General features: G+C 42.6%; 1 protein-coding gene across 2 annotated transcripts; it reads left to right on the forward strand.

The window, feature by feature from the left end:
• The first annotated feature begins 13,580 nt into the window (after positions 1–13,580).
• Positions 13,581–57,218, forward strand: LOC115193660 (probable E3 ubiquitin-protein ligase HECTD2). Of its 2 annotated transcripts, XM_029752526.1 has the most exons (22): positions 13,581–14,344; positions 18,971–19,100; positions 20,098–20,236; positions 20,634–20,736; positions 28,140–28,229; positions 28,397–28,461; positions 28,745–28,790; positions 30,874–30,983; positions 31,295–31,443; positions 31,772–31,895; positions 32,575–32,671; positions 32,816–32,923; positions 34,842–34,974; positions 35,667–35,755; positions 40,709–40,867; positions 42,373–42,447; positions 46,552–46,639; positions 49,161–49,267; positions 54,473–54,588; positions 54,954–55,097; positions 55,375–55,532; positions 57,189–57,218. In XM_029752526.1, the coding sequence occupies exons 1-21, from the start codon at positions 14,267–14,269 to the stop codon at positions 55,493–55,495; spliced, it is 2,271 nt and encodes a 756-aa protein (XP_029608386.1). In that variant the 5' UTR covers positions 13,581–14,266; the 3' UTR covers positions 55,496–55,532; positions 57,189–57,218. The 2 variants fall into 2 exon arrangements, with proteins under 2 accessions (XP_029608386.1, XP_029608385.1); XM_029752525.1 differs by lacking the exon at positions 57,189–57,218 and having other exon boundaries at positions 55,375–55,667.
• The last annotated feature ends 14,871 nt before the right edge of the window (positions 57,219–72,089 follow it).

A 72,089-nucleotide genomic window follows, 5' to 3' on the forward strand; every position in this document is an offset into this window, starting at 1 on the left:
TAGTTTCTTTTTATGTTGTTAGTCATTGTTACAAAGTTAGAAGTTAGAACTTAAATTGTTAATTGATTGAGTAATAATCTATTTAAACACATCTCTTTAACTTTATGGAAATATAAAATATCCTCAAAGATAGCCCCATCACCAATGAATATGGATAATAAATTGTATTATATCTGTTGGTCAATAAATGACACACACAAACACACACACACGTGCGTGCGCTCACACATACACACTGCAAGAGTCTAATGCAATAACAAAAAAACACCCCTTTTGCAGAACCCCTTTTGATTTGAACGAAATCTTCCATACGTGTTTGCTCATTGTAGAAGTGCTCAAAAAGTGACTTTTTCCACCTAAATGTTTTTCGACCAAAACATTCAAAGAGACAAAGGTGCTCAAAGTTGACCTATTTTGCATAGCCTACCTTACCATGAGACATCCATGTCTTCATCAGTGTAAAATATAAACTCTTAAGATTACTATAATTTAAAAGCTTATAAACAGGGTTGCCTAACTATTTATAATTTCTTGAAAATAAATTGTAAAAATGATTAGGCCTATATAAAAACGTACGAAATCTGAATTTCTTCATGTTAGCATATGTTGCAGTTTAGACCCTATTTTACATCATCTGAGGTTTCTGTGTTGTGCCTGCAAGTGGTGCACAGGTAAGCTGTTTGTTTAAAGCCAATTTATGCTTGATCTGGAAATGTAGTCGAAGGCTCCGTATGGAGGGTGTGACGCAATTGTGGAGTCTCCGGAGGCATGCAGAAGCCAAATTGAGCTCCATACCTCATCGCCGTGCGCCTACACATTTTTTTACAATGCGGAGGGCTCCGTATAACTCCACATTGACATGATTGGTTAATGATAGGGGGGTGGGAGGTCCTGTATAAACACAAACTCACTTCCTTTACAACTTCCTTCACAACAGCTCTGCTCAACAGCTCTACGCTGCTCCGCGAATCAAGAATTGTGAATGCCCTGACTTCTGCAGAGGCTGTACCACCGTAAATGCTGCATGACCAATGCAGACCTCGAATTGACCATGTGGTGCTTTTTATCTACACCAGCCCGCACTTGCTAGTAACTCATCTGCAACCGCCTAACTATATGTGATAAAGTGAAAATGTGAGGCCTGCACCAGACCCTAAAAAGCACTGCATGGTCAAATCGACATCTGCATTGGCCGTGCAGCATTTACAGTGATAAGGCCTCTGCAGAAGTGAGGGCATTCATAATTATTGTGCTTTGTGGAGCAGCACAGAGCTGTTGAGCAGAGCTGTTGTGAAGGAAGTTGCCAAGGAAGTGAGTTTGTGTTTTACAGGACCTCCCGCCCCCAACTACCATCAACCAATCATGTCAATGCTGAGCTATATGGAGCCCTCCACATTGTTACACAATTTGGGAGGGGCACAGCGATGCGGTACAGAGGTCAATTTGGCCTCTTCATGCCTCTGAAGGCTCCGCAATTGCGTCACACCCTCCATATGGAGACTCTGACCACATTTGCAGATCAAGAATAAATTGGCTTTAACACTAATATAGAAAATACGCTGTAGGCTAGCTACAGTCAGAGACAGCAGAACAATTCTTTGACAGGGAGAGCAGGATTTGTTTTTGTTGCCTGAATTAGACATGTTTCTGCTTATAATTTCCGACATTTCAGTAGCCTATTTATAAGTCAACTTGTCTATAATTAGATACATGCAGCTTCTCTTCTGTCATTATATATTGCCCTAGAATATGAAATAAACGTAACCCCTTGTACAAAATAATGATGTTATAAATCTATAGAATGAATGCTTTTATCTAGTTGACATCGGTCAAGTTTTCTGTCATCTCTGCTTCTTTCGCAGAGCAAAGATGTTTAAGGACCAGGGGATGAAATGCAATAGCAATTTTTTTTAAATAATACCCTAAAATAATGAGAAAAAAACCCTCAATGTAGCCCATAAATATAAATTGCACAAGAATGACACATTTATGCGTTTAAGATATTGTTTTGTCTTTATTCAACCAGCCCTCAAGCCACCGACACTTCTTAAATGACATGGATGTCTCATGGTATGGTGGGGTATGCGAAATGTGTGAACTTTGAGCATATTTATCTCCTGAATGTTTCAGATCCAAAAAGTCACTTCCTGACAACTTCCTCCATTGGCAAACATGTATGGAAAGTTTGGTTTATATCAAAAGGGATGCTGTCAAAAAGTGATTGAATTCCAATGGATTTAGCCTACCCTATGACATCACACACTCTTTATGATTTGATTCAACATTTTGTTAAGTGCCTTTTTGAGACTTGAGTCATCAAAAGCCTACATTATATCGGTAATGCCAGCAATAATTCAGCAGGTGTAGCTGTTTCTTTAAAAAATGATTTACTGAGGACAATGCATAGCAGAATGGGACTGGAATGAGTCGGGTGCAGGATCTATAGTGGTCCAAGTAGATGTGAGGCTTTTTTAGTATTTCCCCCAGAAATGTCACAAATATTGTTGAGGTTCGTTAGAATAGTTCAGTCTGGTTCTATATTTGTGCAATATTAAAAGCAACTGTTCTCAGTTTTCTTTATGATGGTGGATGTAATGCATCACGTTTTCTTATACTATGTAAGCTACAACCATTACATAATATGCCAGCTTAATTACTCAAACAGGCACAACCAGGCTATGAACTGGAGTAACCTTGTGCTTCTGTGTGCACCTCTGCCCTACACAATGAACAAAGTGTGCTGTAAGAAAAAGTCACTGGAGGCTCTGCGAACAGACTAAGCTCCCACGCTTTTTGGGTTGCTATGAATCAAACTAAATATTACTCCTAACAACCAACCCACCCACCCACCCAGGAGTGGAGTGCACCTCCTAACCATCAATAAAAGACTTCAGAGACTAGGGTATAACTCTCACAACAGTATGATGGATTTAACTTCAGCGCTAATACTCTCCTCCACAAAACTAAACCTATTACATTCCTGTGCCTTGCTTTTTATCTGTACCACTGTCATGCTTGGACCATGTCTAATGATGTAAGCTACAAATCAGCTTGATGTCAGTGAAAGTATTCAAGAGAAAAAAATGATATTTGTATATTTTTGTAGTTTGTGCTCAAACAATAGGAGTAGAGGTGAAAGGATAGCATTTATGATCAATTTAAACTAGGTAGAGGACCTCTTCTATCTGCAGTGGGTGGATGTCCATTGATTTCTCCCCAATGTAACCATTGTACGACTCACATTTGGTATAACTATAGTATTTCCACAGAAGTTAATCTATTTTCAAACCACTTATTCAATTAATGTTTATATGTACTTGACTTCCATGTATGAGAGTTGCAAAAAACACATTGTGACATAACCTTTTTTTTGGTGGGGGGGCAATTGGTGATTAACTTAGTTTATGTCAAATAAATCAACCCTAAAATGTACTAGACAAACATACACTGTATTTAAATGATTAATTCTCCCTCCATATAATCTCTCTTATTCAGCAGTATATGAACGGGGAGTAAAAAAAAAGGTATGAGAGAAAATGCTCAAACTGTGACACATTTGGGGATGCCGCTGCTGTTGATTGGTTCTATGCCTGCACTGTTTTCACACCTGGTCCGCAAACAGTGGCCCAGTCAGGAGCCAGTGGTTTTGGGGGGGAAGGGAGGTTTTGGGAGGGAAGGGAGGGATGGAACGAGGGAGGAAGGATGGAGTACGAACCCTGCCACAGAGGTTTTGGGATCTCTTTCCGGCGGCCCTTCCCTTCTCTCCACACCCGCACAGCAGAGTCAACAGGCACGACTCACGACCGGGCACATCTGCAGTTATGCAATACAAGGCATAAAGGGAGACGAGAGATCCATATGGACAGTCCACATGTCAGAGAGAGGCCTGAATCAAAAGCGTGTCCTGAAAAGTGAAATTGAAGAGAGTGAGAGTGAGTGAGTGAGAGAGTGAAAGGGAGATAGATACACTACATGATCAAAAGTATGTGGACACCTACTCATCGAACAACTCATTCCAAAATCATGGGCATTAATATGGAGCTCGTTCCCCCCTTTGCTGCTACAACAGCCTCCACTCCTCTGGGAAGGCTTTCCGCTAGATGTTGGAACATTGCTGTTGGGACTTGCTTCCATTCAACCACAAGAGCATTAGTGAGGTCGGGCACTGATGTTGGGCGATTAGGCCTGGCTCGCAGTCGGCGTTCCAATTCATCCCAAAGCTGTTCAATGGAATTGTGGTCAGTGCTCTGTGCAGGCCAGTCAAGTTCTTCCACACTGATCTCGACAAACCATTTATGTATGGACCTCGCATTGTGCACGGGGGCATTGTCATGCTGAAACAGAAAAGGGCCTTCCCTAAACTTTTGCCAAAAAGTTGGAAGCACAGAATCGTCTAGAATGTCGTTGTATGCTGTAGTGTTAAGATTTCTCTTCATTGGAACTAAGGGGCCTATCCCAAACCATGAAACAGCCCCAGACCATTATTCCTCCACCAAACTTTACAGTTGGCACTATGCATTGGGGCAGGTAGCGTTCTCCTGGCATCCGCCAAACCCAGATTAATCCGTCGAACTACCAGATGGTGAAGCGTGATTCATCTCTCCAGAGAAAGCGTTTCCACTGCTACAGAGTCCAATGGCGGAGAGCTTTAGACCACTCCAGCCAATGCTTGGCATTGCGATCTTAGGATTGTGTGTGGCTGCTCAGCCATGGAAACCCATTTCACGAAGCTCCCAATGATGTTGCTTCCAGAGGCAGTTTGGAACTCTGGCTCATAGTTCGTAATAACAAAAGGAGACCGCGCATGATACAAATGTAAAAGGAATACATTTATTAAACTAAGATTAATTGTCAAACGTACCCAAGCCAACCTATCAAACAGTGCTTGTATACGTTGGACATACTGAGAGCAGGTGTCACTATAAATGACCACGTTATCCAAGTGCACCGTACATCCGTCCTGACCAGAGACAACACAGTTCATGAGGCGCTTAAATGTTGCAGGTGCATTACGCAAACCAAAAGGCATAACTGTATAAGAATACGGTCCAGAATTTGTGATGAAAGCACAACTCTCCCTTGCTCTAGTAGACAAGAGGACCCTTTAAGGAGATTGAACTTGCTCCAAAACTTTGCAGAACCCACTTCAACACAATCAACACAATCCTCCATATGAGGAAGAGGAAAGGAATCCCCAACGCTTCTGAATTTTTCAAACTACCCTCAGAAGCTGAACTCTTCCTCATACAAAGTATGAGGCGAAAAGGAGTCTAGGGCAACTGAGAATGCAGAAAGGGCAGAACTAAGTTAACTATCACCTGACTTAAAAGGAGTTGATGCCGATGAACGATGGTAGTGAGGTTTCAACAAATTCACATGAAAAAGTTGGGTTCCTTCCTGCGCTTAGTAGTTGCAACCAGATAGTTCTGTTCAGACACTTTGCACACCACTCTGAAAGGCCCAGTGAACTTAGCCTGAAATGCAGAACCTACAATTGGTAACAGAGCTAAAACCTAGCACCAGGGCTAAATTGTCTAAGTTCAGTCCGACGGTCATAAATATGCTTTATATTTACTTGTGCACTTTCCAGTTTCTTTTTTTCCATTTCACCAGCTAAGAACACTATTACGAAAACCATTAACATAACCAAGTAAATTTAGTGGTGACTCTACTGTTCCCCAGCTGTCATGCAACACAGCCAGAGTTCCACACACTGCATGTCCAAAAAACAGATAATTTGGCTAAATCCTACACTCTCCTGGACAACAGTAACCATGGCGAACCTTATTCCCAATCACAATCTAGCTCTATACAGTATGCAGGCAGGAGAGACTTTAGGGTTTGATGAAAATGCTCCAACTCATCCTGACACTGTACATGACTGGTTCTGCTAGACACAAAGCTGCTGTAGCACTTGTGCAAACATGAAATGTTTGACTCCTCAGATGCAATGAGAACAGGGGTTTGACTCCTCAGGAGCAGGGAGAACAGGGGGTTGACTCCTCAGGAGCAGGGAGAACAGGGGTTTGACTCCTCAGGAGCAGGGAGAACAGGGGTTTGATTCCTCAGGAGCAGGGAGAACAAGGGTTTGACTCCTCAGGAGCAGCGGTTTGACTCCTCGGGAGCAGGGAGAACAGGGGTTTGACTCCTCGGGAGCAGGGAGAACAGGGGTTTGACTCCTCAGGAGCAGGGGTTTGACTCCTCGGGAGCAGCGAGAACAGGGGTTTGACTCCTCAGGAGCAGGGGTTTGACTCCTCGGGAGCAGGGAGAACAGGGGTTTGACTCCTCAGGAGCAGCGGTTTGACTCCTCGGGAGCAGGGAGAACCGGGGTTTGACTCCTCAGGAGTAGGGGTTTGACTCCTCGGGAGCAGGGAGAACAGGGGTTTGACTCCTCGGGAGCAGGGAGAACAGGGGTTTGACTCCTCGGGAGCAGGGAGAACAGGGGTTTGACTCCTCAGGAGCAGGGGTTTGACTCCTCGGGAGCAGGGAGAACCGGGGTTTGACTCCTCAGTAGTAGGGGTTTGACTCCTCGGGAGCAGGGAGAATAGGGGTTTGACTCCTCGGGAGCAGGGAGAACAGGGGTTTGACTCCTCAGGAGCAGGGAGACTGGGGTTTGACTCCTCAGGAGCAGGGGTTTGACTCCTCGGGAGCAGGGAGAACAGGGGTTTGACTCCTCAGGAGTAGGGGTTTGACTCCTCGGGAGCAGGGAGAACAGGGGTTTGACTCCTCGGGAGCAGGGAGAACAGGGGTTTGCTGTGTAGGTGGTGGCACCCAAGCCCTGTACAATGAGATCAATACCCTCCACTGGTAGATGAGGACGCACCACAAAACACACATTTCACAAGATCTGAGTCAAGTTGCAATGTATGCACAGGAACAGGAAAAACAAACAACCCTATCCCACGAATGAGTGTAGAATCACCTGTATCCAGTGGCGACCCTACATTTTTTTGCATAAAATAAAATGTAAATAAATATGTGTATATATATTTTTTTTCTTTTTTTTTTTGGGTGGGGCTTGCCTGTTATGTATGTTATTTTGGCATTAATACGTGTCATATATCAGTTTGCAAACAATGTAAAAAATATATATATCATTGAGTTAATAAAGCCACAAACAAACTTGGTCTCTTTTTTGTTTTCTTGAGTAAGGCAGCTCTAAAATGCAGGTGTTTCAGCCTAGCTCAGTGCTTTCTGTGGTGGTGGGGCAGGTCAGCAGAAAATAAGAGCATTGCACCGTGATTGGCTCAGTATTGCATCATGATTGGCTCAGTGTTATGTCACTCATGGGGACACATGTCATCCGCCTTTAGTAAGGGTAGACATCAAGAATGTGAGCCCTTTGGGTCCTGCCATAGACTTAGATTAGAAGTGCCCTTCCAAGAAGCCTCAAGGTCATTGGCCACAGATAAAATTATTTCAAATCACATATCTACAGTAGCTTTGATTGGACTGATTGGATTTACTTTCAAAATCTTAGCTAGCAGTCATCATCATAAATCAAGTAGACAATCTACTGGCAAATCCATTTAAACCTTGTTATATGAAGAGAAATAACGAAGACAAATTGTAGATAAAATGTATCGATGCTCATTGGCCATAAAGATTAGGCAACAAGTTGGAAATTGCAAATTCAACAATGAGTCGTTTGGAAGGAATCAGTGGCTAACTGCAAGCGTTGTAAAGAAATCACTAACGTTAGCCTGCTATTCAATGGAGTGGATGTGGTTTTTTTTCCCCAGAGTTCCCACCATGAATCCAGAGAGAGCCAGACTTTGTTGACAAAGTTTGATGACAAAATTTGCCACCTTCACAAGATGAGTCCAAAAATGTATTGTATGCTGCTGCGTAAATGATGTAATATGCCAGGGAGAATGTGTATACTGTAGCTAAGAAAGTAATACTAAGTGTATGTTGTGTAGTAATACTGCTGTTAGTAGCCCATGTACCTCACCCTAATAATTTGGTCTATTTTCACCAACGCGGTATTGTAAACACATTGTTCATGGCCCAGTGTGGGCTTGTTTGGCTACTTTTTTGTACAGTTTTGACAGTGCTACTGCACACACAGTGCTACTGCACACACAACATTCTATAATAGAATTGTGTTATTTGAGGTGTCAAATTAAAAGCTTATTTAACGCGTCAAATAGTGTTATATTACGGTATCTTTTTTGACACGCAAAGACCCAAACGGCGTTCAATGGGCCTCACCCTAATAATTTCACCTACTGTTCTAACTTGGTGGTGCACATTTAGCCTATAACCTGTTTTAGAGAAATGTAATCATCGAATATTGTAAGAGCCTTCATTGTCTGTTTATATGCCCCCTTTATTTATCCTACGGTTCTGACTTCTACAGGGAGTACACTGTAAGAACGGCGCATGTTCTAAATTCTGTTGCTGTTCAAAAGTGCTGAACAAATAGTTATATTGACTACGTCCGTCGTCGCTTGCTCATTAATGTCTTAATCAAAATTACAGTTTGCCTCTTATCTGTTTCTCGTCCCCTTATGTCATAGTTTGTACATCTCAATTGTCAGTAGAAACCACATTTGTTTAAGCAAGTCTGCCATATCAGCTATGTTTTTTGTTTAAAAGGCAGTAAATGAGGCTGAATGAACTGTTTCGCTGCCAGACAAAGCTCTGCTGAAAGCCAGGTGTAACAGTGGTAAGGTTTTGGCCACCAGAATCTTTAGCTTTCAGGACATGAATTTTTCCAGTGTCCCTTACCTTGACAGTAGTTACAAACTCTAATTAGATCATTTCTACCTCGTATGCCACGATCAACCTTAGGAAAATATTGATCTGCTCCCAACGTTGAAAACTTTTGGCGAGGGGAGAAGTATTCTGTACTTTTTTATAAAGTACTTTATAAAAAAGCTTTTATGGATCAAGACATACTCATCTGATTAACTCCTAGTCAGGCAGCAGTTCTATCTTGTGCTCACTAACACGCTCTGGTAGTGAATTCTTAAACTGCCCACCAGATCAGACAATTCCTCAAATGTATCTACCTCTGAGGCAGAGCACCAATGATTAAACTGAGACACTAAATTATGTGCAAATTCTACATAGGTTTGCTTGTCACCTCATTTCCAATTGCAAAAACACTGCCTATAAGCCTCTTGGACCAATTCTTCGGCTTTTAACACTGCCGGTGTCACCGTTTCATAGACTAGCGTTACTAGTTAACACACACTGTAGCAGTAAAGTATGATCTGCATCAGACCAGATTCTACTACTCGTCAAACAAAGAGAAAAATGTTTCTCGGTCCTTCTCATTAAATTTAGAAAGTAAACACATTTCTTACAATGTCCTCAATTGGACAGTTGGTTACTGGCAAAACTGATGACTTGACTAAGCGTACCCTCTCTGACTAGGTCTAGTTTATACTGTTCCATCTGTCATTTTACCAACCCAGTTTGTTTAATCTGCTCTATTTCTAGTTGTAGCATTATCTCGTCACTCAAAACTTAAACCAGCGACACCTAGTGATGCAACTGGTGTAACAAACTGTGGCTCTCGAACAGTTAGGATTCCTTCCTCAACTAGTTTGGCTTTTAGACTGGCTTTCATAATATCTTTCAATCCAATATTGTGGTGTTCAGTAATCTGTGCCATCTGCTCTTTAGTGCACTGCTCCAAAAGTGCTTCAGATGGGCACTAAATAAACTTGTCTACATTACTAACAATGATAAAATCAAATTTCCAATTTCAATTGAGACAAGCCTACACAACTAGGGCTGGTACATAGTGTACACTAATGTGAAGGACAATCAACTCAAAATGGAACCTCCCCGGCCCCATTCTAACTAATACGCCTATCAAACTGACTATCTAATCTCAACCCTAGTCTTCGTGCAGATACTGGCAGGGGGTATTTATGCACTGGTTCCATTGGAAACAGAAAGACAAACGGAAATCCAGTGACTGATCTGAATCCAAGGAAGTGCTCCAGAGGCAATTTATCACAAATTGGCTCTACCCACGGTCTCCACGACACTAGAGAGAAAACAAAAATGGTCACTGAAACCTATAAGGGGATATGTGGTCCTACCAACTGAAGTGGCTATCCTTACCAAATCAATGTAACAGCACCTAAAACCCCAGTGATTAGGAAATAGGTACAAACAAATGGCTTTGTAGGCCAACACCCAGGGGACAAAAGCTGCTTCCCTTCCAGAATCCACCAAAACAAAACCCCTAAAGCCTACACAATTAAGGAAAACCCATGAAAAAATGAATGCTCCCAAACTTTGGCTTTAACGAAGACTGCCAAACAAATTGCACCACATTGCACTTAAAGAACTGTAGCAACACAGCTGAACCCAATCTAGCACCAATTACTACCCCTACACAGTGCTCCAAGCGAACCATGCCCAAAACAGGGAGTCCAAACCAAATGCCAACCCAACAAAACAAAATAGCCAATTTTACAAATAATATACTACCAAAACTGCCATATAAGCAAAATCTCCAATTGGTCGAGCCCCCACTGTGTTATGACGTGACTCATAGTTCATAACAAAGGGAGATCACGCATGCTTTAAATGTAAAAAGGAATATATTTATTAAACGAAACATAAAAATGTAACATAAGTAGTGGACAACTGTAGGACCAGTAGTATGTGGCTGAGTGGAGCAGGTGATAAGAAGTAAAAAAAAAAAAAAAAACTGCTGGAAGCCAGCCTGCCAGTCAGGGAAGAGAGAGAACGTTGGCTGATGTAGTCACCCTTTATAGCCTGCAGACCAAGCCTGCCCAGGTGTGCCACATCAGCTGACGATCCTCCCAGCTCTGCCCACTGGGCTCCTGCAACAAGTGGACTACCAAACAGGAGATCACAGCAGACATACGTGGAGGGACATCACAGTAGTGAGTGTTGCAACTAAGGACAGATGATGTTTACAAGCTTCAGCACTCGGCAGTCCCGTTCTGTGAGCTTGTGTGGCCTACCACTTGGTGCCTGAGCTATTGTTGCTCCTAGATGTTTCTACTTCACAATAACTCACTTATTACTTAGGGCAGCTCTAGCAGGGCAGAAATTTGACGAACTGACTTGTTGGAAAGGTGGCATCCTATGATGGTGCCACGTTGAAAGTCAATGAGCTCTTCAGTAAGGCCATTCTACTGCCAATGTTTGTCTATGGTGTTTGCATGGCAGTGTGCTATGGCTGAAATGAACAAATCTACTAATTTGCTTTTGTATATACTGTATATTGTAGCTAGATAGATGACAGATAGATAGATCTTTCTCTGGAACAGGGGTGTCAAACATATACCATTATAACAAATTTGCAGTGCGCCAATGGGCTAAGACCAAATATGAACCCGGGGAAAAATGAGTTTGACACCCCTGCTGTAGAATATGACAGTAGCCTAATCAATATTGGTGGGTTTAATTACAGGATAAGGATTTTGCTGTTATAATGGTGTGTGGTACTTGTTGCCAAATAATGACATTAACATACACTGAACAAAATGTAAACGCAACAAGTATAGTGTTGATCCCACGTTTCATGAGCTGAAATAAAAGATCCCAGAAATGTTCCATGCGCACAAAAAGCTTATTTATCTCAAAATTGTTTACATCCCTGTTAGTGAGCATTTCTCCTTTGCCAAGATAATCCATCCACCTGACAAATGTGGCATATCAAGAAGCTGATTAAATAGCATGATCATTACACAGGTGCACCTTGTGCTGGGGACAATAAAATGCCACTCTAAAATGTGCAGTTTTGTCACAACACAATGTCACAGATGTCTCAAGTTTTGAGGGAGGGTGCAATTGGCATGCTGACTGCAGGAGTGTCCACCAGAGCTGTTGCCAAATAATTAAATGTTAATTTCTCTTCCATAAGCTGCCTTCAACGTCATTTTAGAGAATTTGGTGGGAACGTCCTCACAACTGCAGACCACGTGCCCAAGACCTCCACATCCGGCTTCTTCACCTGCGGGATCCGGATCGTCTGAGACCAGCCACCCGGACAGCTGATGAAACTCTGGGTTTGCATAACTGAAGAATATATGCACAAGCTTTCAGAAACCGTCTCAGGGCAGCTAACCTGGGTGCTCGTTGTCCTCGCCAGAGTATTGGCCTGACTGCAGTTCGGTGTCGTAACCGACTTCAGTGGGTAAATGTTCACCTTCGATAAACCACTGGCACAAGGGAGAAGTGTGCTCTTCATGCTCTTCAACTGTACCGGGCAGATGGCAGAATGATGTTGTGTGGGTGAGCGGTTTGCTGACGTTGTGAACAGAGTGCCCCATGGTGGTGGTGGGGTTATGGTATGGGCAGGCATAAGCTACGCACAACGAACACAATTGCATTTTATCTATGGCAATTTGAATGCACAGAGATACCGTGACGAGATCCTGAAGCTCAATGTCGTGCCATTCATCTGCCACCATCACCTCATACAAGCATTTCACTACACTCGCAATAACATCATGTGAATGTGACCAATACATTTTTATTTGATTTGATGTTTCAGCATGATAATGCACAGCCCCATGTCGCAAGGATCTGTACACAGTTCTTTGAAGCTGAAAATGTCCCAGTTCTTCCATGGCCTACATACTCACCAGACATGTCACCCATTTATTTTACCATGTCAATATCTATTTGTTGTCAATATTTTGTTGTCAAACTGGTGGCAGTTGAAAAACAAGTAAATAGTTGGACGAGTTGCAGAGGTAACTGAAAATAATACTTGTTAATTAGATGCTTTTTTCATTAATTAGGCTGTTTTCTCTTGAACCATAGGGTCTGTCTACTAGAAACTCATAGACTATATGAACACAGATATAAAAACATGAATACTATAAATTAACACAATTTTTAAGTATAAATTACCAAAGTTACAATAGATTGCCATAGATTTTCTGTTAATTACTGACGATTCCAGTAACTTTGGTAAATTATCGGTTGCTTTGCAACCCTAACCGTGAACAAAGAGGTTGTGAGTTCAAATCCCAGGTGTGGGGGAGAACGTTTCTTTGGGACCATCAGGCGAAGTCCTGACAACTGATACACAGAAATGTTCCTGCAACATTCCCATGAAAGTGTCTAGAACATCAATATCTTATATTATAAGAACATTGCAACCATGTTCTGTGTATGTTGGGTGTGATGTTAATCTCTTGTGGACAGATTCCAGTGTAAACAAGAAGTGACAACTTTCATGAGAATTTTACTTCTGGGTAACAAAGATTAGTGTGATGTTGATGGTATATCCTCCTAACCCACAGAAAACTGGAAACACAAATGTTCTTGCAACTTTACCATAAAACTTGCCTAGAACATTGATATATTAATATTCTGAGAAGATGGCAACCATTTTCTGTGAATGTTTGGTGGGCTGTTGATGGAAAGTTCTCCTAACCCACAGAAAACTGGAAAAATGTATGTTCTTGCCATGTTCCCATGAAACGTGTCTTCAACAATATCTTAATATCTGAGAACTTGGTAACCACGTCTGGGTAAGTTCTATTTTAAGGGAATGGTCTCTTGGAAACAATCCTTGCAAGTCACAGGAACATTCCTATGAAAACGTTAGTTATTAAGGACCTAATGAGACTCTTAAGGGAACACTTTACTAAAGTTGTGGAAACGTTTGTTGTTAGCTGGGTAAGGGAGTTCTGCAAACTGCTGCGAAACTGGCATATTCAGGACTTCCCAGAGCGCCACGAATTAAATATCCCATTAATAGGGTATGACTTTTAGGGCGCAAATATCTAGGTTATTTCTCTAATTATGGATGTTAGTTAAATTGCCCCGATGACGCAGGATGTCTCATCTTGGAGACTGCCTCCGTTTCCAAGCTCGTTTCCATGCACCGCCTTCTAACAACATGGCGCCAGTTTACAGCGGTGCTGCCTTCCAAAGGGATGCTAAAAACCGCGCCGTAAGAGGAAAATATGATTATTGAAAGTAACAGGTAACTACAAAAAGTATAACGGTACCGTAGTTCTTATAAATAATGCTCTCTTATAAATAATGCTCTTTTCATGTAAATTCTGGAATTTGCGTGCAGCAACAGTTTGTTAGTGACAGGTTGCGCATGAGCCCACCTGCCAGAGAAACTGTGACGACGGTGGACCAATATGAATCTCCTGAACCTGACAATATAGTGGACGATATCCTTTGATAGAGACCTGCAATATTATGTCTATTCTTCGACAGCGAGGTAACGCGTAAACGTCTCCGTAGACTCATTGTAGTGCAATAAATAACTGTCTCTTAAAAAAAAGGTCACTCTATAATGAATGAAGAGAATTACGCGCAATCGGAGGTGGAAAGGGAAAAGCTCCCTCCAATATGCCATACGTCACCAACTATGGTAAGTGCAAAATTGTTTACATTCAATCAGAAAATGCTTACAACTTGTTGCTGTAAAATATAGTTAATTATTTGAGCTCTTTTCTGTAATGTTTTTTTCTTACACAATATTTCCTTTATTCAACTTCATCCTAAAGACATTCCTGAACTGGGCCAGTCAATCAATGTGCAGTATTTATTTTGCAGTATGGGCTACTATTATAATTTGTTATTGTAAGCATCCCTACTGTAAATGGCATTATAAACTGGGTGGTTCGAGCCCTGAATGCTGATTGGCTGACAGCGTATTCAGGGGTATGACAAAAAATGTATTTTTACTGGTCTAATTATGTTGGTAACCAGTTTATAATAGTAATAAGGCATCTTGGGGGTTGTGATATATGGCCCATATTCCACGGCTAAGGGCTGTGTCCAGGCACTCCACGTTGCGTCTTGAAAAAGAACAGCCCTTAGCCGTGGTATATGGGCCATATACCACACCTCCTCAGGCCTTATTGCTTAATTCTCCTATGGAACAAGATGCTTAGTGAATTAATTCACCAAGTAAGTGGACTCAAGGACTTAAAGTATCAGAATAGGATCTATACCAATAATCCACACAGTTTGGTGAACCAGGATATTTGTCATTGGAAAAAGCATTGACATTTGTTCCCCAACAGTCCCCCTCAAAAGAGGAACATTGGAAGAGTTTTTTCAAAGGGGCAATCTGCAGTTGCTACATCAGTTTTTGGACTTATAAATGAATTGATTCTTGAAGAATATAACTTGTAAATTCCTCATGAGCTTAGTTGAACTGTCATACCCCATCAGAACCCAAAATATAAGCTTGTTTGAATCCAATGTTTGTAAACATTGTAAATGTAAACAAACAAATGCTTAACTATAATTTTTGTATCTTGGATGGTCAGTCCTTGCATCAAAAGCTTTGTCTATGTATTTAAGAGTGGTTAGATTTCTCCAGGCCAATCCCTCAACTTTTTACCGTACAGAGGCGGGTGGGACCGCTTTGTTATTGTTTTGACTGCGGATTTCCCCTTTAACTATCCAATATGGAACCCATCATTTTTCATACTATTGTAGGCATAATGTCTGGAAATGTCATAATGCTGCTTCTCGCTCTCTTGCTCTCTCTTTCTTTCTCCCCCTCTCTCTCTCACACACCCACACACACACACACATTCCCACCAACACACTCATCACACGGTAGCATCATTGTGGTGATATAGATAGTAAACGTCCTGGAAGAGATTTAGGAGTGAGGCAGACTTTTCCACAGACACAGACTGTTATTCTCTCATAAAGTGCTGCATTTTGGCACAGCCATGAATAACAGAATAGAAGGAGAGGAGTGGTCGAGGAGGGAGGAGAAGAGGAAAGAGGAGAGTGATGTTTTTATCCAGAAGTTAGGGTTGTAATCTAAAGAACAATTCTGTAATTCAGAGGAGAGGAGACACACCAAGAATCGCTTAGCCCGTGATACAGTATGTATTATTGTGTCACATCATCATTTTCAGACGAATCTAGGCCTAATATCTGGAAATGTCGTAATGCTGTTATATCTGTCACACACACACACACACACACACACACACACACTAAGTCCAGCTCAGCCTGGCCCTGTGTGTCATTACACATAATGCTGAACACAGCGACTGCCCCGTGTGTCTCGCCTCACTATAAATAACACATTATTCCTGTTTTTCCTCCGTAAACAAAAACATTATTAGATCCTCTGAGTCCGCTTGGGAAAGGAAATGTTTAACTGTTTTTTTGAAATACCAAATGCACACTTAAAGCAACACTTATAAAGTTTAAACAAACTAAGCAGCTATTTCGAACGCATGGAAAGTATAACCCAGAAGTTATAGGCATTTCTGGTTATTAATGTTGTTAGGAGTAAAATGGGACCTTATTATGAGCAATGGGTAAACTACAACTCTAAAATCAACTGAAAGGTTGGTGTGTGTCTAATGTATGTGTGGTGTGCATGCGCGTACTGTTCTTCTTTTCTTTAAGAGCGTGTCCCGTGTAGCTCAGTTGGTAGAGCGTGACGCTTACAGTGCCAGGGTTGTGGGTTTGATTCACATGGGGGACCAGTACAAAAAAAATAAAGTCTTAACAGTAAGTACTGTAAGTCGCTGTGGATAAGAGTGTCTGCTAAATGACTAGAATATGTAAATGCGTACTTCTTTAAGAGCGTTTTAATATGAGAGATGGAGAGATAATACACACTAGGTGTATCTCTGTGTGGCAGCCTCTTTTTGTATGTTAATGGAGTGTGCTGTTTGGAGATATTGTTCCTGTCTGTGTCTCAGATGAAGAGTTTGTTTGATCTGCCCTTTTGTACACACGAATGTTGAATAGAATCCATTGGATCGAATTAGACAATGGGATAAGGGGGAGGAGATATCTTTTATCCCTCTGAAATTAAGCATCCACCATATTCCACTGAGGTGTAGTTTTTTATAGATGTCAGTTTGATTAGCACAAACTGAAATGTTTTTGAAATTGTGCTAAACAATAATTTTTAAAATATGAGACATTGGAGACAATATTACTGTCTGAATCAGAGTAACTCCATGTGGAGTGCTAATGGCATAATCAGGGTTGATCTTTATCGATGTAATTCTAATCTCAGTGATCTCATTAGGATTGTCTGGACTTGAGAAGTCCCTCTCCCTCTCTCTCTCCCTCTCTCCATGTCATCTGTAAGACATGTGTTTTCTCCCCCTCTTCGTTCGGTGGAGAGTTTTAAGGTGTCAGGACCTGCTGCTGTGCATATGCTGTTAGTTGGCCCTCCTCTCTCTCAATCTGTCCACTGCACTCAGTTCCTACCTCCCACCCTGTCTGCTCTCTGCTGCTAGGAGACCTCACCTTGCTGTCTGGGCTACCAGAACAGTTGGCTGTAGGCATTGGTGAGAGCAGCAGCAAGAAATAGGAAATTTACATCATATATATTTTCTAAACTGGTTGTCGGATTACCCTTCGGTGGAACAATCACGTGTGCCACTTAACTGAATGAAATAAACGCCAATTATATGATATGGTTTTCTGTCCCTATGATTCATGTTGATTCATGAGTCCAATGTGTGGGCCTAATAGGGTTTCCTCTGGCAAAGGATAAAGTGCAATTCTTTTTTTATTCACAAAATAACGGTAGCGGTAATAGCAGTGGTTAGGATAAATAATGTTGCCAAAAATGGACTTACAAAAACAAACAAATTATGACAAAATAAATAAACTTCTAACAAGAAATTGAACTCAATCCAAAATCAGGATTTGGGCTGAGGAGGCGAGGGGTACAACGTAACCACATGGGGACACTCTCCCCAACAGAATTTACAGAACACTGGCAGAGCCAGGTAGAAATACCTTGTGCCACTTCCTGGGCTAAAACAGAGCCATAATGAGCAGTGGTGCACAACTGGTTGAAATCAATCATTTAGCCAACACAGTGGCTATAGAAAACTCTAAAAGCACACTAACTAGTCTATCATGGCATCACAGTCATAGGTGTGTGTACACTTACATGTCCGCGTGTCCAATTGGAGCTCTGAGAAGCAGCAACAAACAAGAACACACACAGTAATCAACCTAAATAAATGCACAAACTGAAGGAAAATAACTTCACTTGATTAACAAACATAGGCTAATGACAAGTGTAATAGCAACAGAGCTCATGATTCAATTATCAAGAAAGTGGGGGCAAATCAGACTTAAAGGCCCATTGCAGTCAAAATCGTTTTTCCTGTGTTTTGTATCATGTTGTACAACAGCTGATGACACTAACACTGTAAAAGTGTGACTTTATTCATCAGTGTTATTTGTTGATATTTGCTGGTTTAAAATACAATTTACACTGGATCTTCTAATCAGCAGGTTTTGCATGGGTGGACATCACCAGGCGGTATAAGTTAATAGACCAATAACAAAGAGTTCTAAACCTCTCTACCAATAACAGCTAGTTTTCACTCCCTTAGGCCCCTCACTCAGACTACTCCCAAACAGTCCTAGAAAAATGATTGCTTGAGAAAGTGTTTTTTGCTAAAAAGCTATTTTAGTTTCTTTTTGACTATTTTAATGGAACAATATTACAGTAAGGTACCTAGTTGCCCAGAAAATATTTCATATTAAAATAAAAATGGCTGTATTGGGCCTTTAATTCAAGTGCACACAATGGAGAGCAGAGCTTGAATTTGAGCACGCCTGTCACCATGACAAAGTCAGGTAGCCTAGTGGTTAGAGCGTTGGACTAGTAACCTAAAAGGTTGCAAGATCGAATCCACGAGCTGACAAGGTAAAATCTGTCATTCTGCCCCTGAACAAGGCAGTTAGCCCACTGTTCCTAGGCTGTCATTGAAAATAAGAATTTGTTGTTAACTGACTTGCCTAGTTAAATGAAGGTAAAAATAATAATTCTGGAGCAAAGTTAACCTCTAATTCCTATATGAAACATTTCCCAACAGCACAAACTGTAGCAGGAGTTCCATGACTCCATAGCTGTTAAAGTGTAAGACTCAAAGGCCCTTTGAACTCTGAGCCCACTACAAGAACACACATGCATACATAAGACACAACTGTACATTGTTTTCAGTTTTCCTCCCATAATGTCATCTTCTTGTGACAGGATTTGGGGCGTGGTGCGAAACAGCCCTTTCCCTCCCTCAGCACGTTCATCTCCTCCCTTAACCAGCGGAGGGAGACGGGAGGCCGGTTCAGCGTGGGCACAAACCAGTGTCTACCAGGTGGACGACATGGTGAGTTAACAACACAGGGCAGATTCACACACTGTGGTGGTCTACAAAGACACTGGAGAAACGTAGCCCTCGCGTATCCTACAAGAATCTCAGGCCTGCAGTGCACACTCTAAATCTATTTAGTCACCGCTGCTACTGATGCCAAAATAATTATGCGAACATCTCTGTCAAATGAAAGCCATATGAAGGCTTATTTTCATGGAGTATACATGTTGGTGGAGAGTAACCATGCAGCAAGAGAGCATTTCCAAGCATCTGTCATGTCAAATGTAGTTGTTTAGATTCCTTGCCTGATGTATTGTTATGCACAAACTATATGATTGCTCTGCCGTTTATGCAATCAATATGTTCCATCACTTGATATTTGTGTAACCTCACAAAAATGTAAACTCTGCTACCAATGTAAATAAATACATGATATTTAAGATTTTCTTCCTCTGATCTTCAAATGAGATTTCTATGCATAAAAAGGTTTTGATAGGAAAACAAAAGCATGGGCAACATGAATAGGATGAGATGAGATGGGTCAGCTATCTGAGGTAATGATGGACGTCATCAATTGTTATGACCTGGCAATAGCCAGCAGAAATAGTTTAACAACTTCATTGTGTCTTCTTGTGAGAATGCTGTCATTAGTCTGAATACACTGTTTTCTTGGCCTGTTAGGTCCTGAAAAAGATTGGTAGAGACAATAATGTGTCCATACTTACCGGAAAGTCAGTGTTGGTTAACTAAGGTCATGCAGTGAATGTACTATGTGATTACAGACTGATTGGGTTGAGTTTAATTAGTGTTGTTAGTGAAGCCAGTCTGAGCAAGTCGCAATCTAAGGATCTCGCAATCAAAGCCTTGTGAATCATGTCCATTGTGGAAGCTATGTATGTCGTCTTTGCAAGCAGTAAAAAATATATTTACATATCTGCCACAGTACACAATAGTCATGTGTTTGATACTCTGTGTAAAGGGAACTAAATATGTGGGTCTTGTCATTTCCCAGGGAGGGAGCTACCTCCTATTTGCAGTGATGTGAGGCAGAAACAGAGGATCTCCATCGACACACTTCCCCCCGAGGTGAAGGCCCCGTTCCCCTCTGAACCTGTCATCCCCCTCCGCACTAAGACCATCAAAGAGTTCCAGTGAGTAACACCACCTCTCCCCATGACCTCCATTTGACCTTGTAACAGTGAGCAGCATTCCTTATGGTCGTCAAGACTTCCCACTGGGCACAGACGTCATTTCAACGTCTTGTTTTGATTTAAATTTGGTAGTTGTCAACTAATGTAAATTCAACATGAAATAACATCATGTCATTGGATTTAGGTTAAAAGTTGGGTGAATTTTCTTTAAACATTTCCCTTATGTTGATGACTGTTTGCAAATCCAATCAGTTTTCCACGTTGATTCAACATCAACACATTACATTTATTTGTTGAATTGATGTGGAAACAACGTTGATTCAACCAGTTTTTGCTCACTGGGCTATGATTCGCTGTGACAGTGATTTATTGATGGATTCTTTCCTCTGTGTTGCAGGGAAGACATGGAGCGAGCCACAACCTCAGGGGACTGGAGAGATGTGAGGGATTTCTACCTAACCACCTTTGACTCCTTTCTAGAGATCAATGCTGCCTTCAAGGTAATGGCTCATGCAGGCATTTTGTTATTATGTTGTGAGTTATGCTTTCCCCAAACATACCTTATCAATTTTAGAATATTCTAACCCCTTTGGTTTAGTTCCTCGTATTAAATTATTGATATTTGCAGCACCTCTTTCTCCATTGTGAATTCTCTTAAGGAAAGCATGCAGAGCATGTGTTCTGGAAAGTGTTATTCATGAGGAAACCAACGGTGCATAAGAGAGAAAAGCTGCATTCAGAAAGTACTGACCTTGACTTCTTCCAAATTTTATTACGTTACAGCCTTATTCTAAACATTTTTTTTTAAACTCATCATCAATCTACACACAATACCCCTTAATGACAAAACAAAAGCTGCTTTTTTGCAAATTTATAAAAAAGAAAATCCAGAAATATCATATTTACATAAGAATTCAGACTGTTTACTCAGTACTTTGTTAAAGCACCTTTGGCAGCGATTACAGCCTCGAGTCGTCTTAGGTATGACGCTAAAAGCTTGGCACACCTGTATTTTGGGAGTTTCTCCCATTCTTCTCTGCAAATCCTCTCAAGCTCTGTCAGGTTGGATGGGGAGTGTCGCTGCACAGCTATTTTCAGGTCTCTCCAGAGATGTTCGAATGGGTTCAAGTCTGGGCTCTGGCTGGACCACTCAAGGACATTCAGAGACTTGTCCTGAAACCACTCCTGCATTGTATTGGCTATATGCTTCGGGTCGTTGTCCTGTTGGAAGGTGAACCTTCACCCCAGTCTGATGTCCTGAGCGCTCTGGAGCAGGTTTTCATCAAGGATCTCTCTGTACTTTGCTCTGTTATTCTTTCCTTCGATCCTGACTAGTCTCACAGTCCCTGCCACTGAAAAACGTCCCCACAGCATGATGCTGCCACCACCATTCTTCACCGTAGGGATGGTGCCAGGTTTCGTCCAGATGTGATGCTTGGCATTCAGGCCAAAGAGTTCAATCTTGGTTTCATCAGACCAGAGAATCTTGTTTCTCATGTCTGAGAGTCCTTTAGGTGTCTTAAGGGCAAACTCCAAGCGGGCTGTCATGTGCCTTTTACTGAGGAGTGGGTTCTGTCTGGCCACTCTACCATAAAGGCCTGATTGGTGGAGTGCTGCAGAGATGGTTGTCCTTCTGGAAGGTTCTCCCATGTCCACAGAGGAACTCTGGAGCTCTGTCAGAGTCACTATCGGGTTCTTGGTCACCTCCCTGACCAAGGTCCTTCTCCCCCGATTGTTCACTTTGGCCGGGTGGCCAGCTCTAGGAAGAGTCTTTCTTGGTGGTTCCAAACTTCTTCTATTTAAGAATGATGGAGGCCACTGTGTTCTTGGGGACCTTCAATGCTGCAGAAATGTTTTGGTGCCCTTCCTTAGATATGTGCCTGGACACAATCTTGTCTCAGAGCTCTACAGACAATTCCTTCGACCTCATGGCTTGGGTTTTGCTCTGACATGCACTGTCAACTGTGGGACCTTTATATAGACAGGTGTGTGCCTTTCCAAATCATCTCCAATCAGTTGGATTTACCACAGATAGACTCAAATCAAGTTGTAGAAACATCTCAAGGATGATCAATGGCACCTGAGCTCAATTTGTTTACGCTGCTGTGCGTTTTTGTTGCCGTTTTTACTTTGCTACCTGACGGTTTTTACTTTTTCATTACCGTATATTTTTACGTTTTTACTTTGCTACCTGACGGTTTTTACTTTTTCATTACCGTATATTTTTACTTTTTCCCTCACTCAACTTTTTTTTTTCATTCAACTTTCCTACCCCGGAGGTTTTATCTGGACATGGTTCGTCAGGACTTCAAACAGCCGAAGCTAAGTAACATTAACATGATGCCTTCTAATTGCAGTCGTTGTACTCATAATATACAGGAGAACGATCGCCTTACGGCAAGGATAGCTGTGCTGCAAGCCCAGCTTCAGACGCAATCGTTAGGCAAGGGTCATTTCAGTGTAGGAAAGGATGAAACAGCGTCTGTGCCACCAGCAAGTACAGATAGTAACGTTAGTATAAACCCCCTCGCACGGTCCCCGCAGCCGGACATCTTTCTCATGGCGTCTGGAGGGAAACGCTGTAGGAATGCTCAACCGGTGTCGCTTATTCAGCCGACAGAAACTTTCAACCGGTTCTCCCCGTTAAGCGAGTCTGAGTCGGAGGCCGAGACTTCTCTGGTCTCTGCTCCTCCCGCTGTGGGGTCTGAGACGCCGACGGCTCCCACCATTAGCTCTGACAAATTGAAAACCCTAGTCATTGGCGACTCCATTACCCGCAGTATTAGACTTAAAACTAATCATCCAGCGATCATACACTGTTTACCAGGGGGCAGGGCTACCGACGTTAAGGCTAATCTAAAGACGGTGCTGGCTAAAGCTAAAACTGGCGAGTGTAGAGAGTATAGAGATATTGTTATCCACGTCGGCACCAACGATGTTAGGATGAAACAGTCAGAGGTCACCAAGCGCAACATAGCTTTAGCATGTAAATCAGCTAGAAAGATGTGTCGGCATCGATTAATTGTCTCTGGCCCCCTCCCAGTTAGGGGGAGTGATGAGCTCTACAGCAGAGTCTCACAACTCAATCGCTGGATGAAAACTGTTTTCTGCCCCTCCCAAAAGATAGAATTTGTAGATAATTGGCCCTCTTTCTGGGACTCACCCACAAACAGGACCAAGCCTGGCCTGTTGAGGAGTGACGGACTCCATCCTAGCTGGAGGGGTGCTCTCATCTTATCTACGAACATAGACAGGGCTCTAACTCCTCTAGCTCCACAATGAAATAGGGTGCAGGCCAGGCAACAGGCTGTTAGCCAGCCTGCCAGCTTAGTGGAGTCTGCCATTAGCACAGTCAGCGTAGTCAGCTCAGCTTTCCCCATTGAGACCGTGTCTGTGCCTCGATCTAGGTTGGGCAAAATTAAAAATGGCGGTGTTCGCTTCAGTAATCTTACTAGTATAAAGACCTCCTCCATTCCTGCCATTATTGAAAGAGATTGTGATACTTCACATCTCAAAATTGGGTTACTTAATGTTAGATCCCTCACTTCCAAGGCAGTTATAGTCAATGAACTAATCACTGATCATAATCTTGATGTGATCGGCCTGACTGAAACATGGCTTAAGCCTGATGAATTTACTGTGTTAAATGAGGCCTCACCCCCTGGTTACACTAGTGACCATACCCCCCGTGCATCCGGCAAAGGCGGAGGTGTTGCTAACATTTACGATAGCAAATTTCAATTTACAAAAAAAAAAACAATGACGTTTTCGTCTTTTGAGCTTCTAGTCATGAAATCTATGCAGCCTACTCAATCACTTTTTATAGCTACTGTTTACAGGCCTCCTGGGCCATATGCAGTGTTCCTTACTGAGTTCCCTGAATTCCTATCGGATCTTGTAGTCATAGCAGATAATATTCTAATTTTTGGTGACTTTAACATTCACATGGAAAAGTCCACAGACCCACTCCAAAAGGCTTTCGGAGCCATCATCGACTCAGTGGGTTTTGTCCAACATGTCTCTGGACCTACTCACTGCCACAGTCATACTCTGGACCTAGTTTTGTCCCATGGAATAAATGTTGTGGATCTTAATGTTTTTCCTCATAATCCTGGATTATCGGACCACCATTTTATTGCGTTTACAATTGCAACAAATAATCTGCTCAGACCCCAACCAAGGAAGATTAAAAGTCGTGCTATAAATTCTCAGACAACCCAAAGATTCCTTGATGCCCTTCCAGACTCCCTCTGCCTACCCAAGGACGTCAGAGGACAAGAATCAGTTAACCACCTAACCGAGGAACTCAATTTAACCTTGCGCAATACCCTAGATGCAGTTGCACCCCTAAAAATTAAAAACATCTGTCATAAGAAACTAGCTCCCTGGTATACAGAAAATACACGAGCTCTGAAGCAAGCTTCCAGAAAATTGGAACGGAAATGGCGCCACACTAAACTGGAAGTCTTCCGACTAGCTTGGAAAGACAGTACCGTGCAGTATCGAAGAGCCCTCACTGCTGCACGATCATCCTATTTTTCCAACTTAATTGAGGAAAATAAGAACAATCCGAAATTTCTTTTTGACACTGTCGCAAAGCTAACTAAAAAGCAGCATTCGCAAATGGAGGATGGCTTTCACTTCAGCAGTAATAAATTCATGAACTTCTTTGAGGAAAAGATCATGATCATTAGAAAGCAAATTACGGACTCCTCTTTAAATCTGGGTATTCCTCCAGGGCTCCATTGTCCTGAGTCTGTACAACTCTGCCAGGACCTAGGATCAAGGGAGATACTAAAGTGTTTTAGTACTATATCTCTTGACATAATGATGAAAATAATCATGGCCTCCAAACCCTCAAGCTGCATAATGGACCCTATTCCAACTAAACTACTGAAAGAGCTGCTTCCTGTGCTTGGCCCTCCTATGTTGAACATAATAAACGGCTCTCTATCCACCGGATGTGTACCAAGCTCACTAAAAGTGGCAGTAATAAAGCCTCTCTTGAAAAAGCCGAATCTTGACCCAGAAATTATAAAAAACTATCGGCCTATATCGAATCTTCCATTCCTCTCAAAAATTTTAGAAAAAGTTGTTGCGCAGCAACTCACTGCCTTCCTGAAGACAAACAATGTATACGAAACGCTTCAGTCTGGTTTTAGACCCCATCATAGCACTGAGACTGCACTTGTGAAGGTGGTAAATGACCTTTTAATGACGTCAGACCGAGGCTCTGCATCTGTCCTCATGCTCCTAGATCTTAGTGCCGCTTTTGATACCATCGATCACCACATTCTTTTGGAGAGATTGGAAACCCAAATTGGTCTACATGGACAAGTTCTGGCCTGGTTTAGATCTTATCTGTCGGAAAGATATCAGTTTGTCTCTGTGAATGGTTCGTCCTCTGACAAATCAATTGTAAATTTCGGTGTTCCTCAAGGTTCCGTTCTAGGACCACTATTGTTTTCACTATATATTTTACCTCTTGGGGATGTCATTCGAAAACATAATGTTAAATTTCACTGCTATGCGGACGACACACAGCTGTACATTTCAATGAAACATGGTGAAGCCCCAAAATTGCCCTCGCTAGAAGCCTGTGTTTCAGACATAAGGAAGTGGATGGCTGCAAATTTTCTACTTTTAAACTCGGACAAAATAGAGATGCTTGTCCTAGGTCCCAAGAAACAAAGAGATCTTCTGTTGAATCTGACAATTAATCTGGATGGTTGTACAGTCGTCTCAAATAAAACTGTGAAGGACCTCGGCGTTACTCTGGACCCTGATCTCTCTTTTGAAGAACATATCAAGACTGCTTCAAGGACAGCTTTTTTCCATCTACGTAACATTGCAAAAATCAGAAACTTTCTGTCCAAAAATGACGCAGAAAAATTAATCCATGCTTTTGTTACTTCTAGGCTCGACTACTGCAATGCTCTACTTTCCGGCTACCCGGATAAAGCACTAAACAAACTTCAGTTAGTGCTAAATACGGCTGCTAGAATCCTGACTAGAACCAAAAAATTTGATCATATTACTCCAGTGCTAGCCTCCCTACACTGGCTTCCTGTTAAGGCAAGGGCTGATTTCAAGGTTTTACTGCTAACCTACAAAGCATTACATGGGCTTGCTTCTACCTATCTTTCCGATTTGGTCCTGCCGTACATACCTACACGTACGCTACGGTCACAAGACGCAGGCCTCCTAATTGTCCCTAGAATTTCTAAGCAAACGGCTGGAGGTAGGGCTTTCTCCTATAGAGCTCCATTTTTATGGAATGGTCTGCCTACCCATGTGAGAGACGCAGACTCAGTCTCAACCTTTAAGTCTTTACTGAAGACTTATCTCTTCAGTAGGTCCTATGATTAAGTATAGTCTGGCCCAGGAGTGTGAAGGTGAACGGAAAGGCTGGAGCAACGAACCGCCCTTGCTGTCTCTGCCTTGTCGGTTCCCCTCTTCCCACTGGGATTCTCTGCCTCTAACCCTTTTACAGGGGCTGAGTCACTGACTTACTGGTGTTCTTCCAGGCCGTCCATGGGAGGGGTGCGTCACTTGAGTAGGTTGAGCCACTGACGTGGTCTTCCTGTCTGGGTTGGCGCCCCCCCCTTGGGTTGTGCCGTGGCGGAGATCTTTGTGGGCTATACTCGGCCTTGTCTTCGGACGGTAAGTTGGTGGTTGTAGATATCCCTCTAGTGGTGTGGGGGCTGTGCTTTGGCAAAGTGGGTGGGGTTATATCCTGCCTGTTTGGCCCTGTCCGGGGGTATCATCGGATGGGGCCACAGTGTCTTCTGATCCCTCCTGTCTCAGCCTCCAGTATTTATGCTGCAGTAGTTTATGTGTCGGGGGGCTAGGGTCAGTCTGTTACATCTGGAGTATTCTCTTGTCTTATTCGGTGTCCTGTGTGAATGTAAATATGCTCTCTCTAATTCTCTCTTTCTCTCTTTCTTTCTTTCTCTCGGAGGACCTGAGCCCTAGGACCATGCCTCAGGACTACCTGGCATGATGACTCTTTGCTGTCCCCAGTCCACCTGGCCATGCTGCTGCTCCAGTTTCAACTGTTCTGCCTGCGGCTACGGAACCCTGACCTGTTCACCGGACGTGCTTGTTGCACCCTCGACAACTACTATGATTATTATTATTTGACCATGCTGGTCATTTACGAACATTTTAACATCTTGACCATGTTCTGTTATAATATCCACCCGGCACAGCCAGAAGAGGACTGGCCACCCCTCATAGCCTGGTTCCTCTCTAGGTTTCTTCCTAGGTTTTTGGCCTTTCTCAGGAGTTTTTCCTAGGGAGTTTTTCCCAGCCACCGTGCTTCTTTCACATGCATTGCTTGCTGTTTGGGGTTTTAGGCTGGGTTTCTGTACAGCACTTTGAGATTTCAGCTGATGTACGAAGGGCTATATAAATAAATTTGATTTGATTTGATTTGAATTTCGAGTCTCATAGCAAAGGGTGTTTTAATTTTTTTATATATTGGCAGAAATGTCTACATTCCTGTTTTTGCTTTGTCCTAATGGGGTATTGTGTTTAGATTGATGTGGAGAAAAAAATAACATTTTTAATCCATTTTAGAATAAGGCTGTAATGTAACAAAATGTGGAAAAAGGGAAGGGTCTGAATACTTTCCAAATGCACTTATAAGGTCCGAACCTTGTTTTGTTGGCATCGAGCAAGAATGGTTCAACACACACCACCATTGTTCAACACACACACACACACACACACACACACACACACACACACACACACACACTATATGTCCTCACTGCAGACAAGCCCAGGGTTTGGCTGTAGCAAGTACCTGTTGTTTGAGCTGTCGTTAAAAAGGCCTGAAATAAAAAAAATTTAACAATGAGAAAAGTACAATTTTCACCTCCTTTTCCTCCTTTCTTAGAGAGAAGCTAACGCCCCATTTAACACAACCGAGGATTCTGGAGTCAACTCAAAATTTTTGAATGCTGTTTATGATGCTTTACTCTGCACAGTAAGTACTGCCAACATTACCTTTCTATGGAAAAGGATACCGTATGACAAAACAAATGAAGTCCTATTCAGATTTTTTTACCATGAAAGTGCATCCTGAAACTAGCAGAATTTGGGTCATATTCATCCGATTTAGAGGTTAACTCATGTTTGTTTGTGTGGTTTTAGCCCCAAGACATCCAGAAATCAGTGTTGAAGGGAATCATTAACAGCCTATTGAGAGAGTGGAAAGGGTGAGTGCTGCTTTCAATTTATACCTCTACTACCATTTACTGTTACTATGCTACCTGTTGTTACACTGCAGCAACCATTTACCATAAATAGAGCATTGCTTATGAGAACTAAATTACATTTATACAGTTGGGCATCTAATTAAACACAACATTTATTTTCAAATTTGCTGCCACATTGTGCTAGTTTGGGGTAGCCTAAATAATGAAATAAGATGTCTCATTAGGCTGACTGTATACATTTTGATTTCCTCCTTTCGCTGAAAACGATGTGTTGTGTTTTCAGTCCCAGAACGAAAGATGACCTGAGGGCATACTTCATCTTAGTTCAGGTAACATTTACTCCTTAAGCTAACATCTTACTAAATACATGCACCAGTACATTTTGTTTGTAAAAGTTTCATTTTATAAGGTATAAATAATGTTTTCTGTTTGATGCTTTGTCTTTTGTGTTCAATTACCTTGTGAAAAAGCTTGGATTGGTGCAAATGCTCAGTAAATCCCCATTTTGTTAAACAGTTAATTTCAGGACAGAAATAAATGGCTATAATGCTCCCGTCATCAGATTTTTGGTTTCCATTAATCCCTGTCATTTCCTGTGGAAAGTGGGTTATTTTGTGCTTTCCAAACCACCACTGCCACAGGCTTAAAGGGACTGTTAGGGTCCCATATCCCCTGCGGTATTCTAGCCTCTGTGGTATTCTAGCCTCTGTAGTATTCTAGCCCCTTTGGTATTCTAGGCCCTGTGGTACTCTAGCCCCTGTAGTACTCTAGCCCCTGTAGTACTCTAGCCCCTGTGGTACTCTAGCCCCTGTGGTACTCTAGCCCCTGTAGTACTCTAGCCCCTGTAGTACTCTAGCCCCTGTAGTACTCTAGCCCCTGTAGTACTCTAGCCCCTGTGGTACTCTAGCTCCTGTGGTACTCTAGCCCCTGTAGTACTCTAGCCCCTGTAGTACTCTAGCCCCTGTGGTACTCTAGCCCCTGTAGTACTCTAGCCCCTGTAGTACTCTAGCCCCTGTGGTACTCTAGCCCCTGTGGTACTCTAGCCCCTGTGGTACTCTAGCCCCTGTAGTACTCTAGCTCCTGTGGTACTCTAGCCCCTGTGGTACTCTAGCCCCTGTAGTACTCTAGCCCCTGTAGTACTCTAGCCCCTGTAGTACTCTAGCCCCTGTAGTACTCTAGCCCCTGTGGTACTCTAGCCCCTGTAGTACTCTAGCCCCTGTAGTACTCTAGCCCCTGTAGTACTCTAGCCCCTGTGGTACTCTAGCTCCTGTGGTACTCTAGCTCCTGTGGTACTCTAGCTCCTGTGGTACTCTAGCCCCTGTAATATTCTATCCCACTGTAGTCGCATGTGAAGTGATACAGAGGCAGCCGTTCTGGCTCATTGGATTCAGTGGCAGGACTTCTTTCTGCTCTCACGTCAGTTTTGAAGATAGTTCTGGCTGTAGTGCAGTGAGTCTCTGTTTGTTTTGGTGGTCTAAGTGTCTGTGTTTTTCATAGAGAGACAGTAGTTATTGGTTTTGGTCTGATGTCTAGATGCTTATATCAGATGGTAGTGCGTTTTGCTGGTTCAGTGTGTCTTGTTTCATTGTGTTGTGGCAGTGGATGTTCTTCTATTCCAACAGTACACTGTGTCTCTGTTCTTCTTACACCTGGGCACTTTTTACTGCAGCAGTAGTTCTGTCTGTTGGTCTAATGCCTAGCTGTACAGTACATTGGCCAGGTTAAGCAAGACAGGCTGGAATCCTTAGGCCTCCTCCCTCTCCATACACCCCATTGACTCCAGTCGTATGTCAGGCAGTCAGTCCACAGCAGCAGCAACAACTACTCTCTGTGCCCCGAGCTAGCTGTGTAAGTAGAGTCGTTGATTTCACTTCACCTGTTTCACTTCACATAAAATCTAGTAACCCTAGTCCGTCTAGGGAAAATGCTAAAGATGTCATTAATTGAAATACTCTGAGTAAGTCTGTACTTGCTGTAACTAACAGTGTAGGACAATTGTAAACAAGATGGGCTATAGAAATTCTGTTTTGTGTTCAATTTCCTGTATATAAGTGTAGGCCTATTCTCTTGTTACACGTTCGTGTAAAGAATGTGGGTGGATGTTTGACTGGGAGATACACGTCTGATCAGCCAGATCCCTGATGTCATGTTCCTTGTTCTCCATGGAGATTGGGTGAGGTCATCCTGGATTGCTGGAATGTCGGTTTCCTGTGTGATGCTGTTCTTTCGGAGAGGCTGAATGTTTTATGGTTTTCGCTGAAGTTCAGTGCATAGAAACCGATTAAATAGACTGGACCATAGTCAGCTTTTAAAGCTTTCTCTTGCCTCTCTTTTCTCTGTATTGGTGCAAGGCAATTTTGCAGTACATTCTGGATTTTTAGTACAGATGACATGTGTTTATTTGTTTTCTAGAACCCTCAGTATTCCAGCACCAGTACCTATGTGATCTATGCCCATCTACTGAGACAGATAGCTGCCCTGTCCGAGGCTGACCACCATTTCCTAGTGCACTGGTTTAAAAAGTAAGTGCAGTCTGCAAAGTGTGTCTTAAAGCCTCACCCATGCATGGATTATAAAACATTTATTACTATAAACCATGTGTTTGTTTCACAGTAACACAGCCCACAGTTATGAATAGGGGTTGAGTAGTGAAGTATTTGATCTTCATAGAGGTGACTAACACCCAGCCTGTATCCAGTTGGAGTAGGCGTTACACAGTCTCTCCCTGCACGCTGTCACACCCAAACACTACCTAAAGTTCACTATGGCCTGTGGTAACCTAAACGTAGTGTGTGTTTGCGTGTAACGCTTCCTGTTCCTCGCCCCTCCCCAGACTGTCTCCAAGGCGTTTCAGGCAGCTGGTGGAGCGTTTTCTTCACTTCATCTCCACTCGTCTGTTACCTGCTCCTCCTGATGAACTGCCCCCTCTGACCAGGTGCTCCTGGTGGATCCCTGCTGCAACCAAGGTCCTCGCCCTCTTCAGTAAGTCATGTCCACAACATCACGAACAGGGTATTTTACCCGGTGTACCCCTGGAGCTGTTCAGTGGATTCCGGGTAACCCCACAGTGCTACAATATGAGCCCTGTGTTATCTAGTATGTGCTGTTAATCATGATACACATAACAGAGACAAAGTGATAGTGTCATTGTTCAAGGGAGGCTGTAGGTTCAGGTGCTGTCAGGAGGGCCGGAGGGGTGAAGTGTTTTTTCATGCATATAGAATCTCTACCTAGATTCTATCTCGGGTGTAAAGTAATTTAGACATGTGTAGATAAACTCTAATGCCCTTGTATACACTGTCCCCACCAGATGCAGCTAACAGCATATCCACGCCTCCTATCATGTCCTTCACGGACTTCTACAACATCACCTTGGACCACATCGACATCATGGAGCAGTACCGCACCTGGCAGAGCCACGGCAACTCCAACAAGTGAGTCCCTAGTTTACAGGATCAACGCTCGGATCCTATATTCAGGGTCCAGTTTTTTCCTGACCAGGACATTTTCTGAGCCCTTCTTATAGGCCATAACTTATTGGTTAAACGTCTTCCAATTCTGAACATAGTTAGGAAGTCCTGCTGGGAAGATTGTAAACCACAGCATGTCGTTTTCCCATTTCCCATATCAGCCAGTGATTGACAGCACATGGTACTGAGAGCAGAACACACGGCACATTAGATATACTTCTCATAAGCTGCACATGTTTTTCCTTTCTCCCTGTGTGTCCATTCCAAGTTTTTGATGATACAGCTCCCTCTTGTGTGCCATACATCATATGAACAGCTAAAAGTGCGAATGCAGCGCTACTGAAGGATAGCTTTCCCCAGCTCTCCTCTCGCTGTGACAACCCTCAGTGGAACAGCTCTGAGTCAGAGCCGAAACTCAAAACAGAGCACATCACGCCTCCATATGGTGTGACCGTCAAGGGACACATATTATGGAGAGAGAAGGATATTGCACAATGATTCCTCTTTCTAAAGATGGAACTGATTGTGGAGCAGTCCAGAGACTGTGGGCTACTCTCTTCCTCTTTACGGAAATCCTCCTGCGTCCATATTTTATCATCTTCTTCCCACGTGCATTTTTTTCTTCCTATCTTCTTCTCCTCAGGTTCTCTTTCTGCCAGTTCCCATTTATCCTGTCAACGGTGGTGAAGAAAGCCATCATCCAGAGAGACTCAGAACAGCAGATGATAAGCATGGCCAGAGTGAGACACAGCCTATTATCTTCGGTCAACTTTCCTCTATCAACACAGTTGTCCCTGAGCTGTGCATGAACTGAGATGCATATGATGTACAGTGACCTCCATTCATATTAACCTTTTCGTTATGTGTTTTTTCTCTCTCTACAGCAAAGCCTGGTGAACAAGGTCTCTCGCAGGCAGAGAGTGGACATGAACCTGTTGTTCCTCAACATCAAGGTACGACGAGCCCAGCTACTCAGCGACTCATTGGATGAGGTAAGACCTAACACAACAAGCGTTGGGTGTGGTCGAGACGTTATTAAAACACTGTCCTCTGTAAAAAAATATATATATATATCTTTATATATCAGTTGAAGTCGGAAGTTTACATACACTTAGGTTGAAGTCATTAAAACTAATTTTTAATCACTCCACAAATTTCTTGTTAACAAACTATAGTTTTGGCAAGTCGGTTAGGACATCTACTTTGTGCATGACACAAGTAATTTTTCCAACAATTGTTTACAGACAGATTATTTCACTTATAATTCACTGTATCACAATTCCAGTGAGTCAGAAGTTTACATACACTACATTGACTGTGCCTTTAAACAGCTTGGAAAATTCCAGAAAATGATGTCATGGCTTTAGAAGCTTCTTATAGGCTAACTGACATAATTTGAGTCAATTGGAGGTGTACCTGTGGATGTATTTCAAGGCCAACCTTCGAACTCAGTGCCTCTTTGCTTGACATCATGGGAAAATCAAAAGAAATCATCCAGGACCTCAGAAAAAAGCCGTCATACCGCTCAGGAAGGAGACGCGTTCTGTCTCCTAAAGATGAACGTACTTTGGTGCGAAAAGTGCAAATCAATCCCAGAACAACAGCAAAGGACCTTGTGAAGATGGTGGTACAAAAGTATCAGGTACAAAAGTATCTATATCCACAGTAAAACGAGTCCTATATCGACATAACCTGAAAGACCACTCGGCAAGGAAGAAGCCACTGCTCCAAAACTGCCATACAAAAGCCTGACTACGGTTTGCAACTGCACATGGGGACAAAGATTGTACTTTTTGGAGAAATGTCCTCTGATCCGATGAAACAAAAATAGAACTGTTTGGCCATAATTACCATTGTTATGTTTGGAGGGAAAATGGGGAGGATTGCAAGCCACAGAACACCATCCCAACCGTGAAGCACGGGGGTGGCAGCATCACGTTGTGGGGGTGCTTTGCTGCAGGAGGTACTGATGCACTTCACAAAATAGATGGCATCATGAGGATGGAAAATTATGTGGCTTTATTGAAGCAACATCTCAAGACATCAGTCAGGAAATTAAAGCTTGGTTGCAAATGGGTCTTCCAAATGGACAATGACCCCAAACATACTTCCAAAGTTGTGGCAAAATGCTTAAGGACAACAAAGTCAAGGTATTGGAGTGGCCATCACAAAGCCCTGACCTCAATCTTATAGAGAATTTGTGGGCAGAACTGAAAAAGTGTGTGCGAGCAAGGAGGCCTACAATCCTAACTCAGCTACACCATCTCAGTCAGGAGGAATGGGACAAAATTCACCCAACTTATTGTGGGAAGCTTGTGGAACGCTACCCGAAACATTTGACCCAAGTTAAACAATTTAAAGGCAATGCTACAAAATACTAATTGAGTGTATGTCATCTTCGACTCACTGGGAATGTGATGGAAGAAATAAAAGCTGAAAAAGATTATTCTCTCTACTATTATTCTGACATTTCACATTCTTAAAATAAAGTGGTGATCCTAACTGACCTAAGACAGGGAGTATTTACTAGGGTTAAACTGAGTTTAAATGTATTTGGCTAAGGTGTATGTAAACTTCCGACTTCAACTGTGTGTGTGTGTGTGTGTGTGTGTGTGTGTGTGTGTGTGTGTGTGTGTGTGTGTGTGTGTGTGTGTGTGTGTGTGTGTGTGTGTGTGTGTGTATATATATATATTTCCTCTTTATGAAGTTATCTGGTTCTAATGGTGACAGAAACCACATAACACTACAGCACAGAGCCGTTAGTGGACCCATTGCTTCCCCCTCTAAAGCCCATCTGGTATTTTGCTCTGGAGGTTCGGTCACCACGGCTTGATTTGGAAAACCGTCCTGGCCGTAAAACGCAGGGTTTGTGTCTCCCCTCCCCCTCCACCCCTCCCTCGCCTTGTCCAGCTGAGCAGGAAGAGAGCAGACCTGAAGAAAAAGCTCAAGGTCACTTTCGTAGGAGAGGCGGGGCTCGACATGGGCGGCCTCACCAAGGAGTGGTTCCTGCTGCTGGTTCGACAGATTTTCCACACTGACTATGGTGAGACATGGAATGCAGGACAGAATATATTGGCCTCATTTAGCAACTTTCACATAGAATCCATATATTGCTTAAAACCCATGCAAGATTCATCAAATGTTTCTCCCTCTCATTTGAGATACTGGAAGAAATGGAAATCAAATCAGCTTTTATTGAAATCTCAGCAGAATTAGAATATTAGCCATAAAGCCATTCTCACACTGCCAATAAAAACCTAATAACTGTGAAACATTGGCATGAGCTTGTTGCTTTTGGAGTCATTGAGTCTCTCTTTCTCCTTCTCTCTGTCCTCCAAGCCCAGTTATTCTTTCCATCGATACATTTTCAGAGATGTGGGCTGCTTGCCTAGACTATATGAAAACTGTGCCCGCTCATTAAAAACGCGAACCAACCCATCTACACTCAAGTTTTTTTTTTCTTGTCAGAAAGTTAATGTCAGCTTTTCATAGCCCAGCTATAAAGGGCACAATAATGTTTCATGTTTGAAGGTCAGAGTTTTCATCTGGTTAAGGAAACTGTTGAATGCACCTGGGAATGTTTTCGGTCAACTTTTAGAATACTACTATATATAATATTATTAGACTAGACATTGAACAGACGTTTGTGTTACATTAGGCCTGTGGAGGGGTTTTCCCAGTCCCATTTATGCTCCTTTCACTGGATTATATATCAAACTTGTTTTGTTTTTTCAGGCATGTTCACCTACTTGAAGGATTCCCGTTGTCATTGGTTCAGCAGCTGGAAATGTGACAACTACTCAGAGTTTCAATTGGTCGGGACTGTATCCTTTCATTCCTAACCCAGGAATTACTGTGTCAACGGTTTCAGATATGCAGCAATCTGCACCACACACACAGATGAGGCAGTGCTGGAAACCCACACTGGAGAAACTGATACTTCATGTATTTGCGATGCTATAAATCAGTCTAACCATTGCAATATATGCTTATTATCTATACTTAATAGGACTTAGATGACATTTTCACTGTATTATGTAAACCCCTTTTGCGAGACATGAACAATAACAGAATCTTCATGATATAATGTTAAGCATGAGGTTGTTTCCTGCGTTCAATAAGTAAGAGATACGAAAAAGTAACATTTCAAACTACTGAACATAACATTCCTAACACTCCTGAGATAAAGCTGATCTGGACAGCTGGTCTGTCTATATGTTAGGATGCCAGCGGCCACCTAATCATCATATTGACCTAGTAATGCCGTTACATTCATATGTCATGTCAGTGTAAGCCAACATAATCTGACAACTTGTCCTCACTTAACCCACTGTACATTCCTATTTATCTATGAATGTTAAACCTGTTGTGTTTTAGTTATATATAGTTATACATATTTATTACATATACTTATATTGTAAACAGCCTGGAGTGGGCAATATCCTTTATCTGTAGATAGTCGTCCTTTGTCTGTAAAGCCCTCATTGAGTACTCATGACTTGCAAACTTTGACCTAGGATTGTCCTCTCTTGACTTGATCTACTGGGTTGTAGTGGCTGAAGAAGACACTGTCGATACAGAAATGGAATCCATGGGTGTAGTGGTGTTAGTGCTGTTAGTGTGAGATTTTAGGAAACTAAGCACTTGTTCTCATGGATACCATTTGTATGTCTGCATCCAGTTTGAAGGAAGTTGCTAACTAGCGTTGGCGCAATTGCTAACTAGTGTTAGCGCAACTTCCAGTCATTGCGCTAACACTAGTTAGCAATTGCGCCAACGCTAGTTAGCAACTTCCTTTAAACTGGATGCAGAGACATACAAATGGTACCCAGAGTCAGATGAACCCATGGATAAGTGGAAAAATCTCACTATCTATTTAATATTTTGTTAACTTTCACCTCAGTAGTTGGAATCATATCAAACATTTTGAGTGAGTCTGTCACTGTAAACGTTTGCCCCAGGTGTTGTACAGACTGAACAAAGAAATTGTTAAAAGTAGTGGAAGTAGCTATCCTCGACCAATCTTCCATCAACTTTCAGTTTTATATCTCCCTTTAATGTCCCATGCCTCTTAAACTATGTTTTTTCCAAATTTGTTTACAGTCACCTTTCGCCTCATTCATGACGTTAATGAAGAAGTCGGCTTTAGATTTTCTGAGCTCGAGGACGATCTTGTTGAATATCTTTGTGAACATCTAGTCCAATTGTTACTGCTTTCTGTAATGCACCATCTCTGTTTTCATTGACTGCCATAGGGTGTCAATTCATTGAAGTAAATTGCATTAGTGCGTTTTCAAGAGATGGCAATAAAACGTTTTAAAGAAATAGACTGAATACGTTTTCCCTTATGTTTCAAGGGAGTGATGTATTACCACATTGCGAAGTAGATCATATTCAGTTTATTCCTACCTACAGGTGAGCCGGTGCTTGTCAAAGCTCTGTGTTACATAACATTAGTCTGTGGCCTAGCGGGGCTGGGTGCTAGCTAAGTGCTAAATTAGCCAACCTGTTCCCGTAGTCTTGGCAGTCTGTCAGGTGGTCATGGAAAGAACATGGGGAGAATCTTTGAGAGGAACCAGGCTCCAAGGGGTGGCCAGTCCTCTTCTGGCTGTTCCGGGTGGAGATTTAAAGGGATAGTGTGAGATTTTGGCAATTAAGCCCTTTTTCTACTTGTCCACAGTCAGATGAACTCCTGGATACCATTTGTATGTCTCTGCGTGCAGAACAGGCCAAGAGTTATAGATCTGAGACTACATCTGAGGCCTCTGAATCCCTCTCCTACTCGAGAGCTCAAGGCAGTAAAAGGCAGCCTGTCAAATAAAAGCCAGATGGATGAGGAAGGGTCCTCTTATAGCTCACAGACTTTGATACGGATGGTGGATCACAGCCACTTACCTCTGAGATTTGTTTACACTGAAAGTGTATTTCCATGATGTTAGAGTTGTGCTTTGCACGGTGCAGAGAGGGTGCACACTGCATGCTGTTCCTACTTTGTGCATGTTGTTTGGAGTTTTTACACTTTGCAGTAGTCTTGTGCTGGAATTGAGCCTGCATATTGCTTTAACTTGCAATGGGATGGATAGAGACACGTGTTGCAAAACGAGACTACAGGGACAGCTTCAAAGGAAGAGATTATTCAGACGGAGGGAGATTTTGACAGAGAGAGATTGTAGAGACAGACATTTGAAGGTCGCCAGTTTACATGTTACATTTTAGTCATTTAGCAGACGCTCTTTACCAGAGCAACTGACAATAGTGAGAGCATACATTTGTATACTTTTTTCAAACTGGTCCCTTGTTGCAAACGCCATCCTCTATCAACTGAGCCACATGGGACCACTGACATTACTGCAATGAGCCACACGGTTGTCATTACCTCTCTGATTACCTCCCCCTGTCACAGACATAATGTCAAGTAGTCTGTCTGTTAGCGTATCTACAACCAGCTCCTGTATTGATATAGCCTTCCAGGCTACTGTCTCTCAAAGCACATAGTATATACAGCTCAGTATGAGCCCTTTAGCCTACTACAATGAACAAAAATATGAACGCAACAATTTCTAAGATTTTACTGAATTACAGTTCATATAAGGAAATCAGTCAATTGAAATGAATTAATTAGGCCCTAATCTATGGATTGCATGACTGGGAATACAGATATTCATCTGTTGGTCACAGATGAAAAAGCAAAGGTAGCGGCATGGATCAGAAAACCAGTCAGTATCTGGTGTGACTATTTGCCTCATGCAGCGTGACATCTCCTTTGCATAGAGTTGATTGTTGTATGTGGAATGTTGTCCCACTCCTGTTCAATGGCTGTGCGAAGTTGCTGGATATTGGCGGGAACTGGAACACACTGTCGTACACATCGATCCAGAGCATCCCAAACATGCTCAATGGGTGGCATGTCTGGTGTGTATGCAGGCCATGGAAGAACTGGGACATTTTTATCTTCCAGGAATTGTGTACAGATCCTTGCGACATGGGACTGTGCATTATCATGCTGTAACATGAGGTGATGGCTGCGGATGAATGTCACGACAATGGGCTTCAGGATCTCGTCACGGTATCTCTGTGCTTTCAAATTTCCATCAATAAAATGCAATTGTGTTTGTTGTGCGTAGCTTATGCCTGCCCATACCATAAACCCAGCGCCACCATGTAGCACTCTGTTCACAACGATGACAACAGCAAACCGCTCGCCCACATGCCATCTGCCCGGTACAGTTGAAACCAGGATTCATCCATGAAATGCACCCTTCTCCAGCGTGCCAGTGGCCATCGAAGGTGAACATTCAGGTCAAGTCCCTGGAGAGGACGACGAGAATGCAGATGAGCTTCCCTGAGACTGTTTCTGACAGTTTGTGCGGAAATTCTTCGGTTGTGCAAACCCACAGTTTAATCAGCTGTCTGGATGACTGGTCTCAGATGATCCCACAGGTGAAGAAACTGGATGTGGAGGTCCTGGGCTGGCGTAGTTACATGTGGTCTACGGTTGTAAGGCCAGTTGGACGTACTGGCCACCCGATACTTGTTTAGTAGAGAAATTAACATTCAATTCTCTGGCAACAGTTCTGGTGGACATTCCTGCAGTCAGCATGCCAATTGCATGCTCCCTCAACTTGAGACATCTGTGGCATTGTGTTGTGTGACAACTGCACATTTTAGTGGCATTTTGTCCCCAGCAGAAGGTTCACCTGTGAAATGATCATGCTGATTAATCAGCTTCTTGACATGCCACACCTGTCATGTGGATGGATTATCTTAGCAAAGAAGAAATGCTCACTAACAGGGATGTAAGCAAATCTGTGTACAGAATTTGAGAGAAATTTGCTTTTTGTGCGTATAGAAGATTTCTGGGATCTTTTATTTCAGCTCATGAAACATGGGGGACCAACGCTTTATATTGCGTTTTATATTTTTGTTTAGTATATTAGGTCTTTGCCCTCAAATTCCCCAAAATAACGTTGTGTGAAGCTCCTTCCCTCAGTTTTGCCTAATATTGTACGGTGAGATTTCCAACTGTTGAAGTACTTGGAAAGCCAATGACATTAGAGTTTCAGAGTAGGTGGCGGTGTATTACCATCACTACGGCAACCCCGTTGAATTTCTCATGGTTCTGTGAGTGTGAAAGCGTGTTCACAAAAGTGTGTATGTGTGTATGTCTTAGAGTGTTGCGCGTGTCTGTGCAGTTTGCATACATGTGTGTTTGTGTGGGTACTCTTGAATCCAGGCACCCACTGTACCTGCAGTTAACACATTATAAAGTGATCTTTGTGTGGGCTTTAACTCTGAAATACATCCAGAGTGGCTCCCTCATTTGGAGGCAATATGGAGACTAGGCAACTAGGAACGTGTGTGTGTGTGTGTGTACGTGTATGCGTAGTTAATGGGATAAATGTCCTGTCCACCTGCTGGGTTTTGTGGGGAAGGGGCGGTGGCTGACGTAGTCTGAACACACACAGTAACACAATGTAGTCATTTACTCTGTCCTGGTGTAATTTAGAAACACTCTTCGTGCAGTCTGGTCTCTGTGTGCTTACTGGGCATCAGCCCAAACATTCACAGTTGTATGGTACTGTACGTTATGTTCAAGTTTCCTGTATTATTGTGTTGCGCTAATACATACATTAATGTCACTGAGTCTGTGTATTGTTAGAAGGCTCAGGATAATAGCTTTTTGATATAAGACACTTATCCTGCTTTGGTGAACACTGATCACCTAAAATGGCCTGATCTGTCTGTTAATCAATGTCTGGTCCTTGACTCTGTGCCAGCTCATGGGTCTCGCTGTGTACAACAGCATTGCTCTGGACATCCACTTCCCTCCTTACTGTTACAAGAAGCTCTTGACTCCACCCATTGTGCCATGTGACCAGAATACTCCCATCGGCATGGCAACCGCCACCCTGGGCGACCTGCAGCAGGTTATGCCGGTATGTCTTCTTTGATTGGTTCATCTGAAGCACAGCATTTAGAGTAAGAAATGTACTCATTAAGGATAGGTGTCCTCAATAGTAGGTCAGTCAGCCTACAGACCAGTGAGGATCACAATACCCTGTTTAACCAGCTGGGGGAACCACAGTTTAGCTTTTCTTTCTTTACTCCCAAATGTTTTCCTTTGGGCTGGATCCAATCTCTGAAACTCATCTGAATTCATAAAAATGTATCAGTATTTTTCATTCATTTTGTCCAATGTGAAACAACTCAACAGTCTCTTATTCTAAAATGTACACACCCATTGCTGAGATGGTGTTTCTCTCTTTTAATTGTTAAACTGTGCCAGATGTTTGCCTCCTAGTTTCTTGGGGCTTTTTTCATAGTTTCATAAGAGTGGGGTGTTGTTCTCTGCCCTGTCTGTCCTAAAAAACCTTTGTTTTAATAACACTGTGGCTTTGATGAAGCAGGGTGGCTGGCCTGGCATACTCCCAGTGCCACAGTAATGCTGCCCTGGCTCCCTGTGGGGCATGAAAGGCAGGCACAGCCATGCCACTATACCACTGATCAGAGACTGTCCCTTCATCTTATGTAACTGCTTTGCAGCTGGGCTGATTCAAGTAGATGGTTGAAAGTCACTTTGCTGTACAGTCCCATCTGCAAAGGCAATTGACCTTTTGCTAAGCCCCGCCCCCCTTGGTTACTATTGCAATCTCTGACAACATTTTCATGGGAAGCCTATTTCCCCATATGAACCACTGGTGAAATCTCAAACTGTGTTTTTAATAAATAATAAAATTAAACACAGATTACCCCATGCTAATTAGCAAACTCTCGGGTATGTTGTGGTGGACTGTCATTACAATTGCTAAATGGGAACCTGGTAAAATTGTTTGTATTGTGGCTAGCCACTGAATGTCTCTGAATTCACTGTCCGTGTGTAGCCAAAGCTACTAACCATTTTTCGAGCCAGCTAGTCCTTTCAAATCGCATCCTGGTGTCGACAGCAGATGAGAGTTGTATTAATAACATGGCTGACTTAGCTAGCTAACATACATTTTTAGAAAACTGGCTAGCTAGCTAGTGTTAGCAAAGTTGGGTAGTCAATGAGAAGCTAGCAAACAATCTAACAAAAGTATAATTTCAGATTTTAAAATACTCCAACAGACTCTGCATTTCAGGAATCACAGTACCCCTGGTGCACTGTTCAATTATCTAACCAATAGTTTTTTGTTGTTGTTAAACTTAGTCTTTCCCACTGCCCTCACTGGCTTACATGTGTTTCACGTGTGTTGAATGGCTTGCTGAATACAACAGCTGATTAGCTTTAGAACAGAAGCTTGCTAACATAACATGCATATTCATACAGCACACATAGTAATACATGACCCGTGTCACGCTGTGTGCAACATACAACACAACACATTTGAAACACATTGAAACACGTTTGAAAGGAAATAATACAAGTGTAATAATAAAAGTGACAAAGTATTTGCTATTTCAGGATCTGGCTCATGGGCTTGGAGAGCTGCTCTGCTATGAGGGCAATGTGGAAGAAGACTTCTATCTGACCTTCCAGGTATGGACCTCTCCTATGTATTAACAGTGCAAGGCCAACAGTGCACTATAGAACAGGACACATTGAGCAGGACAAGTTCACCAAATTGCCCCAGTGAGAAATATGTAATTAAAAAAGTTCAAATGTACATAGATCAAAAAAATAAAAGGATCTTAGGCCAATTAGTTTGGCTAAAGTGTTCCCCAAACCTTCAGAAGGTTTTGGCCTCACAAGGTTTTAATTACATACTCCATCAAGATGACCGGGAGCTGTTTAATGATTTAAAGACTGACTCAGTTACATGACTTCATCAATTCAGTATTACAGTATGGTTGTTAATAGGTGGTGTGTCACAGGTAATAGGGCTACGTGTCATAGTGTGTGGGTATGGAGGGTCTGAAGGCTGTGGAAATGCATTCTCTCATGCCCTCCTCAAGACTAACACTCCAGTGCGAAAAGCAGTGACTATCACTGTGTCCGAATTGCCATTGGAAGCAGTGGGATTTGGGTGAGGCTTTGATTTTCATCATTAGTGATCATGAAACGTAAAGACTGAATCTGCGGTAGAGGTAGAAGAACGTCAGAGGTCAAAATCAATCCATCACCACTAATCATGAGTTAGGTGGTCACACCTCTGAACTATTATAAAATTGTGAGATAATGATTTTGGAAATGTGCATTTTGGCCTCTGAGTCGAGGCCCAAGGTTTCAGGGTCTTTCACCCTTTTACTGAAGCAGAGATATAATCACTGACCTGTATTCAGTTCCCAACCACCACCATCCATTACCCCTCTATGCTATATCTATAGACATACACTCATTGGCCAGTTTATTAGGTACACCCCTTTCAATAAAATGGTTCGCTCCTACAAACAGTGGCCGTGGCTTGCTATATAAAGCAGGCATCGAGGCATTCAGTTACTATTCGTTTAAATGTTAAAATGGGCAAAACGAGTGACCTAAGTCTCTGAGCGTGGGACGATCGTCGATGACAATGTTCCAGTATCTCAGAAACGGCCGGCCTCATGGGCTTTTCACGCATGACAGTGTCTAGGACCCTCAAACTCAACTCTTCACCTCGAAGCCAGTTCCACTGCGCTTTTTCATTGTTGCCTTCTAATCAGGGACAGATTTTAGACCTGGGAAACCAGGTGGGCGCAAATAATAATCAGGTAGAACAGAAAAACAGCAGGCTCCGGACCTCGTAGGGTAAGAGTTGAATACCCCTGGTCTAGGGTTTACCGAGAATGGTGCGACAAAAACATCCAGTCAGCGGCAGTGCTGTGGGCGAAAACAGCTGGTTGATGAGAGGTCGAGGGAGAATGGCAAAAATCGTGCAAGCTAACAGGCGGGCCACAAACAGGCAAACAACGGTGCAGGTACGACAGTGGTGTGCAGAACGGCATCTTGGAATGCACAACTCATCGGTCCTTGTCATGGATGGGCTATTGCAGCAGCCGACCACACCGGTTTCCACTCCTATCAGCTAAAAACAAGAAGAAGCGTCTCCAGTGGGCACTTGATAACTAACACTGAACAATATAGGAGTGGAAAAACATTGCCAGGTCCGACGAATCCCCATTTCTGTTGCGTCATAGTGATGGCAGAGTCAGGAGTTGTTTGTAAGCAGCATGAGTCCATGGTTCTATCCTGCCTGGTGTCAATGGTACAGGCTGGTATCGGTGGTGGAATGGTGTGGGGAAGATTTTCCTGGAACACGGTAGGTTCCTTGATACAAATTAAACAACGATTCCATGCCCTGAAGAATTCAGGCTATTCTGGAGGCAAAGAGGGGTCCGACCCTAGATGGGTGTATATCATATACATATCATATAGACATACAGTGCGTTCGAAAATTATTCATACCCCTTGACTTTCCACATTTTGTTATGTAAGACTTATTCTAAAATGGATTAAGTAAATGTTTTCCTCATCAATGTACACACAATACCCCATAATGACAAAGCGAAAACAGGTTTTTCCATTTTTTTGCACATTTATTAAAAAACAGAAATACCTTATTTAAAGTTTGGAAACACCTACTCATTCAAGGGTTATTTATTTGTACTATTTTCTACATTGTAGAACAATAGTGAAGACATCAAAACTATGACATTCTCTCAAACAGCTTCACCTGGAAGGTTTTTCCAACAGTCTTGAAGAAGTTTCCACATATGCTGAGCACTTGTGGTTGCTTTTCCTTCACTCTGCGGTCCAACTCATCCCAAACCATCTCAATTGGGTTGAGGTGAGGTGATTGTGGAGGACAGGTCTGATGCAGCACTCCATCACTCTCCTTGGTCAAATAGCCCTCACACAGCCTGGAGGTGTGATGGATCATTGTCCTGTTGAAAAACAAATGATTGTCCCACTAAGCGCAAACCAGATGAGATGGTGTATCGCTGCAGAATGTTGTGGTAGCCATGCTGGTTAAGTGTGCCTTGATTTCTAAATAAATCACAGACAGTGTCACCAGCAAAGCACCATCACACCACCTTCTCCATGCTTCACGATGGGAACCACACATGCGGAGATCATCTGTTCACCTACTCTGCGTCTCACAAAGACATGGAGGTTGGAACCGAAAATCTAAAATTTCGACTCATCAGACCAAAGGACAGATTTCCACCGGTCTAATGTCCATTGCTTTTGTTTCTTGGCCCAAGCAAGTCTCTTATTATTATTGGTGTCCTTTGGTAGTGGTTTCTTTGCAGCAATTCAACCATGAAAGCCTGATTCACGCAGTCTCCTCCTGAACAGTTGGTGTTGAGATGTGTCTGTTACTTGAACTCTGTGAAGCATTTATTTGGGCTGCAATTTCTGAGGCTGGTAACTCTAATGAACTTATCCTCTGCAGCATAATTAACTCTGGGTCTTCCTTTCCTGTGGCAGTCCTCATGAGAGGTCAAAAATGTTATAAATTGATTTGCATTTTAATGAGGGAAATAAGTATTTGACCCCCTCTCAATCAGAAAGATTTCTGGCTTCAGGTGTCTTTTATACAAGTAACGAGCTGAGATTAGGAGAACACTCTTAAAGGGAGTGCTCCTAATCTCAGCTTGTTACCTTGTTTAAAAGACACCTGTCCACAGAAGCAATCAATCAATCAGATTCCAAACTCTCCATCATGGCCAAGACCAAAGAGCTCTCCAAGGATGTCAGGGACAAGGTTGTAGACCTACACAAGGCTGGAATGGGCTACAAGACCATCGCCAAGCAGCTTGGTGAGAAGGTGACAACAGTTGGTGCGATTATTCACAAATGGAGGAAACACAAAATAACTGTCAATGTCCCTCGGCCTGGGGCTCCATGCAAGATCTCACCTTGTGGAGTTGCAATGATCATGAGAACTGTGAGGAATAAGCCCAGAACTACACAGGAGGATCTTGTCAATGATCTCAAGGCAGCTGGGACCATAGTCACCAAGAAAACAATTGGTAACACACTACGCCGTGAAGGACTGAAATCCTGCAGCGCCTGCAATGTCCCCCTGCTCAAGAAAGCACATATACATGCCCGTCTGAAGATTACCAATGAACATCTGAATGATTCAGAGGACAACTGGGTGAAAGTGTTGTGGTCAGATGAGACCAAAATGGAGCTCTTTGGCATCAACTCAACTTGCCGTGTTTGGAGGAGGAATGCTGCCTATGACCCCAAGAACACCATCTCCACCGTCAAACATGGAGGTGGAAACATTATGCTTTGGGGGCGTTTTTCTGCTTAGGGGACAGGACAACTTCACCGCATCAAAGGGACAATGGACGGGGCCATGTACCGTCAAATCTTGGGTGAGAACCTCCTTCCCTCAGCCAGGGCATTGAAAATGGGTCGTGGATGGGTATTTCAGCATGACATTGACCCAACACACACGGCCAAGGCAACAAACGAGTGGCTCAAGAAGAAGCACATTAAGGTCCTGGAGTGGCCTAGCCAGTCTCCAGACCTTAATCCCATAGAAAATCTGTGGATGGAGCTGAAGGTTCGAGTTGCCAAGTAGGCTATTTTTAAGCCCACATGTTTACCGTAAGTGAATGTTGACCATAAACTAATAAGCTTTGGCCTTTCCCAGGAAATCCACTCTCATCATTTTAAGATAATGACTGTATGTATCATTGTATCTAGGTTTTCCAAGAGGAGCTCGGGGTGGTCAGGTCCTATAACCTGAAACCTGGAGGTGACAAGATTCCAGTCAACAAACAGAACAGAAAGGGTGAGTAGGCCAATACTGTAGATTAATATATGAAGGGTACAGGATGTGCACAGGATGTGCTTTGTTTTGTTCCATCCCATCTCTAACGCAGCTGATTCAACTAGTCCTGTTCGTCAATTTAGACCACACCACAATAAAATCACACGTCGGGCCTCCGGGACCACATTTCTGTTAGAAAATCGGAGATGTGCCGTTCACTTTAAGCTAATTCCCCTTTCTGTGTATTTGTCTGTTCCCCATGTTATGTCACAATTCTCCTCTACCTGATGTCTAGTCAACTTACCCTTATACATACAGTGCATTCGGAAAGTATTCAGACCCCTTGACGTTTCCACATTTTGTTACGTTACAGCCTTATTCTAAAATGTATAAAATATTTTTACAATTTTTTGAATACTTAAGTGTGATATTAAAAAATATATATATTATAAAATAGCTTTTTTTGTTGCTTTGTCATCATGGGATATTGTGTGTTGATTGATGAGGGGGAAAAACTAGTTAATCAGTTTTCGAATGATGCTGTAACGTAACAAAATGTGGAATAAGTCAAGGGTTTTGAATACTTTCCGAATGCACTATATCGACCTCTATCACTCCAGTATCTCTGCACATTGTTAATAAGGTATTGGAACTGACCCTGTATATACAGGTGAAGTCGGAAGTTTACATACACTTAGGTTGGAGTCATTAAAATACATTTTTCAACCACTCCACAAATTTCTTGTTAACAAACTATAATTTTGGCAAGTCGGTTAGGACATCTACTTTGTGCATGACACAAGTAATTTTTCCAACAATTGTTTACAGACGTATTATTTCACTTATAATTCACAGTATCACAATTCCAGTGGGTCAGAAGTTCACATACACAAAGTTGACTGTGCCTTTAAACAGCTTGGAAAATTCCAGAAAATTATGTCATGGCTTTAGAAGCTTCTTATAGGCTAACTGACATCATTTGAGTCAATTGGAGGTGTACCTGTGGATGTATTTCAAGGCCTACCTTCAAACTCAGTGCCTCTTTGCTTGACATCATGGGAAAATCAAAAGAAATCAGCCAATACCTCAGAAAAAATGTCTAGTTCATCTTTGGAAGCAATTTCCAAATGCCTGAAGGTACCACATTCATCTGTACAAACAATAGTATGCAATTATAAACACCATGGGACCACGCAGCCGTCATACCGCTCAGGAAGGAGACGCATTCTGTCTCCTAGAGATGAACGTACTTTGGTGCGAAAAGTGCAAATCAATCCCAGAACAACAGCAAAGGACCTTGTGAAGATGGTGGAGGAAACAGGTACAAAAGTATCTATATCCACAGTAAAACGAGTCCTATATCGACATAACCTGAAAGGCCATTCAGCAAGGAAGAAGCCACGGCTCCAAAACTGCCATAAAAAAGCCAGACTACGGTTTGCAACTGCACATGGGGACAAAGATCGTACTTTTTGGAGAAATGTCCTCTGGTCTGATGAAACAACAATAGAACTGTTTGGCCATAAGGACCATCGTTATGTTTGGAGGAAAAAGGGTGACGCTTGCAAGCCGAAGAACACCATCCCAACCGTGAAGCACGGGGGTGGCAGCATCATGTTGTGGGGGTGCTTTGCTGCAGGAGGGACTGGTGCACTTCTCAAAATAGATGGCATCATGAGGGAGGAAAATTATGTGGATATATTGAAGCAACATCTCAAGACATTAGTCAGGAAGTTATAGCTTGGTTGCAAATGCATACAAATGCAAATGCATGCAAATGCATACCAAGCATACTTCCAAAGTTCTTGCAAAATGGCTAAAGGACAACAAAGTCAAGGTGTTGGAGTGGCCATCACAAAGCCCTGACCTCAATCCCATAGAAAATGTGTGGGCAGAACTGAAAAAGCATGTGCGAGCAAGGAGGCCTACAAACCTGACTCAGTTACACCAGCTCTGTCAGGAGGAATGGGCCAAAATTCACCCGACTTATTGTGGGAAGCTTGTGGAAGGCTACCTGAAATGTTTGACCCAAGTTAAACAATTTAAAGGCAATACTACTAAATACTAATTGAGTGTATGTATACTTCTGATCCACTGGGAATGTGATGGAAGAAATAAAAGCTGAAAAAAATCACTCTACTATTATTCTGACATTTCACATTCTTAAAATTAAGTGGTGATCTTAACTGACCTAAGACCGGGTATTTTTTACTAGGATTAAATGTCAGGAATTGTGCAAAACTGAGTTTAAATGTATTTGGCTAAGGTGTATGTAAACTTCTGACTTCAACTGTAGCTTCTTACTTTCTCATATTCTTATTTCTTATTTTATTTCTCGTGTGTTTTAGTTCTACCTTGTGTTTAGTGCTACGTTGATATCGATTACTGCATTGTTTGTTTTTGGAGCTTGTAAGAAAGGCATCACACTGTACTTGTGCACGTGACATTGAAACTTAAGACTTGAAAACTGAAACTTGTTTGAGTATGTGTCTCAATTTGTGGGTGCTTGAGTGATTTATTAAATTATTTTCTTCCTCTGCAGAGTATGTTCAGCTGTACGCTGGTTTCCTGCTTAATAAGTCAATTTACAAGCAGTTTGCAGCCTTCTATCGTGGCTTCCACAGTGTGTGTGCGTCAGACGCTCTGATGGTGAGTCAGGACTTCTCTGGGCTTTCTGTGGGGGTGGGGTTAAGGTTGGCTTGGCTCCCAGGTTCTTGGAGGGTTACAATAAGTTATTACAATAAGTTATTCACATCACTGTGGTCAGAACCTCCAAATGAAAGTTCTAATACAGGTTTTATAGTAAGGAGGAGATAAGCTAATATCAATATGTGTGCCTCACTGGAGGCTGGTGAGGGGAGAAGGGCTCATAATAATGGCTGGAATTTATTCCATTCCAGCCATTACTATGAGCCTGTCCTCCTCAATTAACGTGCCACTAGCCACCTGTGGTGTGCATGCATGCGTCTCACAGATACACAATTGTATGAAGGAGTCTCTCTTGACTGTCAATGTAAATATACACAACTTCTACCCACCTGCCCCCTCCTGTTCCCCATGACCCCCTCTCCTGGGGTATATTTTGCACTGACTGACATTGCTCAGATACTGTAGCCCCCCTATATTGTGAAACAGGACCATTTAAGTGGGTCAAGAATAGAAGTGATGAGTTGATTAGTTATTTAGACAGCCTATAGGGATTAGGGCCTCCTGGGAAGAATGTTTTTACTTATCTCGTTACTGCAGCACAAATCTAACACAGCTGACTACCATTGAATACTGATCAGCCAGAGACACAGAACAGCGTATGTTCTTCCTGGCCCAGACTTGGCCAGCAGGGTAGCCTCATATTTATTTATTTATTTATTTATTAACCTTTATTTTAACAGGGGAAACAAGCTGAGACCAAGTCTCTTTTACAGTTGTGCCCTGTGATACAACAATAAAAACACAACAATTAATAAGAATTTAAAACCAAACAAAATTAAAACATAAAAAGTACAAAATGGAGATGAAAAAGATTAAAATAAATTAACATCTATAAGAAATACACACATTACAAAAAGCAATCACAGTTTAGAATAAAAAGTTCCTGTAATGTGCATTTAAACTGTCTTACAGGCACCAAAACATCTAACTGGAGTTCTCTCTGAAATTCATTCCATGAGTATGAAGCATGATATTCAAATGCCGTTTTGCCTAACTCAGTGAATCCGGGGTATCTCTAACACTAGCATGTCCTGTGACCGAGTCTGATAAATACTGTTTGACCCCTGGATTTTTTTAATTAAGATAATTAGGAAGTTTCTGTAAGACCGCTTTATAGACAAGTATCAACTAGTGTCTGGCCCATCTAAAAGTCAGGGAGTCCCAGCCAACCGAAGTGTACAAAAGACAATGATGTGTGCAAAAGTTTTCATTAGTAACAAAGCGCAATGCTGCATGATATACTGCATCCAATTTCTTCAGTACTGATGATGATCCATGCATATATAAAACATCACCATAATCAAGCACTGACACAAGTGGCCTATACAATTTCCTTTCTGTGCTGTGATGACAGACAAGATTTATTTCTACAAAAAAAATCTAATTCTCAATTTCAGCTTCTTTACCAGCTCAGTTATACGAGTTTTAAAAGAGAGATTATCATCTAACCAAATTCCAAGGTATTTATAGGTGGGAACACGTTCCAAAAGAGAGCCATCATGGTTAGCATTGTTCAGATTTTTGAATTGTATACTTTTGGATCGTGAAAATGCCATATACTTAGTTTTACTTGAATTATGCACCAGCCTAAGATCTACAAGTGCATCTTGAAGCAATTGAAAGTCAAATGCTTGAGTGAGTGATGGGGCTGTGGCGTATAGTGCTGTGCCATCAGCATATAAATTAAAGCAGCATTGTTTTCACTGAGATACAAATATCATTTATGTGTATATAGTGAATAATAAAGGACCTAAAATCAAACCTTGTGGGACTCCTTTGTGAACAGTGACAAAATCAGATTTTACCCCATCGGCAATAATAGCCTGAGATCTATCACTGAGATAATTCTGAAACCATAAACATGTATCTGAGGCCGACCCCAATGAGGTCAGCCTTTTCAGCAGAAGAGAATGATCAACTGTATGGAAAGCCTTCGACAGGTCAACAAACAAAGCAACACAGTTGAACTTCTTATCCAAAGCTCTTACAATATCATTTATAACCAGTGTGGTGGCTGTGATGATACTGTGCCCCGGTCTAAAACCGGACTGAAATTTGTTCAGTATGCAGTTGTCAGACAAGAAAGAGCACAGCTGTACATTTACCAATGACTAACATTTTTGCAAGACAAGACCGCTTAGAGATTGGTCGATCATTATCAAGGTCACCAGTATCCCCACCTTTGTGCAGAGGCAGCACATAGGCAGTTTTCCAAATCTTAGGTATGACCCCAGAGGTCAACGTGAGCTTAAAAATATGAGTAAGAGCACCAGAGATAAGTGGTGCAGCTCTAGCCAGCAACCCTGGGTCAAGTTTGTCAGCCGCTATCGCTTTCTTAGTGTCTATGGCTAGCAAGGCATCAATAACTTTCTCCTCTGTGAAGAGGCTTCATGAGAAACCCTGACCATCAGCGTCCGCATACTCATGCATAATGCCTTCATATGTATCTTTTCTTCCTTCATTTGTGGTTGGCATTTTCTCAACAAGATTGCCTGCTGCAATGAAGTGATTGTTGAAGGCATTAGCAATGGTGTTCTTATCAGTAATGAGTCCAGTATCCAACCCTATCGGATTTGGGAGTGTAGAGTGCATATTGCTCTTTTTAACTACTTTCCAGAATTTGGCTGGATTCCCATAAGTCATTTTAAACTAGTCACATAGTAATCTGATTTTGTTCTTCTAACAAGTCTGATGCACAGGTTTCTCAGCTGCCTAAAAGTCAGCCAGTCAGAGCTAGAATACGTTTATCTAGCCTTAGCTCATGCTACATCTCATTTACAAATAGCATCAGAAATGTCATAATTAAACCATGGGTTTGATCTATTCTTTACTCTAACCTTAGTGTATGGAGCGTGTTTATCGGCAATGGAAATAAAAACACTAGTACATTTTTCGAACGCCAACTCGGCTCCATGTATATTACAAATAGATTCATTATTACTATGGGAAAGATCCTGTAAGAAAGCTTGTTCACTAAAGTTTCTCTAATTTCTTTTCGTGATAATACAAGTTTTGGCCCTATGAATTCTGACATCTCTAACACACGCAATGGGGCAGTGATCACTGACACCTAGTGGAAATACTCCCCTAGCTCTATATTTCTCAGGTGCATTTGTTAGTATATAATCAAGCAATGAGGACTTTGTAGGCACCTTAAGATTTGGCCTTGTTGGCTCAGTGATTAATTGTGTGACATTTACCTCAGTACAAAAGTCTTTACAACTGTCTGAGTCCTGTGTTTTACAATCAAAGTTAAAATGACCTCAGTTGATATAAAAATGGCTAATAATTCTGTTAAATGGCTAAGTATATTCTTACTAGCAGAAGGTGGGCGATATACTCCAACAATTGTAACTTTACAGTTGTTACCTAATGTAAGACTTAGAGCTAACACTTCAAATTGATTTGGAATGGAGACAGATTTAATTGGTGCAATGGAGAGGTAATTTTTAGCATAGATAGTCACTCGTCCCCCTCTACTCATCCTGTCAGCTCTAAAAACATTGTACCCGTCTAGTGCAATATCTGCATCATTAGAATTCCTTGATAACCAAGTTTCAGATAAAACAAAGAAATCAGGACTTGCCTGAGAAACTAAAATCTTATTAAAATCGAAAAAGCATTCCTCATGACGCTGGTTGAGAGAATGCCAAGAGAGTGACAGGCTGTCATCAAGGTAAAGAGTGGCTACTTTGAAGAATCTCAAATATAGAATATATATTTGTTTAACAATTTTTTGTGGTTACTACATGATTCCATATGTGTTATTTCATAGTTTTGATGTCTTCGCTATCGTTCTACAATGTAGAAAATAGTAAAAATAAAGAAAACCCTTGGAATGAGTAGGTGTGTCTAAACTTTCGACTGGTACTGTGTATGCTTACTCATACTGTACATTCCCTGAAATACTTTAGCTAAAATACAATGGAATCAATTATATGTTCAGATTGTGAACTCTCAATAGATTTGTCAATTTATTTCCTCCTGACAGAGGTAATTTAGTGTATGTTACCTGCCTTGTAATTAAACAAACAAAATACTAATGTTGGTGGTACATATCTGTTTGTCAGAGACACTAAAGCGTCCTAGAATAGGCATTCAGTATTGGTTGAAAACCTGCTGACACTGAAGAACTTGATGACCTACAGAATAGTTTGGATTTGCAGATGTAGGATCTTTAATTTGAGCCAGTTTGCTACAGCAGGAAAATAATGCTCAGCAAGAGGAAATGTGAATAATTATGTGGATTGTCATTCATATTAGTAGGGGTTCACACATGTTTCGTAAGGGAAATTCAAACTTCAGAAGCTTTTTTTAAACCTCAAATACAGTACAAGTTTTACATTTCAAATTAAATTAAGATCATCTGTATTGTAACACACTGAGTTAATAAGTAAGATTATTGTTAATATTGGTGCAACTCCAGGATCTGTGGCTGGTTGACTATGTTCAATGTTGGTCTGTCCACAAGTGTACACACACACACAGACACTGTGGGTATCGTCTACACCCTGCCAAGTTACTGTATGTCTGAGCCAATCCTAAACTAGTTAAGATCAAATATTTGTGTTAAGGCTCTTGCCAAACTTTACATTACCACCAAGATGTATGGTCATGTAGAATATATGGTAATCACTGTGAAGCACACATTGTAGGCCACAATGAATGTATGTGCATGGACTCAAACACAATATTGATAGACAAGATAAAGCACTGGACTTAAAAAGATCTCATCGTATGTATTGTTGGCATTGTCAGCAAATCCCTCATGTCAAAGACCTAGTCAGAGCTCTGTGCTCAGCTGTGTGATATAAATCCCTCATCTAAAGCTATGTCTCAAACTAAGCCCTGGATGCATAGTCCAATATGTGATGTTACTGAATTACAGTAGGCATAATATGAGACTGTGTTATGTCTAGATCACAGGAAGTTGGTGGCACCTAAATTAGGGAGGACGGGCTCGTGGTAATGGCTGGAGCAGAATTAGTGGAATGGTATCAAATACATCAAACATATGGTTTCCATTTGTTTGATTCCATTCCATTCACTCCATTGTAGACATTATTATGAGTTGTCCTCCCCTCACCAGCCTCCTGTGGTTTATACTATAGGACACTCCTTAGTGATGATGTTTTGGTTGTGCAGCTGCTGAGGCCAGAGGAGGTGGAGATGCTGGTGTGTGGGAGTCCAGAGCTGGACATGAGCGCCCTACAGAGAGCAGCTCAGTACGAGGGCTACACCAAAGCTGACCTCACAGTACGGTAAGGGTCATGCACACAAACACCCAGTGCACCCAATCTATACAACTATGCATACCTTTTTCATCTTTCACCTCGCCAGCAACCCCTGATCCTACTGTGGAGTAGAAATATCCAATATCACAAAGCCTACAGCAACAAGCCATTATGACACACCCATGCAGTACTATAGGGCCTTTCACTCTGTTGGAGGAACCTAGAGCTGAGCTCTTCATACATCCTCCACTCTCTGGATACTTGCAGCCAGCCAGTACCCCCTTAAGTTGCTCCGCTCCCTTCCAGGCCTGTTTACTCCAGCTGCACACCCCACCCCCCTTTCCTTACAGAAAAGTCACGTTGGCTATGTTTTTTCTTGTGTGTGTGTTTAGCTGTTTTTGGGACGTGGTGCTGGCTTTCCCCTTGGAGTTGCAGAAGAAGCTGCTCCACTTCGCCACAGGAAGTGACCGTGTCCCCGTGGGAGGGTTGGCTAACCTCAACTTCAAGATCGCCAAGATCGACGTGTCCACTGACTGGTACTGTACAGTCATCTCATCACTCATTGCCTCTTACTCTCACATATATCCAACCATATAGAACAATATCTAAATAGACCAGCTATTATATGTTGACTTAATTAACTGGTTGACTGCAAATGCTATATGTTGAGCATCATATAGTATTGTATAGTATAAGTAGAGAGATATTTAGTGGTGTCATTGTAATCTGTTATAATGCAGCCAGGTTTAGTGCAATGGCAACAGAAGGGCCCTTACAGTAATTGTTTAGACAGGTTATCCTTGTCTGTTTCAGGTTACCCATATCTCACACCTGCTTCAACCAGATCTGCCTCCCACCTTATAAAAGCAGGAAGGAACTGAAGCAGAAGTTAACCATCGCCATCTCAAACGCAGAGGGCTTTGGCTTAGAGTGACTCAGTCTGCAGCTATGAGATTCACAGTAAGACGAGAGTAGGTGATTCCTTTCCAAATGTACTTTAGAATTACATTCCTTAAAAAATAGAATTTGATATAGACTACATGACCAAAAGTATGTGGACTCCTGCTCATTGAACATCTCATTCCAAAATCATGGGCATTAATATGGAGTTGGTCCTGCCTTTGCTGCTATAACAGCCTCCACTCTTCTGGGAGGGCTTTCCACCCAAAGGTGTTTGATGGGGTTGAGGTCAGAGCTCTGTGCAGGCCAGTCAAGTTCTTCCACACCAATCTCGACAAATCATTTCTGTATGGACCTTGTTTTGTGCACTGGGGCATTGTCATGCTGGAACAGGAAAGGGCCTTCCCCCAAACTGTTGCCACAAAGTTGGAAGTACAGAATCGTATTGAATGTCATTGTATGCTGTAGCGTTAAGATTTCCCTTCACTCAAACTAATTATTATTTATCCTCCAACAAACTTTACAGTTGCCGCTATGCATTCGAGCAGGTAGTGTTCTCCTGGCATCAGCCAAACCCAGATTTGTCTGTCGGACTGCCAGATGGTGAAACGTGATTCATCACCCCAGTGTGCTTCAGAGTCCAATGGCAGCGAGCTTTACACCACTCCAGCTGACGCTTGGCATTGCGGATGGTGATCATAGGCTTGTTTTCGGCTTCTCGGCTATGGCAACCCATTTCATGAAACTCCCGACAAACAGTTCTTGTGCTGACGTTGCTTCCAAAGGCAGTTTGGACCTCGGTAGTGAGTGTTGCAACTGAGGAGAGACACACTTCAGCACTCGGCGGTCCCGTTCTGTGAGCTTGTGTGGCCATTCATTTGAAGGGGTGTCCACATACTTTTGTGTATATATAGTGTATTTTTGTGAGGTCAAAATGTGTATTTTCTTAGCTTGATTTGTATTACACTGTTATAAATATTCAAAACTAAGGCTTTGCTGGTTAAAGAATGTTACTTGTGTCATGAGATATAGATTGTCTTGTGAGGTCCAGGATGTGTATTTGCTGCCTGTTGATGGGCACAGCAGAATCTTTCACTTGTTTGGTAGTAATAAGAAATGTGAGCTCCTGTTTCTATGGTAGCAGTGAAACCATGACTGTGTCTGGTTGTGTGTTTGTTTATCTCTCTAACTATTACGGTAAGTAGCTTTTTGGCATTATTTCTGCCTGCCTGTTAGACTGCCAATGTAAAGAGAATCCTTTGGTCAGAAACGTTGTGCAGGATCTTCGGTTAAACAAAGCATTATCAACATAAATCTGAAATGGAAAAGGCACACTCATTAGCGTTATCATTTAAGCAAACAGAGCATTACATGTAAGTCAAACCCAGATTGGTTGGGAAATTCAGTATCTTCACACCATCATGCCTTCAACAACTTTCAGGAAGCTAATAATAGATGTTTCATACATTTATCATAGAAGTAGCCTGTGACTGTTAAAGCCTCCCTTTCTAAGACTGATAGACTTGTATCAGAACTAATCAACCCGTTGGCTCAAAAGGATCACATCTGCTCATTAGACTGAAAACTTCCCAACATATTTCTTCTCTTTATGTTTTACTACACTAATCTGTCACATTAATTCATAATAATGCATGTTCTATTCTGACTGTAGAGCTACACGGAAAGTACAAAACATTAAGAACACCTGCTCTTTCTATCACCCAAAGGACATCTAGCCAACTTGGCACAACTCTAGGAAGCATTGGAGTCAACATGGGCCAGCATCCCTGTGGAGCGCGTTCGACACCTTGTAGAGTCCATGCCCCGACGAATTGAGGCTGTTCTGAGGGCAAAGGGGGTGCGACTCAATATTAGGAAGGTGTTCTTAATGTTTTGTACACTCAGTTTATAATGTATATCTTTAGAGCAAGTCTATGATGTGTAATGTAACTAACTGTTGATGATGTTATGTTGTGTTTCTATTTATTTGTGAAAATTACTGTCTAGCCCCAAGTAATAAACTTATCTTTGAGGTTTTTACACTCAGAAATGAAGTTGTCTGATGGTAAATCTTTTATGTTGTGAATCTGAACGATCTGACAATGTGTGCAGGGCCAGGTTAAATGTCCAAGGTTGATTCCATTTGGCACAATCTCTGAGCTGTTATCAGGTGTTGTTTTGCAAAACAGATATTGTAATTGGTTTGATGTGGCAAATGTGGCTCCATCCAACTTAATACCCCATATCTATATTTCAGCCTCACAACCATATCTGAGTTTGAATTACCATAAGCCATAATGTAACAGGTCAAAATGGCCTGCCTGAAGATGTAGTAGCACAGAGGACTTGACACCCTATGAGAGGGGTAGAGGAACATGCTGTAATTTTCAGAAATGGCTACTAAGTCAGGTCCCGCATTCTGACAGTTGACTGATACACAGCCAGGGTCATAGGCCACCAAAACATCATTAATGGCCCAGTGCAGTCAAATTTGATTTTCCTGTGTTTTATATATATTTCCATAGTATGAGGTTGGAATAATACTTCAAAATTGTGAAAATTAGGCCCTTTTAGTGTAAGAGCGGTTTCAAAAGACTATCTTAAATGTCAGACTGTTTTGGTGGGATGGAGTTTTGACATGGCCAGGCAGTAAATTAGTACATAGAACAATAAGAAAGAGTTCCAAACCTCTCACTCAGACCACTCACAGACCGTCCTAGCAAAATTCTTGCTTGAGAAATTGCTCTTGGCTAAGAAGCTATTTTTGTTTCTTTTCAACCATTTTAATTGAAAACAATCACAGTAAGGTACATAATTGTTACCCAGAAATGATTTGATATTCAGATAAAAATGGCTGCATTGGACCTTTGAAAGCATGTTGACGAGTGGCTTGTAAACCAGTGTCATATATAGAAAGAGAGAGTGATAGAGAGGGAGAGAGTGATGAGAAGGAGTAGCATTGTCAACACAAAGTTCATGATCCGCTGCAAAACACTTTGTCCCTGCAGCTTAAATCAAGTGTACCAGAATAGGAACCATCTGTGCTTACAGGGTGACCTAGGGAAATGAGCCAGACAGAGGTGGGATGAATCATTTACACGTTAGGGAGCATTGTTTAAACAACATTTAGTACAACTTTTGAAATAGCCACATATTATGCACAATAATCATAGAACAACAACTAAAAAAAATACTTATTAACATGACTTGATTATATCCAACTTCAGTTGTGACTGCTCTGGGTTGTTCTCACATGATGCAGTCTAACCACAAGTTGTTGTGATAAAGCATAGACTTAAGTCCCAGGAATATGATTTCCTCCGTGCCATGGCCATGTTTTAGAACACCTTGGTGGTGATTGTAGTATCTGACATCAAATCAGTACCCACAATTTGGTTTGCAAAGGGAGGGTATATTACTGGAAACTTTCTAAGTTTACCAGTAAACTACTAGAATTTTGGTATCTTTCAAGAATTGCATGTAATCTATCACAAAACCCTTTTGGGTACTTCAGATTATCACAGGTGTCTGTAATTATCTCCGGCCCTCTGTGTGGACTTGCCACGTAAAAATAATGAAATCAATAAAATGATTTTAAAACAAAAAAATAGAATGACAAAGCTGTAAACCATGAACTAAGTGAATACCATTGGTGTTTAATATGATGGGTTCAGCATGAAATATCCTTTATAATTTTTAAACACTTATTTGACTATGTCAGTATGTATTTGTTGTCAATGTTTTTGTGACAAACTATTGGCAGTTGTGGAAAAAGTCAACAGTTGAAAGAGTTGCGGAGTTCATTGAAAATAATGCCATTGTTGATTTAGATGCTTTTTGCATTGATTAGGCTTTTCCTCTTGAACCATATAGTTTATCTACTAGAAACCCACGGACAAGATGGACACAAATATGAAAAATGAATACTATACTGCTCAAAAAAATAAAGGGAACACTTAAACAACACATCCTAGATCTGAATGAAAGAAATAATCTTATTAAATACTTTTTTCTTTACATAGTTGAATGTGCTGACAACAAAATCACACAAAAATACTCAATTGAAATCCAATTTATCAACCCATGGAGGTCTGGATTTGGAGTCACACTCAAAATTAAAGTGGAAAACCACACTACAGGCTGATCCAACTTTGATGTAATGTCCTTAAAACAAGTCCAAATGAGGCTCAGTAGTGTGTGTGGCCTCCACGTGCCTGTATGACCTCCCTACAACGCCTGGGCATGCTCCTGATGAGGTGGCGGATGGTCTCCTGAGGGATCTCCTCCCAGACCTGGACTAAAGCATCCGCCAACTCCTGGACAGTCTGTGGTGCAACGTGGCGTTGGTGGATGGAGCGAGACATGATGTCCCAGATGTGCTCAATTGGATTCAGGTCTGGGGAACGGGTGGGCCAGTCCATAGCATCAATGCCTTCCTCTTGCAGGAACTGCTGACACACTCCAGCCACATGAGGTCTAGCATTGTCTTGCATTAGGAGGAACCCAGGGCCAACCACACCAGCATATGGTCTCACAAGGGGTCTGAGGATCTCATCTCGGTACCTAATGGCAGTCAGGCTACCTCTGGCGAGCACATGGAGGGCTGTGCGGCCCCCCAAAGAAATGCCACCCCACACCATGACTGACCCACCGCCAAACCGGTCATGCTGGAGGATGTTGCAGGCAGCAGAACGTTCTCCACGGCGTCTCCAGACTCTGTCACGTCTGTCACGTGCTCAGTGTGAACCTGCTTTCATCTGTGAAGAGCACAGGGCGCCAGTGGCGAATTTGCCAATCTTGGTGTTCTCTGGCAAATTCCAAACGTCCTGCACGGTGTTGGGCTGTAAGCACAACCCCCACCTGTGGACGTCGGGCCCTCATACCACCCTCATCGAGTCTGTTTCTGACCGTTTGAGCAGACACATGCACATTTGTGGCCTGCTGGAGGTCATTTTGCAGGGCTCTGGCAGTGCTTCTCCTGCTCCTCCTTGCACAAAGGCGGAGGTAGCGGTCCTGCTGCTGGGTTGTTGCCCTCCTATGGCCTCCTCCACGTCTCCTGATGTACTGGCCTGTCTCCTGGTAGCGCCTCCATGCTCTGGACACTACGCTGACAGACACAGCAAACCTTCTTGCCACAGCTCGCATTGATGTGCCATCCTGGATGAGCTGCACTACCTGAGCCACTTGTGTGGGTTGTAGACTCCGTCTCATGCTACCACTAGAGTGAAAGCACCGCCAGCATTCAAAAGTGACCAAAACATCAGCCAGGAAGCATAGGAACTGAGAAGTGGTCTGTGGTCCCCACCTGCAGAACCACTCCTTTATTGGGGGTGTCTTGCTAATTGCCTATAATTTCCACCTGTTGTCTATTCCATTTGCACAACAGCATGTGAAATTTATTGTCAATCAGTGTTGCTTCCTAAGTGGACAGTTTGATTTCACAGAAGTGTGATTGACTTGGAGTTACATTGTGTTGTTTAAGTGTTCCCTTTATTTTTTTGTGCAGTGTATATGTATATTATTCAAATAGAAATTACCAAAATTACAATAGATTGCATAGATTATCTGAATTACCGAAATGACTGAAGATTCCAGTAAATTACCAGTAGCTTTGCAACTACCCACAATCCATGTCTGTAGAGCAATATGTTTGCTATAGCATAACACTGTTCTTCTTGCCTTGTATGCAACAAGTCTACTCAACCTGACTCCTCCCCCCTTTCTCAAACTCACACACACAAACACATACACCAAAAGCAGCATAATTCCTGTCCCCACTCACCACTTTCTACCTCAGCAATATGAAGTTGACTTTGTTTTTACGAAATAAAAGTTGGGAGTACATGGGTGGTGAAAACTGACAGGCAGGGAGAACTCCTATACAAGGAGCATTTAACATGCTCCACCATTGTTGAGAGTTTTACATGGATGAGGAAGTAAATAGTGCCTACAAGATGCATTATCAGGTTCCACTTGAGTTTTGCAGTGTGCAGAGGCATAAAAAAACGAATGAATCACTTTGAACGCAAAAAAAATGGTTGTTATTTTTTTATGGAATTATATTACTGGTCGATCATGTTTGTAAATAATCCTAGGACCTTTAAAAGGTCCATTGTCATTTAATCAATATCCTGATTACTCAATTTGATTAGGTATAATACAGAACTATGGTATGATTCAGATTATACCAAATCCCCTTCTGAAGCAAAAGTATGTGTCTATATAAACAAGACAGGATTGATGACTAGTAAAAGAAGGGAACATCCCCAAAGCTGTGCTCACTATGCTGTTCTTTGCCCGAGAATAGCCAACTGACCCTTGTTCGGGTTCACGAGGACATCACAACATTACAAAAAACCATGCAACCCCTTTGATCATGTCATATCCTGCCAGCCAGAGCTCACAGATATGCTCACCAGTGAAATAAACACGCTTAACCACTAGGCTACCTGTCCGCCCCTAAACAAACATCATCCAGCCATTGTATGGCCTTGTCATCGTCTATCTCCTGCCAAACCAAATTGAAGTTTAGAGGAGCTCGGTGTAACACAATATGCACCCATGATGTTCCTCATATATAGGCATACCCTTGAAGTAAAAACGAATAGTCTGCTCTCTCAATAATGTCCTTGCACCACAGTTGATCACACTTGTTTTGTAATCTCACAGTACTGAGATTAGGATTGGCTTTCACACTGGGGCATATACTGTATTTCTATTTACTTATTCTTCTACACTCCCCTTCATATTTATTTGGACAGTGAAGCTACAATTAAAAATGTGTCTCTATACTGTACTTCAGCCTTTTGAATTTGAGATCAAGAGCTCGATTCAATCAGTAGCGCTGAAGGCCTGCGCGGCAGGCAATAGAAATGTAAAGACAATATTCCTGCATTCACGCTAAACGCTGCATATGTCGGCTCAATAGGAAATTACCTTTACATTTTAATCGCGCTACAGTGCGGATCTTCAACGATACGGATTAAATCAAGCCCCAAATTATTCGTGATGCGACGGTACAGAATGCCACCTTTCATTTGAGGGTTTTAACTTTTTTTTTATGAGGGCATTTTATGTGTCTCGTCGCCCCATGTAAAGAATTCATAACTATTTGGACAAATTCACTTGTAGTCAGAAGTTGAGTATTTGGTCCCATTTGGACCATTCTAATTTGTTGTTGATGTGGACACCAAGGAATTTGAAGCTCTCAACCTGCTCCACTACAGCCCCGTCGATGAGAATTGGGACGTGCTCGGTGCTCCTTTTCCTGTAGTCCACAATCATCTCCTTAGTCTTGGTTATGTTGAGGGATAGGTTGTTATTCTGGCACCACCTGGCCAGGTCTCTGACCTCCTCCCTATAGGCTGTCTCGTCGTTGTCGGTGATCAGGCCTACCACTGTTGTGTCGTCAGCAAACGTAATGATGGTGTTGGAGTCGTGCCTGGCCATGAAATCGTGGGTGAACAGGGAGTACAGGAGGGGACTGAGCACGCACCCCTGGGGAGCTCCAGTTTTGAGGATCAGCGTGGCAGATGTGTTGCTACCTACCCTCACCACCTGGGGGCGGCCTGTCAGGAAGTCCAGGATCCAGTTGCAGAGGGAGGTGTTTAGTCCCAGGTTCCTTAGCTTAGTGATGAGCTTTGAGGGTACTATGGTGTTGAACGCTGAGCTGTAGTCAATGAATAGCATTCTCACATAGGTGTTCCTTTTGTCCAGGTGGGAAAGGGCAATGTGGAGTGCATCATCTGTGGATCTATTTGGGCGGTATGCAAATTGGAGTGGGTCTAGGGTTTCCGGGATAATGGTGTTGATGTGAGCCATTACCAGCCTTTCAAAGCACTTCATGGCTACGGACGTGAGGGCTACGGGTCTGTAGTCATTTCGGCAGGTTGCCTTTGTGTTCTTGGGCACAGGGACTATGGTGGTCTGCTTGAAGCATGTTGGTATTACAGACTCAATCAGGGACATGTTGAAAATGTCAGTGAAGACACCTGCCAGTTGGTCAGCACATGCCCGGAGCACACGTCCTGGTAATCCATCTGGCCCCGCAGCCTTGAGAATGTTGACCTGTTTAAAGGTCTTACTCACATCAGCTACGGAGAACGTGATCACACAGTCGTCCGGAACAGCTAATGCTCTCATGCATGCCTCAGTGTTGCTTGCCTCGAAGCGAGCATAGAAGTGATTTAGCTCGTTTGGTAGGCTCGTATCACTGGGCAGCTCGCGGCTGTGCTTCCCTTTGTAGTCTGTAATAGTTTGCAAGCCCTGCCACATCCGACAAGCATCGGAGCCGGTGTAGTATGATTCAATCTTAGCCCTGTATTGATGCTTTGCTTGTTTGATGGTTCGTCACAGGGCATAGCGGGATTTCTTGTAAGCTTTCGGGTTAGAGTCCCCGCACCTTGAAAGCGGCAGCTCTACCCTTTAGCTCAGTGCGAATGTTGCCTGTAATCCATGGCTTCTGGTTGGGGTATGTACATACAGTCACTGTGGGGACGACATCCTCAATGCACTTATTGATAAAGCCAGTGACTGATGTGGTGTATTCCTCAATGTCATCGGAAGAATCCCGAAACATGTTCCAGTCTGTGATAGCAAAACAGTCCTGTAGTTTAGCATCTGCTTCATCTGACCATTTTTTTATAGACCGAGTCACTGGTGCTTCCTGCTTTAATTTTAGCTTGTAAGCAGGAAACAGGAGGATAGAGTTGTGGTCGGATTTACCAAATGGAGGGCGAGGGAGAGCTTTGTACGCGTCTCTGTGTGTGGAGTACAGGTGATCTAGAATTTTTTTCCCTCTGGTTGCACATTTAACATGTTGATAGAGATTTGGTTGAACTGATTTAAGTTTCCCTGCATTAAAGTCTCCGGCCACTAGGAGCGCCGCCTCTGGGTGAGTGGTTTCCTGTTTGCTTATTTCCTTATACAGCTGGCTGAGTGCGGTCTTAGTGCCGGCATCTGTCTGTGATGGTAAATAAACAGCCACGAAAAGTATAGCTGAGAACTCTCTAGGCAAGTAGTGTGGCCTGCTTCAAGCGAGCAAAATCTAGAGACTTCCTTAGATTCTGTGCACCAGCTGTTGATTACAAATATGCACAGACCGCCCCCCCTCGTCTTACCGGAGTGTGCTGTTCTATCCTGCCGGTGCAGCGTGTATCCCGCTAGCTGAATATCCATGTTGTCATTCAGCCACGATTCCGTGAAACATAGGATATTACAGTTTTTGATGTCCCGTTGGTAGGATATTCGTGATCGTCCAATGATTGCATGTTGGCGAGTAATATTGATGGTAATGGTAGCTTTCCTAGTTGCCTTCTTCGGGTCCGGACGAGGCATCCCACTCTTCTTCCTCTGCATCGCTTCCTTTTGCGAATAATTGTGATGTCTGCCCTGTGGGGTGTTTGGAGAATATCGTGTGAGTCCTGCTTGCTGCTGTTGTTGATACGGTTGCAGAAACATTATGTACAAAATAATTTACAAATATCGCGCGAAAAAAACACATAATAGCACAATTGGTTAGGAGACCGTAAAACGGCGGCCATCTCCTCCGGCGCCATTCCTCATAATAGGTTCAAGAGCATGCATTTAGTTTTACTTGCATTTAGAGCAGTTGGAGGCCACGGAAGGAGAGTTGTATGGCATTGAAGCTTGTCTGGATGTTAGTTAACAAAGTGTCCAAAGAAGGGCCAGAAGTATACAGGATGGTGTCGTCTGTGTAGATGTGGATCAGAGAATCACCAGCCGCAAGAGCGACATAATTGATTTATACAGAGAAAAGAGTCGGCCCGAGAATTTAACCCCGTGGCACCCCCATAGAGACTGCCAGAAGGCTGCCAGCTACAAATGACTATTGTAGCTGGAAACGGCAGATTTTTTAATGAAATATCTACATAGGCGTAGAGAGGCCCATTATCAGCAACCATTACTCCTGTGTTCCAATGGCACGTTGTGTTAGCTAATCCAAGTTTATCATTTTATAAGGCTAATTTATCATTAGAAAACCCTTTTGCAATTATGTTAGCACAGCTGAAAACTGTTTTGCTGATTAAAGAAGCAATACAACTGGCCTTCTTTAGCTTCTCTGGGACATGTGGGACGTCTCTACCATCTGAGGCAGGAGACGAGGAGCGTCCAGGATTTCGCCCTGGAATTCAGAACCCTGGCAGCTGGTACGGGATGGAATCACAGGGCCCTGATTGACCATTACCGCTGCAGTGTGCGTGAGGACGTCCGTCGGGAGCTGGCCTGCAGAGACACCACCCTGACCTTCGACCAGCTGGTGGATTTGTCCATCCGGCTGGACAACCTGCTGGCTGCTTGCGGACGTCCAGATCGGGGTCTGGTGGTTCCATCCTCCCATGGAACTGGGAGGGAGGGTGCACAGGGAGACGGGAGGGGGTTCCCGCTTGTGCACCATTCGTGGCCGCAGAGGTCACTCTGCTGGTCGGTGCTGGGTGGGTTCCTCTGGGAATCGAGGTAACAGGCAGGGCGCTCTGGCGCCACCCCAGGTGAGTAGGCACCATTCTCATCCAGAGCCCTCTGTTGCACATATATTTGTGTCTGTTACTTTTCCAGATTTTTCCCCGCGTTCCCAGCATAAGGCTCTAGTAGATTCAGGCGCGGGAGTTTCATTGATCAAGCTCTTGCTCGTAGTTTAGGGATCCCCATTGTACCCGTGGATGTTCCATTCCCCGTTCACACCTTAGATTGTCGACCATTAGGGTCAGGGTTAATCAAGGAGGCCACAGCTCCTTTGAGTATGGTGACGCAGGGGGGTCACAAGGAAAACATTTGTCTTTTCCTTATTGACAGTCCTGCGTATCCCGTGGTGCTGGGTCTACCTTGGTTAACTAGTCATAACCCCACTTTTTCTTGGCCATAGAGGGCTCTCACGGGGTGGTCGCGAGAGTGCTCAGGTAGGTGTGTAGGGGTTTCCGTTGGTGCTACTACGGTTGAAAGTCCAGACCAGGTTTCCACCGTGCGCATTCCCCCTGAATATGCCGATTTGGCTCTCGCCTTCTGTAAAAGGAAGGCGACTCAATTACCACCCCATCGACAGGGGGATTGTGCGATAAATCTCATGGTAGACGCTGCACTTCCCAAGAGTCACGTGTATCCCCTGTCGCAAGCGGAGAAGGTGTCTATGGAGATATCTCCGAATCCCTGCGTCAGGGGTACATTAGGTCCTCCATTTCACCCGTCTCCTCGAGTTTCTTTTTTGTGAAGAAGAAGGATGGAGGTCTGCGCCCGTGCATTGATTATCGAGGTCTAAATAAAATCACGGTGGGATACAGTTACCCACTACCTCTGATCACCACGGCGATTGAGTTAGACTAGTTGAGTATCTGGAGCATCAGCATTTGTGGGTTCGATTACAAGCTCAAAATGGCCAGAAACAAAGAACTTTCTTCTGAAACTCATCAGTCTATTCTTGTTCTGAGAAATGAAGGCTATTCCATGCGAGAAATTGCCAAGAAACTGAAGATCTCATACAACGCTGTGTACTACTCCCTTCACAGAACAGCGCAAACTGGCTTTAACCAGCATAGAAAGAGGAGTGGGAGGCCACGGTGCACAACTGAGCAAGAGGACAAGTACATTAGTGTGTCTAGTTTGAGAACAGGCATTATGGTTCATCAATGATTATGCATAATCATGGTAGCATCCGTATGATTGTTGAAGTGTTCAGAAACATATATTCTTACTTACAATAAAAGTGACTCCAAAATGGCACAAGAAATTATTCACCATTCAGTTTCTATTGGACAGAACATAATCCAAAACAGAACCAAAGCATACCACAAATGCATCCAACAAGTTTGTAGAAATGTGCCAGGAATATAGGACTAAATACTAAACTTTTGACAACTTTAATACACTATAAGTGAATTTGTACAAATACTTATGACTTTTTCAAATGGGGGACTTGACACATTGTGTTTTTATTTCTAAACGGTAACACAGATATGTATGGAAGTACTCTCATTCTGTTCTGCTGCCTAATATTAAAAATAATATCTCAAATGCTGAAGAATAGAGCCAAATGTGTTGTTAAATTTCTTCACTGTCCAAATACAATACATAGAACACAGAACCTGTATAACAGAACCAGGGGGAGGGTGTGGTAGGTGATAAAGTTATTTAAAAGGTAAGCATATCTGTGAGGAACATCACAGGTGCATACTGTTTCATCACACACACACACACACACACACACACACACACACACACACACACACACACACACACACACACACACACACACACACACACACACACACACACACACACACACACACACACACACACATGCACACACACACACGCACACACACACAGAGAGAGAGAGAGAGAGATCACCTACAGAGAGGAAAACCTGGAGAAGAGACAGACCCCACAGAGCCCCAGGACAGCAACACAATTAGACCCAACCAAGTCATGAGAAAACAAAAAGATAATTACTTGACACATTGGAAAGAATTAACAAAAAAACAGCAAACTAGAATGCTATTTGGCCCTAAACAGAGAGTACACAGTGGCAGAATACCTGACCACTGTGACTGAAACAAACTCAAGGACATTTTTGACTATGTACAGACTCAGTGAGCATAGCCTTTCTATTGAGAAAGGCCGCCGAAGACAGACCTGGCTCTCAAGAGAAGACAGGCTATGTGCACGCTGCCCACAAAATGAGGTGGAAGCTGAGATGCACTTCCTAGCCTCCTGCCAAATATATTACCATATTAGATACACATAATTCCCTCAGATTACACAGACCCACAAAGAATTCTAGAAAAAAAACACATTTTGATAAACTCCCATATCTTTTGGGTGAAATACCAGTGTGCAATCACAGCAGCAATATTTATGACCTGTTGCCACAAGAAAAGGGCAACCAGTGAAGAACAAACACCGTTGTAAATATAACCTATATTCATTTATTTCCCTTTTGTACTATTTACACATCATTACAACACTGTATATAGACATATGACATTTGAAATGTCTTTATTCTTTTGAAACTTTTGGAAATGTAATGTTTACTGTAAATATTTTACTGTTTATTTCCCTTTTATCTATTTCACTTGCTTTGGCAATGTAAACACGTTTCCCATATATATATATATATATATATAGAGAGAGAGAGAGAGAGCGAGAATACAAATATGCCTGGACATATTTCAATTCAATCTATATGGCTACATTTTGATACACTAGATAGTAAATAACTAGATAGTAAGTGATATTGTACACCACATCATTAATGCTAGGGGTCGGTCACCTTAGCCCACCATGTTGGACTCGTGCCATTACTATACACAGCCCTGAGAGGTCACGTTGCACCCGGCAAGTCAACAGCATGTTCTGGCTGAGCAGGACTTTCCCCTCTCCCCTCTAGGCAGCATGCCATGCTCTTCATGTCCATTCAACCTCCTCTCATAAAACAGGCCACTAGGCCTGTCCTAGTTGCTATAGTGGACAGGACCGCAGAGGATGTGTGTCTGTTCAAACACATTCAGATGATGTTGTTGATTGTTTTTTGGGCCAAATTTGATGCTGAATGGATGGATCTTGACTTGTGAACCTTTCTTAGGACGGGGTGAACATGGGTATATGACAGAACGTAAACAAAAGAGTGGATGTAGGGTCAGAATGAATGGGTGCATGTTTGTTATGTTGCCAAGTTTGTGCTTTGTATATTTAGATGAATGTAGCCAGTGAGGGGTAACAGCTGTCCACTCATGGCGGGTTGGGGTGAGGAGTGCACTCCTCTCATCTTTGTTGTCACAGAAAGGCCCTTGGTTTGAGACTCACGTGGCCTCGGTTTTTTGGTAACCCCAAATTCCACTTTCCTCAGTACTTGATGGAAAGGAAAACAAGCTCTACTGTTTCCAAAATGACAACACAATGGAGGTAGACATTTTCCATGTAATTTCAAAGCCTGTGTACAGGCTTCTGAATAGCAAGAACCATGTGTCTCTCTACACCTCCCTCCTTGTCTTGCTCCACCTCCTTCTCTCCCTCTCACTCTTGCTTCCTCCCTTCCTCTTGCTATCTCCCTCCCTCCCTCTCTCCCACCTGAGCTTGAGGGTGATCATGCCCATAGAGCATGGACAGTGAATGGCTATAGTCAGTATCACCTTCCCGTGGTAAACACATGAACCAATCCTCAGTCATGGACAAACATAGTGGTTCCCTCTTAAATGTGACCATCCACACAGAAGGGCAGGTGGTGCACATGGAGAAAGTATGCAAACTAAAATAAATGTAGGGGGATAAAGTATGTTTAGCTATCTATAGTGAAGAAGGACAATGAATGACCTTTTCATGAACGTTTAGGCAAGCTTAGCTCTCACATCAAGAAACAAGAGGATTGCTATATATATATAGCACACACACACACACATATATATATATATATATGTGTGTGTGTGTGTGTGTGTGTGTGTGTATATATACACACACACACACCATTCTATCCTACGTATTCTACAGATACAGTACCAGTCAAAAGTTTGGATACACCTACTCATTCAAGGGCTTTTCTTTATTTTTACTATTTTCTACATTGAAGAATAATAGTGAAGACATCAAAACTATGAAATAACACACATGGAAACATGTAGTAACCAAAAAATGTGTTAAACAAATATAAAAATATTTTATATTTCAAATTCTTCAAAGTAGCCACCCTTTGCCTTGATGACAGCTTTGCACACTCTTGGCATTCTCTCGACTAGCTTCATGAGGTAGTCACCTGGAACGCATTTCGATTAACAGGTGTGTGTTTGAGCAAATCAGTTAAGGTGGGACAAGGTAAGGTTGGTAATCAGAAGATAGCCTTATTTGGTAAAAGACCAAGTCCATATAATGGCAAGAACAGCTCAAATAAGCAAAGAGAAACGACAGTCCATCATCATCACTTTAAGACACAAAGGTCAGTCAATCTGGTGTCGTCTGCAAACTTGATGATTGAGTTGGAGGCGTACATGTCCACGCAGTCATGGGTGAACAGGGAGTACAGGAGTGGGCTGAGCACGCACCCATGTGGGGCCACAGTGTTGAGGATCAGCGGGGTGGAGATGTTGTTTCCTACTCCCACCACCTGGGGCCGGCCCGTCAGGAAGTCCAGGACCCAGTTGCACAGGGCAGGGTCGAGACCCAGGGTCTCGAGCTTAGTGATGAGCTTGGAGGGTACTATGGTGTTAAATGCTGAGCTGTAGTCGATGAACAGCATTCTTACATAGGTATTCCTCTTGTCCAGATGGGTTAGGGCAGTGTGCAGTGTGATGGAGATTGCGTCGTCTGTGGACCTATTGGGGTGGTAAGCAAATTGGGTCTAGGGTGTCAGGTAGGGTGGAGGTGATATGATCCTTGACTAGTCTCTCAAAACACTTCATGATGACGGAGGTGAGTGCTACGGGGCGATAGTCATTTAGCTCAGTTACCTTAGCTTTCTTGGGAACTGGAACAATGGTGGCCCTCTTGAAGCATGTGGGAACAGCAGACTGGGATAAAGATTGATTGAATATGTCCATAAACACACCAGCCAGCTGGTCTGCGCATGCTCTGAGGATGTGGCTAGGGATGCCGTCTGGGCCGGCAGCCTTGCGAGGGTTAACACGTTTAAATGCTTTACTCACGTTGGCTGCGGTGAAGGAGAGCCTGCAGGTTTTGGTAGCAGACCGTGTCGTTGGCACTGTATTGTCCTCAAAGCGAGCAAAGAAGTTGTTAAGTTTGTCTGGGAGCAGGACATCATGGTCCGCGACGGGGCTGGTTTTCTTTTTGTAGTCCGTGATTGACTGTAGACCCTGCCACATACCTCTCGTGTCTGAGCTGTTGAATTGTGACTCTACTTTGTCTCTATACTGATGCTTAGCTTGTTTGATTGCCTTGTTTCCGGTCCCCTTGCCCTGATTAAAAGCAGTGGTTCGCGCTTTCAGTTTTGCACGACTGCTCCCATAAATCCACGGTTTCTGGTTTGGGAAGGTTTTAATAGTTGCTGTGGGTACAACATCACCGATGCACTTGCTAATAAACTCACTCACCAAATCAGCGTATTGATCAATGTTATTGTCTGATGCTATGCGGAACATATCCCAGTCCACGTGATCGAAGCAATCTTGAAGCGTGGAATCAGATTGGTCGGACCAGCATTGAACAGACCTGAGCACGTGCGTTTCCTGTTTTTGTTTCTGTCTATAGGCTGGGAGCAACAAAATGGAGTCTTGGTCAGATTTTCCCAAAAGGAGGGCGGGGCAGGGCTTTGTATGAGTCGCGGAAGTTAGAGTAACAATGGTCCAGGATTTTTTCGGCCCGGGTAGCGCATTCGATGTGCTGATCAAATTTAGGGAGTCTTGTTTTCAGATTAGCCTTGTTAAAATCCCCAGCTACAATGAATGCAGCCTCAGGATATGTGGTTTCCAGATTATATAGGGTCCAATGAAGTTCATTCAGGGCCATCGATGCGTCTGCTTTGGGGGGAATATATACGGCTGTGATTATAATCGAAGAGAATTCTCTTGGTAGATAATGCGGTCAACATTTGATTGTAAGGAATTCTAGGTCAGGTGAGCAAAAGGACTTGAGTTCCTGTATGTTGTTATGATCACACCACATCTTGTTAA

This window comes from Salmo trutta, chromosome 5 (assembly GCF_901001165.1).
Source record: "Salmo trutta chromosome 5, fSalTru1.1, whole genome shotgun sequence".
In the NCBI taxonomy this organism is placed as follows: Eukaryota; Metazoa; Chordata; class Actinopteri; order Salmoniformes; family Salmonidae; genus Salmo; species Salmo trutta.

What these genes read in the sequence shown, in the direction of transcription:
- LOC115193660 (XM_029752526.1), top strand. Translation starts at nt 14,267, where the DNA reads ATGAATGAAGAGAATTACGCGCAATCGGAGGTGGAAAGGGAAAAGCTC. An exon ending in ACTTCTATCTGACCTTCCAG is followed by an intron (nt 42,448 to 46,551) that starts GTATGGACCTCT and finishes CATTGTATCTAG; the next exon opens with GTTTTCCAAGAGGAGCTCGG. An exon ending in GTGCGTCAGACGCTCTGATG is followed by an intron (nt 49,268 to 54,472) that starts GTGAGTCAGGAC and finishes TTGGTTGTGCAG; the next exon opens with CTGCTGAGGCCAGAGGAGGT.